General features: G+C 48.4%; 18 protein-coding genes across 18 annotated transcripts; 13 read left to right on the top strand and 5 right to left on the bottom strand.

The window, feature by feature from the left end:
- Window positions 1-2,346: 2,346 nt before the first annotated feature.
- F5147DRAFT_781529 (uncharacterized protein) lies at window positions 2,347-3,070 on the bottom strand (the record flags this gene model as incomplete). Its single annotated transcript, XM_041442655.1, has 6 exons — window positions 2,347-2,453; window positions 2,503-2,630; window positions 2,695-2,708; window positions 2,746-2,778; window positions 2,832-2,963; window positions 3,014-3,070. 6 exons carry the CDS (start codon window positions 3,068-3,070, stop codon window positions 2,347-2,349), a joined length of 471 nt encoding a protein of 156 aa, XP_041284996.1.
- Window positions 3,071-4,914: 1,844 nt separating this feature from the next.
- On the top strand, window positions 4,915-5,571 carry F5147DRAFT_659132 (uncharacterized protein; the record flags this gene model as incomplete). Its single annotated transcript, XM_041434552.1, has 5 exons — window positions 4,915-4,946; window positions 4,997-5,063; window positions 5,112-5,138; window positions 5,187-5,318; window positions 5,455-5,571. The coding sequence occupies 5 exons, from the start codon at window positions 4,915-4,917 to the stop codon at window positions 5,569-5,571; spliced, it is 375 nt and encodes a 124-aa protein (XP_041284997.1).
- Window positions 5,572-8,048: 2,477 nt separating this feature from the next.
- On the top strand, window positions 8,049-9,369 carry F5147DRAFT_781531 (uncharacterized protein; the record flags this gene model as incomplete). Its single annotated transcript, XM_041442656.1, has 5 exons — window positions 8,049-8,186; window positions 8,243-8,489; window positions 8,545-8,810; window positions 8,862-9,117; window positions 9,170-9,369. The coding sequence occupies 5 exons, from the start codon at window positions 8,049-8,051 to the stop codon at window positions 9,367-9,369; spliced, it is 1,107 nt and encodes a 368-aa protein (XP_041284998.1).
- A 5,501-nt stretch (window positions 9,370-14,870) lies between these two features.
- On the top strand, window positions 14,871-15,835 carry F5147DRAFT_588416 (uncharacterized protein; the record flags this gene model as incomplete). Its single annotated transcript, XM_041432086.1, has 2 exons — window positions 14,871-15,014; window positions 15,059-15,835. The coding sequence occupies 2 exons, from the start codon at window positions 14,871-14,873 to the stop codon at window positions 15,833-15,835; spliced, it is 921 nt and encodes a 306-aa protein (XP_041284999.1).
- A 3,442-nt stretch (window positions 15,836-19,277) lies between these two features.
- On the bottom strand, window positions 19,278-20,016 carry F5147DRAFT_659135 (uncharacterized protein; the record flags this gene model as incomplete). Its single annotated transcript, XM_041434553.1, has 2 exons — window positions 19,278-19,937; window positions 19,990-20,016. 2 exons carry the CDS (start codon window positions 20,014-20,016, stop codon window positions 19,278-19,280), a joined length of 687 nt encoding a protein of 228 aa, XP_041285000.1.
- A 405-nt stretch (window positions 20,017-20,421) lies between these two features.
- F5147DRAFT_781535 (uncharacterized protein) lies at window positions 20,422-21,805 on the top strand (the record flags this gene model as incomplete). The annotated part of the gene is made up of 4 exons (XM_041442657.1): window positions 20,422-20,521; window positions 20,573-21,163; window positions 21,219-21,494; window positions 21,543-21,805. 4 exons carry the CDS (start codon window positions 20,422-20,424, stop codon window positions 21,803-21,805), a joined length of 1,230 nt encoding a protein of 409 aa, XP_041285001.1.
- A 124-nt stretch (window positions 21,806-21,929) lies between these two features.
- On the bottom strand, window positions 21,930-23,829 carry F5147DRAFT_781536 (uncharacterized protein; the record flags this gene model as incomplete). The annotated part of the gene is made up of 7 exons (XM_041442658.1): window positions 21,930-22,656; window positions 22,711-22,738; window positions 22,787-22,957; window positions 23,008-23,114; window positions 23,163-23,572; window positions 23,623-23,633; window positions 23,718-23,829. 7 exons carry the CDS (start codon window positions 23,827-23,829, stop codon window positions 21,930-21,932), a joined length of 1,566 nt encoding a protein of 521 aa, XP_041285002.1.
- A 407-nt stretch (window positions 23,830-24,236) lies between these two features.
- Window positions 24,237-27,749, top strand: F5147DRAFT_659138 (uncharacterized protein; the record flags this gene model as incomplete). Its single annotated transcript, XM_041434554.1, has 11 exons — window positions 24,237-24,494; window positions 24,546-24,684; window positions 24,763-25,256; window positions 25,304-25,830; window positions 25,880-26,162; window positions 26,270-26,276; window positions 26,315-26,515; window positions 26,537-26,660; window positions 26,824-27,286; window positions 27,326-27,401; window positions 27,457-27,749. 11 exons carry the CDS (start codon window positions 24,237-24,239, stop codon window positions 27,747-27,749), a joined length of 2,865 nt encoding a protein of 954 aa, XP_041285003.1.
- A 191-nt stretch (window positions 27,750-27,940) lies between these two features.
- Window positions 27,941-28,796, bottom strand: F5147DRAFT_781538 (uncharacterized protein; the record flags this gene model as incomplete). The annotated part of the gene is made up of 3 exons (XM_041442659.1): window positions 27,941-28,201; window positions 28,251-28,544; window positions 28,593-28,796. 3 exons carry the CDS (start codon window positions 28,794-28,796, stop codon window positions 27,941-27,943), a joined length of 759 nt encoding a protein of 252 aa, XP_041285004.1.
- A 391-nt stretch (window positions 28,797-29,187) lies between these two features.
- Window positions 29,188-32,115, top strand: F5147DRAFT_659140 (uncharacterized protein; the record flags this gene model as incomplete). The annotated part of the gene is made up of 10 exons (XM_041434555.1): window positions 29,188-29,334; window positions 29,379-29,810; window positions 29,859-29,984; window positions 30,034-30,307; window positions 30,350-30,615; window positions 30,748-30,917; window positions 31,250-31,336; window positions 31,556-31,649; window positions 31,682-31,768; window positions 31,975-32,115. The coding sequence occupies 10 exons, from the start codon at window positions 29,188-29,190 to the stop codon at window positions 32,113-32,115; spliced, it is 1,824 nt and encodes a 607-aa protein (XP_041285005.1).
- A 384-nt stretch (window positions 32,116-32,499) lies between these two features.
- F5147DRAFT_781540 (uncharacterized protein) lies at window positions 32,500-32,885 on the top strand (the record flags this gene model as incomplete). The annotated part of the gene is made up of 2 exons (XM_041442660.1): window positions 32,500-32,543; window positions 32,594-32,885. 2 exons carry the CDS (start codon window positions 32,500-32,502, stop codon window positions 32,883-32,885), a joined length of 336 nt encoding a protein of 111 aa, XP_041285006.1.
- A 277-nt stretch (window positions 32,886-33,162) lies between these two features.
- Window positions 33,163-33,527, top strand: F5147DRAFT_781541 (uncharacterized protein; the record flags this gene model as incomplete). Its single annotated transcript, XM_041442661.1, has 2 exons — window positions 33,163-33,250; window positions 33,310-33,527. 2 exons carry the CDS (start codon window positions 33,163-33,165, stop codon window positions 33,525-33,527), a joined length of 306 nt encoding a protein of 101 aa, XP_041285007.1.
- Window positions 33,528-33,596: 69 nt separating this feature from the next.
- F5147DRAFT_781542 (uncharacterized protein) lies at window positions 33,597-35,536 on the top strand (the record flags this gene model as incomplete). Its single annotated transcript, XM_041442662.1, has 12 exons — window positions 33,597-33,668; window positions 33,747-33,946; window positions 34,003-34,059; window positions 34,108-34,180; window positions 34,230-34,440; window positions 34,538-34,562; window positions 34,617-34,705; window positions 34,757-34,948; window positions 35,006-35,022; window positions 35,073-35,154; window positions 35,205-35,317; window positions 35,372-35,536. The coding sequence occupies 12 exons, from the start codon at window positions 33,597-33,599 to the stop codon at window positions 35,534-35,536; spliced, it is 1,296 nt and encodes a 431-aa protein (XP_041285008.1).
- A 4,325-nt stretch (window positions 35,537-39,861) lies between these two features.
- F5147DRAFT_841537 (CHAT domain-containing protein) lies at window positions 39,862-43,448 on the top strand. Its single transcript, XM_041444386.1, has 3 exons — window positions 39,862-40,059; window positions 40,107-40,204; window positions 40,261-43,448. Exons 1-3 carry the CDS (start codon window positions 39,981-39,983, stop codon window positions 43,228-43,230), a joined length of 3,147 nt encoding a protein of 1,048 aa, XP_041285009.1. The 5' UTR covers window positions 39,862-39,980; the 3' UTR covers window positions 43,231-43,448.
- A 3,938-nt stretch (window positions 43,449-47,386) lies between these two features.
- Window positions 47,387-50,996, top strand: F5147DRAFT_781544 (CHAT domain-containing protein; the record flags this gene model as incomplete). The annotated part of the gene is made up of 6 exons (XM_041442663.1): window positions 47,387-47,449; window positions 47,506-47,633; window positions 47,689-47,828; window positions 47,876-47,973; window positions 48,031-48,166; window positions 48,226-50,996. 6 exons carry the CDS (start codon window positions 47,387-47,389, stop codon window positions 50,994-50,996), a joined length of 3,336 nt encoding a protein of 1,111 aa, XP_041285010.1.
- A 495-nt stretch (window positions 50,997-51,491) lies between these two features.
- F5147DRAFT_557244 (uncharacterized protein) lies at window positions 51,492-52,165 on the bottom strand (the record flags this gene model as incomplete). Its single annotated transcript, XM_041430524.1, is given in 5 exon segments — window positions 51,492-51,562; window positions 51,593-51,612; window positions 51,667-51,899; window positions 51,914-52,011; window positions 52,039-52,165. Coding segments are annotated over 5 exon segments (549 nt in total), but the record flags the coding sequence as incomplete, so codon positions are not given.
- A 1,374-nt stretch (window positions 52,166-53,539) lies between these two features.
- On the top strand, window positions 53,540-56,236 carry F5147DRAFT_728646 (heterokaryon incompatibility protein-domain-containing protein). Its single transcript, XM_041439332.1, has 4 exons — window positions 53,540-53,616; window positions 53,689-53,716; window positions 53,766-53,804; window positions 53,867-56,236. The coding sequence occupies exon 4, from the start codon at window positions 53,911-53,913 to the stop codon at window positions 56,170-56,172; it is 2,262 nt and encodes a 753-aa protein (XP_041285012.1). The 5' UTR covers window positions 53,540-53,616; window positions 53,689-53,716; window positions 53,766-53,804; window positions 53,867-53,910; the 3' UTR covers window positions 56,173-56,236.
- A 1,429-nt stretch (window positions 56,237-57,665) lies between these two features.
- F5147DRAFT_644539 (CHAT domain-containing protein) lies at window positions 57,666-60,743 on the top strand (the record flags this gene model as incomplete). The annotated part of the gene is made up of 2 exons (XM_041433144.1): window positions 57,666-58,913; window positions 59,008-60,743. The coding sequence occupies 2 exons, from the start codon at window positions 57,666-57,668 to the stop codon at window positions 60,565-60,567; spliced, it is 2,808 nt and encodes a 935-aa protein (XP_041285013.1). The 3' UTR covers window positions 60,568-60,743.
- Window positions 60,744-61,615: the final 872 nt, after the last annotated feature.

Consider the following 61,615-nt stretch of genomic DNA (forward strand, 5'->3'; position numbering starts at 1 on the left):
ATGTGATGCCAGATTTCTTTAGCCATCTGAAGGCCAATGATTTCGCCAATGATGTCGTAATCAGCCTAAATAAAGTCAGCTTGAGGTAAGTATTACTGCGGTGCGTGTAAAACACTGACAGAATCAGAAACAAGTTGTGTATCAAGAGCTGCAAGCATCCTCGAAGTCCGTGTCTGTAACTCGGCTTGATTTTTACAGAAATCCATAAGTTTCCCTGGCTGCAAGCAATGCCCGATGATTTTGTGCCAATCGGAAGCAAAGTTATTGGGTTTGTGATTGTACTGCGATCATCAGACATCAGTAGATTGTTCAGAATATAAATGATAAACATATTACCTGTTCTCTTAAATGGTGCCAATGGAAGCGTGTCCCTGAAACCAATTCCACTGGAAATATGATAGGACCATGAGCGCGCATCATTCAAGGTGTTCAACGATACTCACAATCTACTTATTTACAATCATCATATGACATACCACACCTGGAGAGCACCTCCAGGAAACATTGTGTGAGGAATTGATGCCTGACACCTGGCAACTTCACTACCTCCATGGCATGTCCATACCTACCCGCTACTAGACTTCCTATAATGCATATCTTGAACCACCGTATGTGTTACAAGTAACATCGGTCACATGGCCCCCCTATCATTTTCCCTTCATCCTCGCCCTCACCATCTACCGGCTCGTCCTCCTTTACCGACTTTCCGTTGACCGGATCCTCGGGACCATTCCCGTCCCTCGCATCGCCCGCCTCTATGCACGTGCACGCACGTTCCTCCTCTGATTAGACCACCAATGTGGTCCCGCACCTATGACTTTGTCTGACTCGTGCCACCAATGTGGCTTTCCTCTTTCTGTTTCCCCTGACTGCGGATTCCCGCACGTTGTATTCTTACCGTTGGCCCGTTCCAACGTTTCTCGGTCTCATTCCACATTCGACCATCCATCACTAATTCGGCTCTGTTGCCAACGCACCTATACCATTCTCGTTTCCCCTTTACCCTTACCTACTGTGCGGTAGCCTTGCCCTCAACCCTCTCCACTTAGTATAAGTAGTCGGTCACCTTGTACTAGATTCTCTAACTTGAATCTACTCAATCTTCCCTGGAACATACTCCTCTCTGAACGCCCCTTTGGCTTCAGTCTCTAGTATCTTTTCTTAGTTGCTCATCACGACTAAGTCTACCTCGATCGACCTCATCGTACAGACAAGACAGTCCTTACCTTGAGCAACTTCACAGACATCCGTCTACGAAGTCACGTGACATGCGCGTACTGTGATCGCTGCCGACTCGTCGTCGCCAGTCTCACTTGCTATACCGGATCCTTCCGGTTACGTCACGAACGTTAGCGGACGACGCCCCTCTTAGGGCTCCGCCTAACAGATCTATTTGAGTGCGTAACAGTATGATGTTTGTCTAGGGATTGTTGAGAGGTAGGTTGGCTATGAATGTCTGACAAAGGGAAGCATGTTCCGCCATCATTTTCATGTTAGCAGGCCAGCTTAACTCTTCAGAGAAGTTGGATGTCGATGTAGAGACTCATGCCTCTCATTGTGCAATATGGCAGTTTTCACTGGGGAGTACATGGCACGAACTTGTAGCATCACTCTGTGTGCTACCTGCAGCTATCTCTATATGAGGCGCAGCTTTCCCGCGCAACGCGCGCCATGCGCGCGTACCTTTCCCCCGCACGCTTTCCCGTGCTTGAGCGCCCTATAGCGCCAGCCATCTGGAAGCATCCATCCACTGTCCACCAAGTTCCCTAGTGCGTATATTTCCATTTCTCACATTTGCTTATCATTCCATCTTTATTTTTATCATGGACCCTTACTTACATATATCTTTACATACCTTACTCGGTAGCGCTTCGGCTCCGCATGACAGCGCTTAGGCGCCATACTTAAGCGCCAGCAGTACATACACTCACTTACTCTCCCACCAGAACGACAGAGGACTTACTGGTTACTACCCACTATTTACCTAGCAGAACATAGTAGAAATCTATTTGTTTACACCTCGCATCTCCCTTCTCTTGTCTTACATCATATCACCACTTAAGCAAACTCACTCTTACTCTCTCTCATATCTGTATACACGCGCACGCTTTCCCGCGCTTTGCGCCATACACGCGCGCATTCCCGTGCCTTGCGCGCACCTGCGCTTTCTCGCGCTTCGCATTGGCCAACCAGTAGCGCTTTCAGCGCATACCTCTAGATCCTTGCTGCACTCGCTTCCCCTTTAGGGTCGAACGCACTTGTCGTCTCAAGTATAGCAGACTAGGCAACGCGCGACCTTACAACAATTATAGATACAGTCAGGAGCACTGTTCGTGCCCTGCTGTATCATTGAACCTTCATCGATCCCGAGGGTTGCATCAAGTCTTCTGATGGAATAGATGGCGACGTAGACGGTCCATGTGCACCAGGGCTAGAAATGACATTGAGGTATCCTATCATGGTCGGTCAGTAGAGGAGTGTCCTACAAGTGTATGCACATACCTAATTGCGAGTCATAAGATCCTACAGTGTAGTCAGTCAGGTGACCGTATGTTGCGCCATCAAAAGACATGGCAGTAGTAAATGCAGGTTGCCAATAGAAGCCCATCAGCCATCGCGCTAGCTTTGTGCTGAAGTTGAGTTCAACTGCTCAGATAAGTCAGATAAGGAGGTTTTGTGAGCACAAAGACGCACGATCTAGCCATGTACTGATATCAAATTATGTTTGAGAACCCTGGAAATCACATTGACGTTGTAGAGTGTTCTGTCATCTTGCTGCTGTATGACAGAATATCTCATCATTCTAAGAAGTATTGCAGGATACTACTCACAGTGAAGCCGTAAATAGGTACAAGGACCTGATACTCTGCTCTTCCAGAGTCCTCAACAAGTGGTCCGCTGTGGTCATTCATAGCGATGTATCCTATGGGAGGATCCGTGGTCATAGCTACATCAGCTGGCCACTGTGATCACATCAGATAAAGCAGACCATCAGACATGCTAGATGACCTACATAGCATGGGCCAATGCTAGTTCCAGCTAACATGTAACATGCGAAGTCTAAGCTCATACGGAGTTCATCTAAGCCACCCTACAACATGACGACCACAGATGTTACTGATCTGATTGGAAAAAGAAGAAAAACTTGCCTCTTCCTAATGATATGTTAGTGTAATGCAAAGGGAGGCTTTTGTAAATGATACTCACAGCGTAGTCAAACATCGTAACATGCCCTGCACTTTTGCTGTAAATAAATGTATGCATGACGATCAAATGCAGGAAATTGGCAAGGGAGATGATGGACTTAGCGCCATGACTAGACTTTATAGCTTTCGAGATAGATCTGTTCATCAAATTTTATAAGGTTCATGCCCCAGTAGAAGTCCCCTTTTACAAACATGAGGTTGTGTGACGGGAGTCCAGGCTGAACATTAGTCACTCATACGTACAGCCATGTAGCAAGACGTTCCTGCCGCCGTTCATTCTAACTCGCTTACGGTGCATAGAGGCATGATCCCACTGAAAAGGTGGCTGTCCTGAGGAGACCAATGATTTAACAGACTACTAATCAGCACAGATAAGCAATGGCTTATTGAGTTATGCACCACATCAAGATGGGCGTAAATCACCTCAGCTCATGACAGGGTAGGAGAGACCAAAATGATATATAGACATGAATGGATGATGATGATGAAGGAGAGTAGTATTATATGTTGGCGGAATAGATAGGCATTGAGCACACTGATCTAGAAACATGAATGAACACATGAAGGATCGAAGCGAAGGGAGAGACTTATGATGTTACGCACTCAAATAGATCTGTTAGGCGGAGCCCTAAGAGGGGCGTCGTCCGCTAACGTTCGTGACATAACCAGAAAGGTCCGGTATAGCAAGTGAGGCTGGCGACGACGAGTCGGCAGCGATCACAGTACGTGCATGTCACGTGACTTCATAGATGGATGTCTGTGAAGTCGCTCAAGGTAAGGACAGTCTTGTCCGTACGATGAGGTCGATTGAAGTAGACTTAGTCATGATGAGCAACTAAGAAAAGATACTAGAGACTGAAGCCAAAGGGGCGTTCAGAGAGGAGTATGTTCCAGGGAAGATTGAGTAGATTCAAGTTAGAGAATCTAGTACAAGGTGACCGACTACTTATACTAAGTGGAGAGGGTTGAGGGCAAGGCTACCGCACAGTAGGTAAGGGTAAAGGGGAAACGAGAATGGTATAGGTGCGTTGGCAACAGAGCCGAATTAGTGATGGATGGTCGAATGTGGAATGAGACCGAGAAACGTTGGAACGGGCCAACGGTAAGAATACAACGTGCGGGAATCCGCAGTCAGGGGAAACAGAAAGAGGAAAGCCACATTGGTGGCACGAGTCAGACAAAGTCATAGGTGCGGGACCACATTGGTGGTCTAATCAGAGGAGGAACGTGCGTGCACGTGCATAGAGGCGGGCGATGCGAGGGACAGGAATGGTCCCGAGGATCCGGTCAACGGAAAGTCGGTAAAGGAGGACGAGCCAGTAGATGGTGAGGGCGAGGATGAAGGGAAAATGATAGGGGGGCCACGTGACCAATGTTACAAGTAACATATGATGTCATGAGCCAACTTTTATTCGGCTGACTGCCGTAGCAACTTGAAGCTGCTATGATGATTGAACTCAGATCTGACAGCGAGTCTCCAAGGAGGAGAGAAGAGTCAGAAGGATGTGTAGGATGTAATTGAATAAGAAAACTTACTATGCCAAAGCATTCAGAATGTTAAGGGATGTTCAAATTTTCAAATGTCTATGTTGGTTTCAGATGGCACCCATAGTAGTGAAGTCACACGCACTGCACAGCATGCCTGTCACAGCATCTGTAACATTGTGACCGTCACATTAGCTCGTTGGTATCTTGCCACTACTTTGCCATGAAGTTTAAGCTACGTAATCAATATATCAGGTAAGTAATGCTAAGCGCCATATGATCGGAGTATTCGCTGATCTTTGCAGACAACAGATGACATCAGAAGTATTCAACAGCAGTGGATTGATGGGCACTATGCCCAAGAGAGTGATTGTAAGTACTTGCGATGGTCATTGGTGCTTGCAATTAACAAATTTACAGATGCAAGCCGAATATTTCTGGGCTCAGGTAAGCTAATAGGAGATCTACTAATAGATCGATGTTTAAATATTTTAGGACCACGCCGCTGTCACTGGACCCAAATCCCAAATTGGGACAACATTGAGCGGGATGGCCCAAGGCCTGCTGAATGCAGCAACAGAGACTGTGGGCACTGCGGCGCGTTTGATAAACAGATTCTGGAGAAGGGTGAGTCACTGATTTTTGTATTCAATATCAGCTAAAATTCATCTAGGGGTGATTGTGACGAAGTAGATACATTTTGTTTTCATTTTTTTCATTTTTTCAAGCACATTATACCTACTCCACACACATACTATACCAGTTTGCCTCTAAGGTTGCTGCAAGCCTTGGTATACCAGGGGAGTTACATGCTGTATCACTACTGTACCATACTACCATCACTGATCAGCAATCAGCGACATCACTTGCATATCTATAATACAGCAGCTAAACGCTTAACATTAAACATAGGCTAGACTAGAAGTTCCTCTAATAAACTAACTTGAAATACCATGAACGACTTGTTCACAGTGTGAAAACTTTGACGCCAGAGTAGAGATTCCGATAATCTGATTAGTCAGAATCTCGGGACTTGTATGCAGCAGCCTTTCGTTCATACTACTATGATACGGCGTCGTCATTGATATCGATCAGTTTCCAACCATATAACTATCTAATACTCTGAGTCCGCCTGCTCCTTTGCAATCCTATGTCGTATTGATATATCCCTTATCATTCAACTTGCTCGCATCAGTAACATGCAATACTTTTCATCGCGATGAATTTCTTTCAGCTTGGTGGTACAGCTGTTGGGGACATCGGGTCGGCGCCGTTTATAGAGGCAATAGGCGAGTTCCAGTTTCGCATTTCGCGTTAAAGATGATAACTCATGTCTCACTTGTTTCCGATGTGCATGGTGAGACAGAAGATGAAGTCAACTCAGTCTACTGTCCATGCGCTGCGTGGGCTTGGTTTGCTGCCTGACCTAGTAAGTGAGATAGTCTTCACATTGCACAACTAACATTTTCTGGAGATTGCATACTGATTATTGGGTTGCCAGCCCTTTAAACCCTCTATCAAAGACAAAATCTTGCTGTTGCATTACAGTGTTAAGAATCGTCCATGATGTCTCATCTGTCTATTATGTCCCTCTACTTTTACAGTTACAATTACTGATGTGTTCATGTTTCGCTCACAAAGGTTTGCAGTGGAGCCTATCCTGCTCATGTGGGGTTCTCATCCCATGCCAGCAGGTTACGAAGCACTCAGCCCACCACAACCACATCCAACGCATCCCATCAGTTCCAAACGAGTTTCCATGGGTCTCCTCATGGTTGCATCACCATCAGGAACGTCTACAGGCATGTAATTAGAGTTTGGTGGTTTCTCTTGTCTGTTCTTATATACATATATAATGTTTGCTAACTCTCCATGTACTAGTGAAGATTGATAAATCTAGTGGTCGATGATCTTAACCACATCTTTGTTGATGTGCAGAACCTGTTCCAGCCCTTCCTAATTCTCGGGAGAATGTTAGCTTGGAGATACCGGATGCTTGGAGCGGAAATGACTTTGCTTGCAGTTCTTGGATTTACTCTGCCGAGTATCTTGTGGAATGTATGGGTCACTTAATGTTGCCGTATTCTGCTCACAAGAACTAATTAGGCGCATTGGCAGTGCTAGGAGGACTAGGATGATAACGTCATTGGCTACTGGTGGCTCAATTTGAATAAGGTCAGTTGGCTCATTAGAATTTTGCTGTGGCCCAGACTTGCGCTAATTTTCAATAGAATTACTATTCCAAGTGGGTCACCAGGCCTTCAGGTTTCCGCTGATGGCCGATTACGAAACCGGTCAGAGTCTCACCAAGCGGTAAACAGCATTGTCATTTTAACATAAAATAAATTTTGTAGGATGGTCGATGCTCAGAGCCAGCCATGGAACCCCCTTCTTCTCCTTCATCGACCATAACTGCGCTCTCGCATGATGAAGACAATATTTGAAGGATAGCCATACTCACCACAGAAGCTATGATATCTACGTCTTCGCTCTTACACTTTGATACAAAGTCACAAACAATGATTGACTGGTCCTGGTACGATATTTTCGTGCACGTATTTGATATCTTACCATGTGTTGATGCCATGCAGGCCTGCTGATGATGATTACAACATGGTTCCTCCAAATCAGTTCAATAACTATAGAAAAAGACGCCATCTCAAATATCCCTGCTGTCTTTGTGCCTACATGACACAACAAAACTATGTTGAGTCCACTGTGTATTCTTGGCAAGAAGAGATGAAAGGAACTTTGGTCTGGAGGGCAAGATGTGCCATGGACATTTGCGGATACCAAGGTCAGTTTTTTTTCATCCAGACTATGTGCATTTCTTTGATCTCACTAATTACCCAGTAAAAATCAACAAATATTTTCAGTTACATACGCAAAGCATCAGTGTGTATCACCTCAGAGGTGAGTTGCTGAGTCTAACAATAATGTATTCAATACTAACTAAGCGCTACAGAAAATCAGCCTCGATCAATACGCCAGGTGTGGTCTTATCAAGAACAAGATATTCTGTTTAGTAGGCTTGGCTCTTTCACCGGCAAAATCAGCCTGGAGGAGTTTCTTATACTGTTCCAGAATTGCAAACTGTGCAAGCAAGTTGGGACTAGACGGGCTATGGAGTTTCACAGGTGCTTACCACAGAATACCGCTTTTGAAAAGTATCATTAGGCTTCCTTGATTAACATCTGCTAGCTAGGACATGCATTGGTAATTACCCTACCAGTAATAACTTCTTTTAAAGAAATCTTGTCGTCCTAAAATTTCCCATGAGCTGCACACAACTGCCACATCTAAGTCTGTACTATCACCGGGCTAAACCTCCCCAGCCCACTACTTCTGTACATAATGATGTCGGTCATTGAGAACCATCTTTTGTCGCTCCTTCCACCACCAGCAATTTCTCGCAAGGGAGCTCTTGCTCTCTCTTCCTCTTTGGCAGGTGTTGATGGACTAAGGTGGTGGATTGATTGCCAGTGGAATCCGACCGTCAGCTAAGAGTCTTTCACTATCTATTAATCTGTCTTTAAATGTCTTATATTCAGCTTCAATTTGAGTTAAGACTACTGCTCTTTCTGCTGGAAGAACATGTCTACTCAGGCGATCTATGGCATCTTGTAATGGCGTACCAAATTGAATTCATGCAAGGAGAATCATTGCACAATTCACAACTGCCTCACAGAGTCCTTTTTGACAGAGAAAGAGAGTTTATGGAGGACAAGAAAGACAGAGCTCAGTTGGAATTGTCGCTTTATTCTCAGGCCATTGACCTCCTTCAGCTGAAGGCGGGCTGTAAGTTAATTGCACCATATGTATTTACATGAGGATGCTGATATCTGATTTTTAGCTCGTCCTGCTAGCTCGTGCCCTGTGATTCAGCTCTCTGCAAGAGACCGGCATCCTCTAGACAGGCTCTCTAGGGTCGGTTCTTCGGCACATCTGAAATGCAACGAGTGGCTAAGCAAAGTTTCAACAAGCGGAGACTCTGATGATGATGAAGGCGATATGGGTTTTGACAGGGGTGTTGGGCCTGCCATGGTTTATACTGCTGAAGAATCAACATCCATTGCGTCCAAGCTCATGACATTATATAAGACTCTGGTGGTGTGTAACGTGAGTACTGCTGCCATTCACTGTTGGATTGATTCTTATGATGTCTGGCAGGCGGGTCACTGCCCTTACCAGTTGGTCAATACATGGGTCGAAGAATGTACAGAGGACTTTTACATGGACGATCTTGCAACAGAAAGAGCTTCCTTGCAGATCATGATATTACGCGCCAATGATTTATCTAATGCTGAAGATGAAACTAGCTTTCTTCAAGCAGAATTGGGTCTAATGCAATCAAGATTTCGTCGCGCCCAAACCGAAGTGGAGCTCCTCTCAGACGCCATACAATACCTTACTGAGAGTAACACTGGTAAATGTGTTCATTGCTCACAACAACAACTCATCTTGACGTACATTTATAGCATGGTCCAGGGGGGGGCTGTTACAGGGATCTGTAACACCTACTAGAGCCCCAGCTCTCCCTACGCCTGCCCCCGCTCTGCTAGACTCCCCACGCGGCGGTGCGCCGCCTGCGCCTAGAAAGACAGCGGTCTGGACCGCTATGACCCCGCCTCATGGCGCTATGACCCCACCTGGCGCTATGACCCCGCCCCTGGCCTAGACGGCCTTGTACCTGATCCATGGAGGCTGTACGCCTCATGGACACCCTAGATCAGCGCATGTATACAGCATGTCGCTTCATGAAGATCCGGAGCGCGCTTGGCGCTTCCTGTACCTATGCGCAGCCGCACTTGGCGCTGCATGCTTGATCAGAGGTTAAGCCTCATGTATGCTATCTCTCCTCATGTCTAGTTATCTTAGATTACCGATATACTATAGATTACAGACTGAGCTAGAATACCTATAGCTAAACACTATAAGAGTAGATACATTGTCATAGATTAACTTCACTTTAATCTACTAGGTTCATCCCCAGAACTTGCTCATCTAAGCCTACCAGCTTCCTTGTGTGAGACCGCACTTCTAAGTCGCCCCCATACGACTTAGCACGTATCCGCTAGCCCTGCATCTTGACGAGCGCCGTCTTACCGAGATCGCCGGAGGAATCCTTGACGTTCCGTCAAGGCTAGACCACGCTCAGCTTCAGTAGACTCACTCGAGTTGTCGCTGAGAAGACCTATCCTAGTTCGCACACGCCGACCTACCGTCAGCGTAACAGGGGCTCAGCCTCGTCATCGCCTATTTGTTGACCAGTATAAATGCCAATTGGATAATTCTTCCGACACAGGAGAAAGCTACAGGACTGACTTCTGAACAGCTATTCATTCATGCCAAGTTTCAGGGGGGATGAGTGATTGTATGATTGTCGAGCAATGTTGATTAGCCACCATTGTCACACATATATTTATAAATCAGAAGGTTTTGGGTTGCGCAAAGGCTGAGCTCATCGTTGTCAGCACCTGGCAACAGTAAGCCCAATTGGGACTTCTAGGGCACAGGCCTAGATCTGGGCTCGTAAGTTAACGCATCACTGAAACTTTAGCCATACATCTTCATTTGTTGTCCTTAGCCTTCAATGAACCGAGATGGCATCCCAGCCAATTTCACTTGTACTTGTGGCCATGGGTTTCAGCAGGAAAGTGCCTTCACTAGACATCAAAAATCCTGTATCAAGGGTAAAAAAAGACTGTTCTCAGCTTTAAGCAAAGCTAAGGATCTTCTGGGGTCAGTCAAAAGGGCAAGGACTCACCTTACAGATCGTGGAAGGTCCTTGGGCCCACAGTCTACTCCTTCAGATGCAAGTTCACCATTGGCCATCTTCCCTCGTCTCACAGCCAGCAGCAATTCTCCATCAAACAATCCTCCTGCCTCTACATCTGCATTGCCACAGAATAATGCTATCATACCGCTTAACTGCGTCTTGGACCATCAGGGACGGGAGGATAGTGGCAGTGAGGATGTGCCTTTAGCCCAGCGTAGGACGAGGCGCAGCAGCATTCAGTTGCCAAAGTGCTACCGACAATTTGAGGATGTTCTACCTCAACCCCTTCCCAGCATCCCTATAAATGACTTGAACGTCCAGCAAGCTCCAGACTCACCTCCCCCTCTAACACATCCTCCAGAATTGCAACCTCCTTTTCGCACTCCTCGAAACATCTTTGGACTCATACACCAGTTTTTTTCCTCACACCCACTGTCTCATGATTCAGAAGAGGCAATCACACTGGAGGACATCAGTGCCATCCCCAGGCCAGAAAGAGCTCTGTCAGCCGCAATTACCACTGACGAAGTTTCACCTTACTATCCTTACTCCAATCGCTCATTTTTAGAACTCGGTAATTGGTATTGGAATGGGGGAGTACAGAAGTCTCAGCAGAGTTTCAGTGAACTGGTTGACATAGTCACGGATTCTGACTTTGACCGTGCTGGTGTTCTGGCGATGCCTTGGGACAAGATTAATTCCACCTTGGGTCAAAACAATTATGAGAAGGGTGGAAATGAATGGGAGGATGAGGACGCAGGCTGGCGCAAGACTGATGTGTCTATTCAGATCCCATTCGCTCGTACCAATGAACATGCAGGTGTTAGACCATACACAGCCGCAGAATTGTACCATCGTTCCCTGGTTGGCGTCATACATGAGAAGCTGGCAAATATAGGGGATGATGAGCTTTTCCATTACGAGCCCTATGAGCTCCTATGGCACCCTGGTCACCTTCAAAGCGAGGTCAAAATATATGGCGAGCTTTATACTTCACTGGCTTTTATGGCCGCACACCAGGAACTGCAAGATTCTCCTAGGGAGCCTGGTTGCGATCTTCCTAGGGTGGTGGTTTCCCTAATGTTCTGGTCTGGTAAGTAGCAAATCCCTGGAGTGGCAGTCAAACTAATATTCTAGTCAGACACTACTCACCTGACTAGTTTTGGCAATGCAAAGCTATGGCCTGTTTACCTGTTCTTTGGGAATGAATCAAAGTATCGTCATTGCAAGCCTTCTTGCCATCTTGGCAATCATGTTGCATACTTTCAGAAGGTAACCACCAAATTTCTATCATCAATGTTATGCAGCCACTCACAATATAGCCCCTAGCTTCCTGATTCATTTAAAGATTTTACTTGCCATCATACAGGGGGAAAGGGCGTCAGCCAAGAGTGTACTACACACTGTCAGAGAGAGCTGTTCCAGGCGCAGTGGGAGGTTCTACTAGATGAAGAGTTTTTGGAAGCTTATGAGCATGGTATCATCATTGTGTGTTGTGATGGAGTTGTGCGTAGGTTTTACCCAAGGATATTCACTTACTCGGCAGACTACCCAGAGAAGTGAGCCGTTTTTTTTATGACAAAGTCAGAAGCTAACGATACCAGAGCTCTTATCGCAACTATCCGTCAACTAGGCGGATGTCCTTGTCCAAGGTGTTTGATTCCAAAAAGTCGACTGCACAATCTCGGTATGACTAGAGATAGACAGCAGCGCACTACACTCCAGCGCTCTCATGGTGATCAAAAGCAATTGGTCGATACCGCTAGAAAACTGATGTATGAAAAGAATTACGGAGTAGACAGCACTGGGATAGAGAATCTACTGAAGCCTTGTTCTTGGGTGCCAACCTATGTACGCAACTCCGTTGATTCTTTCAGCCAAGCTAACATGTCACAAGAACACCTTTTCTAAATATCTCAGCATTCTAGGCTTGAATATATTTGAAGTGCTAGTAGTGGATCTTATTCATGAAGTGGAACTTGGAGTTTGTTGCTCACTCCTAATACATTTACTGAGGATTATATGTTCTATTGACAAAGATCTAGTACATGAACTAGATAGGAGGTCTGGTAGCCTTTTCCTTCACAATAAAAGGAATGCTCATACACTGTGTCTTCTCATAGATACCGACTGGTTCCATCATTTGGGCAATCTACTATAAGAAGATTCACTGCAAATACCTCAGAGCTCTCCAATATGGTGGCACATAATTTTGAAGATCTTCTCCAGGTACTGTGCAACGTACAGGCTAGATTAACTCAGCTGACTTTTTTGAAGTGTGCTATGCCGGTATTCGATGGTCTTTTTCCAGCTCCTCAAAACCAAATAGTGCAGGACCTTCTTTTCACGCTGGCTCATTGGCATGGCCTTTCAAAACTCTGCATGCATTCGGACTTGACATTGGATATCCTAGACACCATGACTACTGATATCGGCAACCAGCTCTGCAACTTCAAGGTTAACGTGTGCTTGTTACAGTAACATGGCATGAGTCCCCCGCCAGCAGAACAGCCCTCTGCCACCGCACGGCTATAGACGATACCGGAGTCTCACCAGCTCTATGACGATAGATGACGACAGATGATGATAGATGATAAGCGGCAACTGCCGGCTTAGATAAGCGGTCTGGACCGCACGTGACATGACATGACGACATAGGTCTAGAAGACCTATTTATGTTATCAAGATAGAAGGCAAGCCTCATGCTGCCTCATGTACTGATAGAAGGATGCCTCATGGATCCTATCTACGATAGAAGCCCGCCTCATGGACGCTATCTCTGACTCATGTAGATAAGCAGATTAGAACCCAGCTTTAGGCTGAGCTTAGATACGAAGAGTAGCCTTATATAAGGTCGAAGATTAAAGTAGATGTTCCTTACTTTAATCTTACTAGGTTTACCCTTGAACTCCTTGTCCCGCTAAAGCTACCTGCTCGACATCGACTCGTACCTTCAGTGACGCCTCTCACTGTCTGTAAACCCTGCTATCATCTCAGCGTAACCCCTCGTTAACCACCACGAGCTACGTTCGAGTACGCAACCTTTGCTTGTCTGTAAAGGCCGACGACTCTCAGCACTCGGTACCACTGTCGTGGTTGTTGCTGTTAGATTATCCTAGTTGCACACGACCGTTTGTTGTAACACAGACTCATGACGATATTTTCAATACCATCAATGACCTTCGGAATCAGGTTGCCGAACTCCGTGCTTGGAATGCTGCCGCCGCCGATTCCCTTGAGGCGTTGAATGTCCATGTGGCCGCTCAGGATGCCAAGATGCAGACAATGGAGAAACTCCACGCCGATGTCGCTGTCCTGCAGGAGCAAGTTCGTGCCTTGCATGCGGAATCTCGGTCACATGAGAACCAACTCTGTGCAGCCGATGTTAAATTGGCATCGCAGGGAAGTACCACTGCTGTCTTGCAGGACGCATATGAGGCCCTTCGACAATGTTTGATCCCCACTCTATCCATCCCCCCCCCATTACAATAATGCCCTGTTCTTTCCTGCTTCTAGCCACCAGCCTCCTTATAATCAAAGCCTAAGTGTGGGCCAGGCACAGGTGATGGAAAGGCTGTATTTTAACTTCACTCCAGGAACATCCACGGCCGCCAGGCCATCGGTCGCAACTGTCTCAGCGAGAGATACACTTTCAGGAACCATGGATGCAACTCCAGGTTTGTCAACAGTCGCCGGCCCATCGTCTAATTTTGGGATGCATGCACCCTCAGGCCCTTCCGGTAGTCGTGTCACAAGGAGTTCTGAAAGCACAGGCAACCTTGGTACATCGGCCTCTGCATTTCGCCACAATTAGATGACTGTTCCTACATATAGTCTTTCTATTTGTCGATCCGTTAAGGTGTCAGGCGCCGTCATGTGTGATGACTGTGGTGTTAAATTCAATGTCATTGTTACCTAAATATCCCCAGCGTCTGCCAGCGAGCATATGTCATTACGTGTCCGACCTGCCTTGCACTGGCAAGGCTCGGGCATGTGTCTCTCATTTCCGGTTGCCCTGCATGTCTTTTTTACGTCCCATCATTAATGGTTTGATAAGCCCTCATCATAAAAGTCAGCAAACATTCAGTTTCCGTCCCTCACTCATGAATCCCATTCCTGCAGATTGGGCATTGGCCACCACCCATGTTGCCAGTGACTATGTCTCCCGGCAGTTTTGTTCCATTGTTGGAGTAATACCAAAAGTCCTCCCTCCCCCAGAGCTTGATGTAGGATTGCTTATGGCTTGCTGTAATCTTGCGCGGTGCCTGGCTGATGCGTATCTCAATCCAGGTTTGACCTTGCCACCAGTCCGCCGCTAGTACTGATTTGTGTCGGCACCAGTGACTATCAACTTTGATATGGTCCGGTATTCGGACGCGTTGCATATGCAAGGATCCGGCATGAATGCCTGGCGTGAAAACTCTCTCCTGGAACGATACCCGCTGGTTGCTCAACTCATTCTTGAGCGGCCTACTGTTGTGCTTGACAAATTCGGTGTGATTGTTTTATGGTATCTCCCCAGAGCAATTGATGTGACCATCCAGGTTGGTGTCCGCCGCTTGCCGATGATGTTTATTGACTGTTGTAGAATGATATGTTGGCGGTGACCATGATGATGTTGGATCATCTGGGTAAGAGTGTCAGCCGAACTGCCGCCACGAAAGGGAAATGGCGAACCCATGAGAGCAATTTTCAAACCAGCGAACATGGCCTCACTCCGGGTTGTATTAATCTATCTCCAGGATGGTTTCTGCAAGGTCATCCGGTACATTGGCATTTTACACCTGAAAGTACTTGCTCATGTCAACAGGCTCCAAAGTTCCATCCTGAAGTATCGGTGACTCTTAAAGAGGATGGGTCAACTTTATGTCAGGCGATCCGGCGGCCGGCAGTCTTGGCTGCTGCTGCATTGAGATTCATGCATGGCGGCCTGTACTGGTCGTCATTGACAACACAGCTCGGCCTTGGTATATGGGCAGACAATAATCAATTGATGGACATGGGAAATTGCCTCAGACAATGGGCGTCTTCATTTACAGTTCTCGCCGTTATGTGCAATCGTTGTTCACCCCTGCACAGAGACTCTCAATCCCTTGCTCAATGGTTTGATATCATGACCAGTATCGGCGATTATGGACCAGTGCGAATGAAATTTCCCAATATCAGCGTTGAAATTGCCTATAATTCGGGTGTTATGGTAGGTACTTTGGGGAACATTGTTAGGCATGGGGTAGACCGGGTGAACGGCGACAGAGTTAGCTGGGTGTGGTACATGAGGGATGATGTTCATAAATTTGTTGATGTACCCCGAGAAGACTATTCCAAGTACGAGTCAATAATCGCCGATGCATTCTGTTGCAGATAGAGGCATAGCAGATGTGGTCCATAGGGATGATATTCATCAGTTTAAAGTACTTCTTGTTGCTAGTGAACACCTGTCATGTGTCCAATGGATTGGTGGTTTGCTTGTAGCGCCATGATGCTGCACGCCGGGATTTGTTATGTCTTGGGCCCACCTGCTTGCTAACATACCAGGCATAGGCCCACCACTGTAAATGGCACCGTCCCCAGGCCCACAGTTGCTTTTACATACCAACGGTGAGCCCATCTTACACATGAACGGCATTTGGGCCCGACCGGTTAATATGCATACACACTATGTGGGCCCATCCTAGCGATGTGAGATACGGCCCGCCTGAGCGCCAACACTTGGAGCCTAAGCCCATTTGTATGTGTAGTAGCTGCGTGCCCGGCCCACCCCTCTATTCTGCATTGCATGAATGGGCCCATTCATTTGTTCAACACTTCACAATTGAATGCAACATCGCTGTGTAAGGCCGCCGATACCCGGTGTTAATGTAATGCAATTGCCGCTTGCAGTAATAATATTGCATCGCCGCCCATAACTCCGAGATGGCATTCACCCAAGGCATATCGCGAATGCAAGGCACCGGCCGATCGGCGACATCTGTGCATGCATTCTCCGGCTGCAACAGCCAATCATGTTTGCTGGCGGCCATTTACTGTTGATTCTCCGGCGTGTCTCATTTTCTTTCACTGCCCATAATATCACCGGCAGTAGTATTCCAGTGACACCTGAAACCTGTGGGCCCACTCGAGACTGTTGAGAAATTGCTTTTCTGCTATACCTCGGGCCCACCTGTGAGCACAATGTATTTCAATCCAGAGACCCATGGGCCCACCCCAACCCAGCAATGAATATGAGCCATGGGCCCCACCCTAGCCATTGGGTACACAACAACAAAGGGCCCACTCCATGACACTGACTTACAATTATAATGTGGGCCCATGGTGGGTTGGCCCATGTCACTTGGCAGAAATGTCAAGGTGGGCTGGACAGTAAGTAAGGAGAGATGTCACTGTATTATGTGTGATGTGAGCAGCTCTCATAACATCAGCTGGACTTAGAAACCCAAAGGCATCTTCGCTATCTAATGCAGGAAAACAAAGGCGATCCAAGGCAGTCCTGCGAAGGTCAGCATGCCCAATTGGTGCATACCATCATACAAAGAGAAATTCCATTCTAAGGGCAGTATGATAGGGGCCGCCAGTATACACAATGTTGACATGGTGCACTCCTAGCACCCTGGCATAGCGATAGCGGCCATCATCACTAGTGCTGTTAAGAACCATGATGTCACGGTGTAAGGTCTTGGGATTTATGACATCTTGATCTCGTCGTGTGTCGCAAGTTGTGTAGTTGAAACGAGCGATGTTATGGTGATAGATATGATTGCGTTTGAAGAGGACTTGATCTGTTCCTCCTTGATATGAGTCACCAGGTTGAGATACCAGGATGCACAAAAGAAGATGCTCTTTTAGGCGTGAATAGTAATTCTATAATGAAAGCATGTTCAGCTATCAATGAATCATTGGTAGAAAAAATGAACCTGCATGGCTGGATCACCTTCATGCAACCGCAGGTAAGAGCCAATGTCATTATTGACCTTCTCACTCACGCCAATGTGGTGGTGTACACAAGGTTCATAAGCCATACTATCCGGTGCTTCACTAGGTCTTGATTTTTGAAGACGACTCTTGATACACCTAATATGGGTTTGGCGACACTCAATTTGAGTGAGCTGCCATATAAAGGATTTCCTATCTGTTCTAAGATATCGCCTCTTGCCAGTGCGGTGCTCCAATTCCCCCTGTCCAAATATTTCAGATGATCAGTACAGCTGCAATTGTCAATGCTTACTGGTTCTGTACTGTAAAAATTGGTTGTTCCAAATCGTCGAATACAAGACACATAGTCTCCAAGAGCATGGATCTTGTAAGTCCACAGGTTGAAGGAAACTGTCCTGCGAAGTTTGTTGCTATTTGCTGGTTCCTCTACCGTCATAGTCTGGCCATTACCATCGTTAGGGAGGCCATTGGTTGCAGATTTGTTCTTCTTGCCAGCCTGGGTTTGACGAATTGCTTCTTTGGCTTGACGGCGCGAACGTGCGTTCACTTCCCTATCAAGCTCTTTGGCATCAAATGCTGAGCACTGTTACGACAAACGGTCGTGTGCAACTAGGATAATCTAACAGCAACAACCACGACAGTGGTACCGAGTGCTGAGAGTCGTCGGCCTTTACAGACAAGCAAAGGTTGCGTACTCGAACGTAGCTCGTGGTGGTTAACGAGGGGTTACGCTGAGATGATAGCAGGGTTTACAGACAGTGAGAGGCGTCACTGAAGGTACGAGTCGATGTCGAGCAGGTAGCTTTAGCGGGACAAGGAGTTCAAGGGTAAACCTAGTAAGATTAAAGTAAGGAACATCTACTTTAATCTTCGACCTTATATAAGGCTACTCTTCGTATCTAAGCTCAGCCTAAAGCTGGGTTCTAATCTGCTTATCTACATGAGTCAGAGATAGCGTCCATGAGGCGGGCTTCTATCGTAGATAGGGTCCATGCGGTACCCTTCTATCAGTACATGAGGCAGCACGAGGCTTGCCTTCTATCTTGATAACATAAATAGGTCTTCTAGACCTATGTTGTCATGTGTTGTCACGTGCGGTCCAGACTGCTTATCTAAGCCGGCAGTTGCCGCTTATCGTCTATCATCATCTATCATCATCTATCGTCATAGAGCTGGTGAGACTCTGGTATCGTCTATAGCCGTGCGGTTGGCAGAGGGCTGTCTGCCGGCGGGGGACTCGTGCCATGTTACTGTAACAGTCTGCAAGACTGATGCCGAGTCCTGTTTGACCTGGAGTGTCATTACCTGCAAGTCCTTCACCACTGCATCAGCTGGTACATCAATGTCCATAAGTTTGGTGCATGATGGCGGCGGCAGTGCTTGGAGCCTTGGTGCTGGAGATGACCCTGATGATAGCAAAAAGACAGAGACAGCAGTTATAGGTGGTACAGAGAGCCTCGTTGGCATGGCATGTCGTAGGCTGGCCACATTGTCATACGACAAGATATCCTTCGTCTTGTGCACCATGTTGAGAAAAATTCATACACCAAGGACACAAATACATACCGCCTTCATATCCTCCAACACTTTCCCAACAGCGCCGGAAGTTACTGGCGAGTCACCTTCATTGTCCTCCATAGACGGAGTGCGCCGGTGGTTACTTTTGTGCTGCTTGCCTTTATTGACCATGCCGGCAGCCATGCTCTGAATGAAAATGATGAGGAAAACATCGGGCAAAAATCAAAAGTCCCTACCGGCAGAGCGGGAGGATGGTCAAACCATGGCTTGCATTGATCGCCAGTGTCAGTGGACACCGGCGGGCGGGTGGCTGGTAAGGTGCCCTTCCTCACCTCCTCATTCTGACTGGAGTCCCTGGATCATTTCTTATGTGACTGTGCGCTACCATCGCCATCCACATTATCCACCAGAGGTTGGACCTGTTTGCCCTTACCCTTTCGATCCTTCACAGCCAGCTTGGAGTTGCGTCCGCCAGTAGGCTGCGTCTGCTTCCTCTTCGGCATTGGCCGCTGCTGAACAACAATGGCATTTCCTTTCGTAATCTCCACCGCTGCGATCTCATCGCCATTGCCCGGTGGGACAGTTTGTTGTCCCTTGTCTGTGCGAATATGCGGCGGTATGGCATCAGTGGCAACAACATGGTCAATGATTTCGATTGCATCACTGTCAGAACTCTCCACCACCTTTGAAGACTTCTTCTGGATGCGCATTGGCCTTGATGTCGGTTTTGGCCCCACTCGAGGTTCCGCCGGTGCATTTGCAATGATGTCCTTGTTGGGTTGTACCGGAGGGTGGGATGACGGCGATGGCATTGAAGAGGTAATGAATAGGACAGCCTTTTGATACAAAGGATGTTTGTGAATCCGCAGATCATCCATGACAATGTTTTGCCATACAGGCACACTTAGAAAGGATTGACGAGTTACAGGGTCCAAATGCTCCTGCAACTCCATCGCCGCCGATAGCAACATCGGCGGGATCATGCTCGCCGACTGGCCATGTTGCTCAAAGACCAGTGACTGGTCATAATTAAGTCTAACCAGTCCACTGTGTTCATCTTGGCATACTCACTAAAATTTGTGCGATTTCCATGGCCATCTTGAAATGGCCGGTGGGGCCATTCTTCCACTCTACAGCCTGAGAAATGATTCATTCCACTCCGGCGGCGGCATCATTAAGAGCTTTGTTGGAAATCTCTGTGGATGGCATAATATGTGGGTGGAAAAAAGGCAAAAGTCCACTCCATCAATTGTGACAATATATGTGAAATGGAACCAATTAAAATTTGAAGTCCACATAAATCAGCTCGGGTCCCGGTGCCATGAGGCCTTAGAAGCACTAATGTGGGCCATGTGCCTAGTTTCTCATGGAGAAGCTGCATTGTTTTGTGGCCCAAATTCAAACCCCACAGTGGTCCAAACCACACTTTGGTGATATTTAATGCTAGCTTCTAGAGGTCACCATCTCACTTCCATCTCACATTGATTTCCACCTTCGACTAAAATGAACCACTTAAACTCCCGCCGCGTCCATTTTGATATACCGATGGACGATGAGTCTGAATCTCAAGTGCCCTCATCTAACGCTGGCGACAAATCGAACAGTAGGTTTCATTTCCTGCCAAGATCAAAGTTTATCTCATGATTTCCTGAAGTGATGTATTTTGGGATTGGGCCTCCGCCAGTGCTTCCAGGTACTGACACACCGGCTGGGCCGGCTGCACCGCCATACCAGCTGAACTTCAGATTTGAACCTGAGCAACCGACCTCACCAGTCATGCAACCGCTGTTCAACTTTGGGTTTCATGCTGACACAGAGTTGTCACCGTCTCATCCAGCGGCAGCTCCTAGAGCTGACATGGCAGTTGTGCCGTCGACACCACCCTACCGGCTCAACTTTGGGTTTGACCCTCATGAGTCAACACTGCCAGCCCTTCAACCGGCATTCAACTTTGGGTTTGACGCCGGCATGGAGATCTCGCCCACACCTCCTCGAGCAGGTTCATCCTTTTTAGATTTCGGCTGGAACACATCTGTCACAAGAGATGTTCCAGTCACACCGGTAACCAAACCATTCAATTTTGGAATGGATTTGGATCTTACTCCACAATGGTCAGCGACACCACCCGCCATCCTCACTCCCCCGCCACCAACGCCAAGACCAGCATTCAACTTTGGTTGGAATCTATCGCCGACACCATCGCCGGGTCCACCACTTCATGTCGGATATGATATCACGAATACACGTAAGTCCATCATCGACGACATCTTCCTTACATTTATATTGACTTGCATTCACAGCATTCCAGTTCAATTGTCAAGTTCCTCCGGCAAAGGTAGGAGTTTGGCAACCAGTTCTGGTGAAGGAGGCCGTCCCTACTCACACGCCGCCCGCTTCTCATTTGAATATGGCGTACACCCCAAAGGCACTGCCAAATGTGGAGTTTGCTGTCCCGAAGAAAAGTATGCTGAGCAGTAGTTCCGACACATTTGAACCTCGGCCCTCCTTTCTGAGCGTGGTCGGCGATGCTGAGCAGGTGGTGAGGAACATTGTGGAATGGCTCCAAGGCGATGAATGTAAGCACCGCTTCATGCTCCCTGTCGAACTTAACTGATTGTTCACAGTCGATAAACTGGCGCAGTTGATGCTGGGCAGCATTGTAAACCCCACCGATGATGTCCGGGACCCCAAGCCCACCAAAGTCCTGGACAGCAACTGGGTCATATTGTCAGTGTTCTGTGAGAGCAGGGATAAGTTGACTCAGATCTTTGAAGATTTGATCCACTTGCATCACATGGCGGCGGTGCAGGCCAGAGTTGTTCCAATGGTGGCCTCTCTCTCAACACAGGTGCAGAAAGTGGAGGGAAAGTCTCGAGGTACTGAGTAGTTACCATATAAGAATCACCTGTAGATAGGTTTGTCACTTAATGTGGTGTATATGTATCGACCGGTGTTGCACTGGGTATAAAGTGATGTCATTGTCAGTATTCTACTGATTTGAGATAAGATCATCACTTCTTGCCGTGTTTACCCAAAGATGCTTCTGGCGCAAATGTCTTGCTCCTAGTTCTCTTCGCCGGAGTATCCCTAACAGCCTCAGGGGCACGGCGTTTTGATCCCCTGGGCTGATCATCAGCGGCATGTGTGACCTCCTTGCTTCTCATGACAGCACCCAATGATGTAGATGGCTGTTTTATGGCCTTCTTCTGAGACCTGGCAGGCTCCTTAGTATTGCCGTACATGGCCACAGATGGTTTTGGTACATTGCCGACGGCGGCCGATAGCTGCTGAGCACTTCGCCATGGCAGAGCAGTGTTCAACTTGATCTTGTGACGCTTGGTCGCCGGGAGTGTGGCCTGCCGTGATGGTGTCACATCTTTCCTCCTGGCAGTGAAAAGCAGTCCAACATCATCACTAGATGAGTCACCATCATCGCCATATAACTCATCCTCCGAACTGCCATCCTCAGCGGCCCGGCGAGATGGTCCAGCAGTCCCTTTGTGCTTGCCTTTTTGTTGTTTCCACTGAGTGCGGTTTCCATTCATGGCAGCCTCCTGGTGTGCTGGTGACACAACTGCCTCACAGATTTCTGAATCAGAATCTTGCCACGCCATGAATGAAAAGGCTGGTTGAATATTTTGTTCTTGCCGGGCAAACCAGAATTGTAGCAAGGCACTTGCATCTGATATGTCCATCTTAGAGGGTTCCTTGAACTGCACACCGGCAGGCCACTTTGTGCTGTCAAAGAACGCCGATGGGTCCTGGCTTACATCTCCCTATGGCACCGCCGACTTGAAGGTGTCTTCCCCACCACATGTCCCTATACTTGGTCAGAACAACTTCTAATGTGACATGGAAAAGCAAGTACTGTATAGTTTCATAAGGAAAGATCGAATTAAGTGCTGTTGCTTGGCACGATTCCATCCTGTTGTGTCCGGCAGCATTGGCCATCCATCGGCGTCCTCCTCGAGTTCAATAAGCTTCTGGGGCTGCTGCTTCTTTGACTTTATCATCTGGGGCTCTTCCCCATCCTCCGCATCTAGACCTCCATTACTATGTTTTGTGTGACAATGATGATCTGTATCTTACCGAATTGCTCCCCAGCATATTCTGCCCATTCTGGCATAAAAATGCTGTCCCAATCCCTGGTCTTGATGAAGCTCTCGCCATTTGCAAACTGTTCATTGAAGTCATGACTTCCACACGGTTAATGTCAATGCCAGCAAGACCAGGAGACCACACACCCTCCTAACATGAGCTTCCATTTGCTGTTGTTCCATGCAGACAGCACACAGACCCTCATTCCAGCTTGCTTGAACATTTCAGTGGCGAAATGCTCAATCATCTCGGCGCCCTTGCTCTCGGCAACCTCGGCTTGAACGTCCGGCGGTGCCACTTGATTGTTCCATTTCTCCACTGTGACTGCCACCTGTTCCCTCTCCTCCCCCGACAAACCATTGATCACTGACTTTGCCGCCCTTTGCCACTTGCTTATCATCTCCTCACTTCCAGCTATCTCCCCGGTCTCCTCTCGAATGAGGTGTTTATGAGTCTGAATCAGGACTTTCCTCGCCGTCCAACGTCTGCCATACTTGATGAAGGGCTTTGCATTTTTTTTCCGTCGAGATTGATTTTGCAACCATTGCTTGTAAACCTACCAGGAACATTCTATCAACACTCTGATATGTGTAAGATGTCACAAACCTTTTTCTGAGCTTTCAATATGGCTCAGTCCTTGGTAGGAGCTTGGAGTGAGGCTTCCTTGTAGATGGCGATGAGCACCCTTGATCTTTCTTTACCTTTCACCGACCTCCAGTCCTCTAGATGGTCCCTGAGGACCATGACCTCTGCCTTGTCTAAGTGAACCTTCTTCTGCTGTGAGAGGACAATAGGAGATTGAGTTCTTGGCATGTTGGGTTATGGATGATGGTGATTCTGAATGGTTCAAGATTCACAAATACTGTAGTTGGTTGATATGGGGCAGTAAGGTTTGGTTCCTCGGCCGAGATCCCACAATGTTTCTCTGTTCTGCTCGGTTCACCATATATTACAGTTCATATTGGGCACTTTTCATATATATCATTGTTGTGTTCAGTTGAGATGAAGTGGTGTTCCTTGTATCACAGCTAATATTATGTACTTTTGATGGATATGGTTGCTGTGTTCTCTTCAGATCATCTTATATTAAATTCTGGGTCTTAGTATTATGTACTCATACTGGATATGATCCGAGCATAATCAAATTAACCCAAGTATCATGTTCCATTGGCCAATTGATACCTCCTGCCCTTCTTGCAGATTCTCATTGCAGTGAACAAATGAAAGGTTCCACACTCCAAGAGTGGACACCCAAACAAAAGTATGCAGTGGTAGAATGGCAGAAATCATATCGGACCAGGATGGTAGTGGGCAAATGGGTGGAGAGACCCATGATCAGTCAATCAGTTCTAGCAACCCCTATCAAGTCTGCCTCTAAGCAGCCATCTCATGACATGCTTCACCATGGTGGAGATGACTTTCTTGGGGAACTTGATGATCACAGGGTGGTGATTCCACTGCACCTGCCAAAATCCCTGGTGAGCCTTTCCTCACCCTTACCTTTTATACACTGCTTATCTGAACTCAAGAGTCAAAACGACTATATAAGACAATGGGTCCCGAAGACAAAAGCATATCTTGAGATACTCCTGGAAAGGGAGGTACCATCAGATCGGTCATGTATCATCTGTGGGCCAGATGGTGTCTATAAATGTCATGGGTGCTTTGGTGAGCCTCTCTATTGCACAAGTTGTTGCAGAACCCAGCACCAGAGACATCTCTTCCATCGGGTCAGCCAATGGACAGGCTCCTTCTTTGAGGAAAGTTGTTTGGTCAAGAGTGGGATTGTGATCTGGCTTGGCCATGATGGAAAGCCATGTCCATGGGATGATAATGTAGAGGATTCTGTGGTGTTTACTACTGGGGAAGATGGAGCCAACACCACAGACATGGAGAGTACATCAGAAGATGGCGCCGCCCCATTTTCAAAGAACGCCGATGACCTCCCGACCGGCGTGCCATTTATAAAAGGCAACAGCTCTATGACAACGATAGTTGACAAGTCCGGCATACATACACACATGGTAAAGTATTGCACATGTCCCAATGCCACCACTGCCAATATACAAATGTTCAAAATGGGCTTATTCCCGGCGTCATTCTTGGAACCGAAGACAGCATTCACTTTCGATGTCCTAAATGACTTCTTGCTTGACAACCTGGAGTGCAGAACCTCGGCGATGAACTACTACAGCAAATTGAGAAGGATGACAATGACCATCTTTCCGCATTTGGTGCCGGTTAGTGCTTTCATCCCTCGCCGAGCATGTTATTAATTGAAATACAGGACCGGTACTGGGAGCTCATGAGGGTGGCGAGACAATGGAGAAAACTCAAGCTTCTCAAATGGAATGGTTTCGACCATGAGGAAAAGGAAGTCAAACCCGGCGATCTAGCTCTCTTTTGTCTGGCGTGTCCACAACCAGGAATTAATGTCACTTTGCCTGTCAGAGAACTCACAGAGGATCCAAATGTGAACAAAGGATCAGATTTACAGACTCCAAGTTGGCTATACACCAGATCACTCGTCATGGATGGAAACTTCAAAGCCGAGCATCTCCATGCAGTAAATCCTGGTGATGAGGTGTCTCTCATGGACGGCCGTGGGTTTATGGTAGGAGATGCCTTGTACAAGGAGCATTTGGCCATTGCACAAGACACCGTTCAACAATCGGAATGCAACAACCATCGCGCGGTGAATCAGGCAAATGCATCGCGTCACAGATTGGAAGCAACCGGCATCAGCGGGTGCACCTGTGCACGGCATGGCTGTTTTGTTCCTCACACCATGGTTGATTTTCAGGAGGGAGAAAGGTGCGTTGGAATACATCAACAAAAGCATGCCATAGCTGAGGTTATTCAGACAAATGAACATGGATTATGCGTTGTGCGAGGCGTTAAAAATAAATGCCGATGGAATCCGCTGTGCATTGACCTTTTATGATGTCAACTGTCAGTACCACAAGCATCTAAAGGACCGCATCGCCGAAAGTCCAATCTTGGAGATCTGTGAAGAACTGAATATTATCCCTGGCATTGGACTATGGCATGTGCATGGCCATCAAGACAGTTTCTATGTGAGATATGCATCAAATTTCATCAAGGGTGCTGCGTGGATTGATGGCGAAATCATGGAGACATTATGGGTGCCATTAAATATGATCTCGCCGGCCGCCCATGGCATGGGAACTCTGCACCGCAAGGAATGCTTGGACTATTAAATGAATGATTGCAACTTCATGAAAATGATCAGAATGAGTGTGTGCTCCTTCCGATACATTTCAACAACTCATAATAGGCCATACAGGCAAGTCCCTGTGCAAGAAGTACAATAAGGCAGTCAGGGGGACCGCCAACAGCAAACTGGTGTTTGAAAAGCTTGATGAGACCGCCGATCCTGTGAAAGTTTGGGTATGGGAGGCCCAAGAGAGAGTGGCCCACCAGCGGCGTCGCCATGATCCAACGGCAATGGATATTTATGAAGTACAACTACAGAAAGGTATGTGTGATGCATTTATAGCAAGTCGGTTCTCATCCAATTACAGCGCCGACAAGAAAGCAGCTGGAAATATGATTGTTAGCGGAACCAGGGCAGCACCCAGGGCCTATCTGGCAATGGGGTGCTGCTACATGGCTGTCAGAGGGTTTGACAATTGAGGAGGCCCAGGTCACATTGCAAATGGCTATTAGAAGACTCGGTGGTCGGCCGACAGACACACAGCGGTTGCGTATTGCACGCCGCCGAGATACGTTACAAAGGGATATAGATCATTGGAGATAGGCCGGACTTCCATTCCTCGGCGACAGCATTGGCAGCGCGCTCAGCGATGATGAAGATTTAAGCATGGAACCGGACCTTATCATGCTTGAAGAAGATTCAGATGCAGGAATAGAACAACAACCAAAGTCCTATCAGCCAGAGAAGGTAGTTATTCCCCTGCCGTCCAATTTGGGCCAGGATACATGCACAGCGTTCGGCATCGATGATTTGGTGAAGCAAGAGCTCATTCTCCGGGAAGGCCAGGCCAATGATGCTCTGCAAAATATCAGAGTGCATTTGGCTGATAAAGCGGTCATTTTTCAGAAGACTGTCCAGGTTGCTAAATCTCAAGCGACTTCCACTCGAGCTTGGGCTCAAGTGCACTCGGTAGATAGGGCGGTCAGCATTCAGGCCAGTATCTATTTAAAGTGCCGCAAACAACTTTGCAGCCTTGGCGCCGATGATGCTTTGCTCCGGCGATACCAGGCCCTGGCAAAGGACCACCTTAAAGTAAGTACCGCTGTCGCCGATCCCAACTCATGCGGACAGCGAAACGACATGCTGCCTTGGTTTTGGTCCCTGGATGTGGCAGGAGATTCCGAGGGTAGTGACTGGTTAAATGAATGTGAGTGATTTATATCGGTGCCATGTCACTGTGTCTGATCTCGCCGATATTACAGTTTACTGGGTACATTGGCTTCGGGCAAAGGCTTTGAAGGATCGGTGGGCGGAGGAGATCTTGCTTGTTCAGCATGAAATGGATTGGACTTGCACATTTTTCCTTCACAAAGCTGAGGAGTGGAAACGTCTTGGCGTCATTGCGAAGGCGGCCCAAAAACAGGCTCACATGGCTTACGCGGGGAGGCAGGGGAACATTTATGAATGTCTCTTGGAAGAAGCTAGACAGGCATTCGACCGGACGACAGGTAAAATACTAACACCAGTAATGAGAAGTACTGTCAATGACTTATAATGGACGCCAATGTCCTTTGGTCAATACCTTAGCATGATATTCAATTATGTGGTGCCGCAACAAGAATTACACCGGCGGCCGTTTGATTATCACTCCAGGTACATTTGAGCTTCAGTAAAGTCTACCAGCAGGTGTATTCATACAGGTACATAAATTGGTAATACTAATGAGTCGGAGCCCGGTGCCGCCGCTCATTGTGCCACCTCCCTTTTCAAATACTTGGTTAATTTTTCGGTTGTGGCGATGGCGTTTACTACATCCTGCCCAAGTGCGGTGTCCATTCGAAGCATTGTAGCGGCCACCATTTTTGCCTCCACTACTTTGTCTTCAAGCAACTTCACAATCAGTTGGCCTTCGTGAAGTACCTTGGCATGGATGCTGGACAGTTGTGCAACTGGCGTGACCATTGCATCGGCCACCATGGCTGGCATGATTAGGATTTTCCCTTTGGGCTATAGCCAGCGTCGGTTAATGTCTGGAGATGAGTTGAGACAACCTCACCAATTGTTTAAAATGTTCAGCGATAATTTCCTGCACCTCCACACAGTTTGGATATTTGTGGAGGGCAGCCTCGTCAGCTATGACGTCAGGCACATTGATCCACCATGGCATCCAATAAGTCCTGGCCAGGCGACCTTTTTGCCAGGGTCCGGCCGGCGCCGCCAGCAGAGTCATGAAGCTGTCATACACTTCCTCGAAATTGGTGAGGAGGCCGACGAAGAAGCAGAGATTCCTCGAAAGCAGCAGGCTGATTGAGAGCCTGGCACAAAAGGATATCCAAGGCAAAGTGAAGGACTTTGTGATTTATTAGTCCAGCGGGCAGCTGATGAGCTAAATACTTACCTCTCCTTCCCAGTTCAGGTATTGGCCGATGATCCGGTGTGTCTTCTGTGGCAACTTGAGCCTGCTAGACTCCAGCTGTGTCCGAATTGCTGACAGGCGGGAGGTGGCATACTCAAAAATGGTAGCGATATCGGTCAGGTCTAGGTGCATTTCGTCGGACATGGAGTCTGCCGACATAGTGGCAGAGATGGTGGGATTAGACATAATAAAATTATGTTCCAAACTCATCATGGCAGGGCCTTTAAATAGATCTAACTGATCGGGACTTGAATTACATAATGATGTGGTCATTTGTGATTTCATTTTATTGTGTGATTCGGCGGGTGTTGCTGATGTTCAAACTTGTTAATTGTGGGCCATTAGACTGCCCTTCAATCGGCCACATTGGTTAACAGACGGCCACAACAATGTGTGCCATGGTACCACAATTGTGAATGTGGAGATAGTGGAACGGCTTGGACCAAATGGTCATGTTCGGTAAATGCTGCTGTACAATGTGTGTATCACATAATCCACAGCCACCGTGGCCACAGCAGAGTTCTATATATATGCAGTTAAAGTTTCTCGCCGTTCCTCATCTTGAACTCACACCAATATGTCCTCTGCTAACACTATCACCACCGCCAACAAGGCCTTCAGTGATGCCGCCGCTAAGATTGATCGCCTTCTGGGGCAAGCTTGCCAGTTGGCTGCCAGAGATCCTCAACATCTTGTCATAGCCATGGAGATGGGCAAGGTTTTGGTAAGTCTTTGTGCTATATTTTAACATTACCTAATTTGTTCCAGACATATGCAATGATGTCTCACGGCGGGAGCATAACTGTCCTCTTGCCGTTGATTTTGTTGGCTGCTGCAGAACTGCAGCAGCACATGAACCCATCTAGGACTGGTCTAACTGGCACGCCCACATGGGCTAATATTCGAGGTGACGATATACGTATTCAAACTCACCCCCTCTTTCCCTCCACTCGCAATTACCAGCGGACCCCATCGCCATTGCCTCCAAGCCAGGGCCCATCTCAGCCCAGGAAGCGGCCTGTGGTAGAGGAACCCAAACAATGCAGGCAAGGCACTGAGCACAGGAAACGTCTCCGTGCATCAAGTGCCCAGAGCCGCAGCCACCCGGCGCTGTCTAAACGGCAGCGGCAGAAGTCCAAGGCCGTCGTTAGCACTGATGATGAACTTGATGAAGACGAACTGGTCACTCCGGTTATTCCAGTAAGTTCTTTCCTCATCCATGAAACTGCAATTTAACGCCCTGTCCAGACCGCCACTAAGAAACGCCCTGCATATGTAGAAATCGACACCGACCAAGACATGGAGGAGGAAGTTGATGAAGAAGATCCTGTAGAGCCGCCGAGGAAGATTGCGGTCGCTGATGTTGCATTGCCGGTAAGTGTTGATATCTTTGGATTTATCACATCTAACTGATGTCGCCAAGATTACCGCAGATCATGAGTTGATGGATGATGAGTTCGCTGATTTGACAGCAGAAGTGTGGACCCCCCGTTGCGGCCAATGTGTCGCACGGGACCTCATTTGCCACCAGGCGTACCATAAGGACCATGGCGGAAAGTTGCGCGTCTGCGGGCTTTGCAGCCGCTTGAAAATTAGGTGCGGAGGCAAGGGATCGGACACGCCAAAAATGAAAGGCAAGTCCATAGTGGCGCAGCGAGCTCACTCGCAGTCTCGGCGCCGTCGTTTGCTGGCAGCTGGTATGTTGTCTACTTTTTATTCTAGCTACCTACTAAATCCAGCAACAGCTGCACATGCTCTAATGGATGTTCCTGCCGCCAGTGAGGTTCAGGAGGAGCAGCCCGGGCTTCCGCACTCCGAGGTTCGACCTGAGCCAGGACTCACTAGCATCCCCAATCAGGAGATACAGAATCTTCAGGATGAAGTTGCCAGCCTTCGGGCGACCATTGAAGCCTTGCAACAGCAAGTCATCAATGGTGACTGGCAACTTCAGGAGACATTGGCTGCACAGGACGACCATGCCAAGCTGCTGGCAGATAAGTTAGAAGTCCTCCGCTGACTTGTTCTTTCTTCAACCGCTCAACTGCCTGCCGAGACCCCCCACACGCATCCAGGTGTGCCATCCTCTCCGGCAGTCACCGCTCATTCAACTGCTGGCATTCCTGCCACCGATGTACAGCCGGGTGCTGAACCCTCTTTGGCGCCCACTGATGACACCTCCATCCCGCTTGGTCCCCAAGCTGCCAGTCCCCCCACAGAGGCCGATGTTGAACTGGCTGCTGGTCCGGCCACTCCCCAAGCTGAGGCGGCTTGTTTGCCTGTGGTCATGAAGGCTGATGAGACTGTTATGTAATTTGATTTGTACCATATATGCTAGCTAGTAGTGTAGAAGTCATGTACTATTTATTTTGTTGTTCATTGCCATGGAATGTACAATTGGCATAATGGGCTACCGGTCAACACCAAATTGCATGTGTGATCATCAGGCGGTTGATAACTCGCTGGAGTCCCGCCGCTCTTAGCCATTTCCAACCAAAGATCATTCCACCAATGTGCTTACCGACGCCACGCACGGCAGCACTCCACCATGCATCTGGTGTCCGGCCACATCCAATGCTCTGTGGAGTTTATATCGTGGCACGGACCCGAGCCCGTTGGTATATAGTGCGGTATTGATCCAGGCTCATCCCTCTATTCACGGTAACGATTGGGCCCATCACCTACATGGGGCTCTCATATGGGCCCCTCCGTGCATTGCCATACATAGCGTGAGCCCCACCATACAAAGAGCCCACTGTAACTGGGCCTATCTGCACTCTCCAAGGTCATGGCAGGCTCACTCTCCTATGACGTACCTCTAGGGTGGGCCCGTATCCCTTAGTTCAGACATCCATGTGGGCCCGCCTCCATTCTTTGGATACTGCTTGTAGGCCCGTTGACAGTGTTATACATGGTGTGAGCCCTGCCACACAAACTGTATGATGTAGCTGGGCCCATCTCGCCCTCCAGCAGATACACCGGGCTCGCCCTGCTATTCTGTATTTCCTGAGTAGGCCCGCATCCCTTAGTTCAAACCTTCAGGTGGGCCTACCGCTGTTGTTTGTATACTTCAGGCAGGCCCATTCACTGCCCAGATCATAATCTGGGCCCACCCTACTGCGTGCACACCGACAGCGGGCCCATTCCTTTACAGGAATGATGTGGGCCCGTCAATACAATGTTAGGGCACTGCCGGGTGTGCTAACAATTGTATTCACTCGGCGGGTCATGACATTCGCCGGGGCATACCGCCGATGAATAATGTTATTTGACTGATTACGCCGGATGTGCGTGCTATTTCCATATTCCGGCGGATGCTTGCTGACAATATTGCAATTTATTTCCGCTCATGATTGGAATCATGCAGCCGGCCGAGCATGCAAAATGTATTCGCCAGCATGTTATTTGTGTTATTCCCATATCCCGGCGGATGCCTGCCAATGATTTGGTTGGCCGGCGAAATTTGCAATTTTTATCCGCCGGTATATTCGATGTTCGCCGACTGTGATATCATCAGTGAATGTAATTTGGCTACATTTGAATCCCATGGGCCCACTCGAAAATCTCGAGAGATGGCCTTTCTACTGTACTACAGGCCCATCCATAAATAAAGGTTTCTTCAATCTAGATCCTCCATGGGCCCACTCCATAGTTTCAAATAACATAAGTAGGGGGCCCACAGCTATCCATTGGGCACACAGCATACATGAGCCCACCCGGAGACACCCCCTTACAACATATGGTAGGCCCATAGTGGGTTGGCCCTGGTGTCATGGAAGAAATGTCAAGGTGGGCTAGCTATGTTTATAGGGTTAGGTCACTGAAGGGGCTCCACATCATCCCTTGTTTCTCTAAGGGAATGTGACACAATGATGGAAAGGGCTTGTCGGGCATGGCCGGCGATAAAAGCGATTGGTGTCAATATTTTGTCAATAGGTGCATATGATCAACCTTCTTAACCTTTGCTTTACTGATTTATAACGTAGATTTGTCGATCGGGACATGCTGATGCGATTTCATTATGGTCTAGGGGTCGGGCATGTCTATTCTCATGAAGAGGCGCTTGGTCTTCCTTCCAAACCCACCAGTCTAGATGAGGCCCCCTGCAATGAACAGGTTGGTGGAAATGAATATGAGCTGGAGGATGGATCGGAGGATGATCACACAGGTGTCGAAGAAGGAGAGTTATTTGATCAGGAGAAAAATGAGAGTTCTGAGTCGGTTGTGGAGGACTTAGATGATATGTTTGTTCAACACGAGTATGACTATAAACCCTGACAGCGGTTAGGGAATTCATTAATGGTATTTTAAGCTTGAAAGCTATGGCATGTCAGACACACTGGCAGATGCTTGCTCATAGTAGTATTCACCCCACACAAGGCCAATTACATATACTACTAGTACTACTAGTAGTAGTACTATCTAGCGCTGGTGGTGTTGGCCTGCCAGCCACCACAACGACAAATAAACAAACCCATCCACCACACATCAGAGTCAAACACTATGATTGATGAAGCTAAGCTTTGCGCATTTTGGTAAGATTATGTGCACTGCCATGATCTTGTATCTCTACTTACCCTTTACTGTTGATTTTCCAATTCTCCAATCCCTAATCAACATAAATCATAGCAGTATCAATGCCGGTATGTCCAATGATAGCTTCTCATCCTGTGCTTCAGACTGTGATTGACGCCTATAACAGAAGAAAGTTCCGCTGGACCACAGTACTCCTGCCTGGTGTTACAGGGATCTGTAACACCTACTAGAGCCCCAGCTCTCCCTATGCCTGCCCCCGCTCTGCTAGACTCCCCGCGCGGCGGTGCGCCGCCTGCGCCTAGACAGACAGCGGTCTGGACCGCTACGACTCCGCCTCATGGCGCTATGACCCCGCCTGATGCTATGACCCCGCCCCTGGCCTAGACGGCCTTGTACCTGTTCCATGGAGGCTGTACGCCTCATGGACACCCTAGATCAGCGCATGTATACAGCATGTCGCTTCATGAAGATCCGGAGCGCCCTTGGCGCCTCATGTATGAAGACCCGGAGCGCTTGGCGCTTCCTGTACCTATGCGCAGCTGCACTTGGCGCTGCATGTATGATCAGAGGCTAAGCCTCATGTACTTTGCACGTATCCGCTAGCCCTGCATCTCGACGAGCGCCGTCTTACCGAGATCGCCGGAGGAATCCTTGACGTTCCGTCAAGGCCAGACCACGCTCAGCTTCAGTAGACTCACTCGAGTCGTCGCTGAGAAGACCTATCCTAGTTCGCACACGCCGACCTACAGTCGACGTAACACCTGGCCGACGCAGTTGGGGCGGTATGCCCAAAAAGTGAGATGGTGAGTATCCGTTACTTTTGACATTGCATATCCAAGCTGACTTTTATCATATGCAGGGTGCCACTTCTAGGCCCAGACTTTACAGTACAGGGACTGCAATTTGACCTTCTTAAGTCGGTTTTTGCCTTATAACAGTAGCGCTTTGACTCTAACGTTGGCAGGGATGAGGTTTATGGGGAATGGGAGGAGTTTGTTCATCCGTCCGGAGTCACCTATTACTACAATAGGACAAGGGTAAGCACCAACTGCATGTACACATTACACTTATGTTTTGGAAATTTAGAACACATACACTGGATTGAACATAAGAGATTGCTCTCAGGATCGCATTGATAAGTTTGAAGCTTGGATCAAAGTAACACGAGGCCGAGTACAGGGAGATCTCATCTTGGTCGCTGAGCCAGTGAGGACTCAGAACGTGGATGGGGATGTCTACCTTTATTATCTGGTGGCGCTGGAGGCACGCATCATCAGCTGGCTGGAACCCTTAGATGGTACCCATCTTTTCAGAGAATGTGACTCTGCCCGTCGATGGAATCATAAATGTATGTGACCTTTTCATGTCTTTACCTGACCTTTAATATCGTGCAGGACTCGAACTTGAGGCCCAATTTTGGTAAGCAATCGTAAATGGTGGCATAGTATGATTCATTCACAAACTGCATAACAGGAAGCATGTAGAGTTTTTTCCCCGAGACTTCAAGTTGGATCACATCCTTCTACGACAATTGCACGCTGAACTTGATTGGTTTCACGCAGGTGAGTTCTATAGCATGCAGCACTGAATAGCCTGACCTGAATGAACAATAGACACATTAACATTAGAAAGTTCCACCTCAGTGACTATATTTTCCAACAGGGAGACAATGGAGAAAATCATCAGCCGATTAGCCAGTCTCGGTATGTTCCCATGTGTTGCTCTATCGCACCTTGACGACCGGATATCAGATGATCTTGCAGGATCTGAAGGAATCATAACAGAACCAAGTGTTGCATTGCTTGGTTCATAAGCTTTTCAAAAATCTACAACTATATCCTTATTTCATTTATGACAGGCAGACTATATCACTTGCTTCGTCGGTGGTCTCTGTATCTTACCAGACATTGTCGCTGAGTTATAACACAGGCCATCATCAATACCTCAACTATTTTGGCCAACCTGAAGCTTGCCTATTATGAACCCACTCAATGGGCCCAGGGACTAAAATGTGGGGACCTTTTCCTTTCATGCTCACAGTTGCTATGTTATGCCTTCCAGTTTTGGTTCGCGAACATCTCAAGCAGATCTATGTCGACGGCCTGGTCAATTACCTTGATCTCAAAAACTTCATTGATGACTTTAACACCCAGAACAACGTGCAAATCACCTTAGTAAGTAGCCTTTCAGAGTATAGAGGATTCTAGTCATTTAATACTCTGTGGCAGGCAGGGGTAATCATGGCAATTGACGCCAGGTTCCTTGCTGTGCAAGGTGTTGGTACTGGACTGATTGCAGAGTCTATTTTGAAGGGATCTATCATTTTCTGTGTAGGCTGCCTGTTTGCAGGCATGTTCGCACAACACTTCAGCGAGAAATTGAAATCTTTGTGATTTGCAGTTTGTTTATTTCATTTTTCAGTTGCTAAAGTCTAACATACAGTTCACTAGGCCTATTACCTAGATCAGGGGATGACAGTGGTTATTGGGGTGCTCAGCACACTCCATTTTTTTTGTATGATGAGGCAAGTCAATTTTTGGTCTGTCGCTTGTGTTTACTTACAGGGAGAAAAGCATCACATGGTCCAGCTTTGGGTTCCTTGCGAGTGCCTTCATAGATGCCCAGCACTCCAAGCCTGCTCTCATTACATGTGCCTGCTGCCTAGCTGTTGTGACGACCATTTTAAGCCCCTTGGCTTGGTATGGTTTACGTGCAGGGGTGACACCGTATGTTCATCTTGAAGATGACTGATCTAAATAAGGCGGCTGGGTGATGGGCGGTCTATTCATTATTATTTTTTCTTCCGTCTGTTCTTCATTGACTAGTATGTTTTAATTATTACAAGTGTCGCCTGCAGACGATTCTGAGCCAAAGATGAAAGGGGCTCGAGTAGAGCGCACACAGAGCGCGCACATGACGTCGACACCAATTGGAAATATTCCCGCTACCTTCAGGGAGTGGGTCTTATAGCTCGCTATTTTTCACCTTTTGGCGGTAGATTTCTCGATTTCGTCGCCCCTCTCTTTCTCACCTTAGATGGCAACTGTCGCCTTGGATGGTAATTCAGTCCATGCTTACACCCCTCTTGCGCTCTCATCATGACTTTGTTCATTGGCCGCTTGCCTGTTTCTGTTATTTTCGATACTGATTTGAGTTGTTCTCTTGTATCTACTTCAGTTGCTCATGATCTCGGCCATTCAGCACCCGATTCTCGCTTCTCTGAGATTCTCACGGCTTCGTATGATAGCTGTGCGCTCACAACTGATGTTGAGTTCAAGGTTTTGCGCAGTCTTGATTGTGATGGATTGGATTGCTGTGTGCGCTGTTGGTTGGGAACACAAGCATCCTGTGCATAATCCTTATTCTCGCGGCGCGTCTGGATCTCAAGGTGATAGTACTTCATGGTTCAATCTTTTGGTATCTTTCTGACATTTCATATTTCTAGCAACTTCATGTATATTTGGTGGCAATGCAAGCTGTTTGCCAGAATCTGCTGTCAGTGGCCATGTGGATTTATTTCAGTCTTTGTCCCTCGCAGGGGCAGTTTTGTCGTCTTGTAGATGTTCAAAGTCCATTGTGCATGATATGTTTTTTTGCATCGTGTCGTTCGGGGGTCCGATTGGGTCCCTTTTTGTCCGAAGTTGCGTTGCTCGAGCGGGCATGTGCTTGGCATGGTTTTGACCTTAGGGGGTCATATCCCTTGCTCGAGTTGCAAAAATCATTGTTGCAACATCTAGTACTCCATGGGGAATGTGTCGTTTTTGGACACACACTCCAAGCATCGTGATTACACTGCATGTCGTGAGGTCACCATAGGGTTTGCCACTTTAGCTGGCGCTATAGCTTATAAAATATGTAGAAGCGCTATCAACACAATAACATAGTTGGCCCACATATGCTACAGGGGACAGCACATTTTCCTGATCAGACATAGTCATACAACCTCTTTATTGATCATTTAGAGGTGGTTTATCGATCATTTAGAGGTGGACAACCAAAGATACGAGATGGTTAACTTAGGCTGAAATATCACCAGAAGGGCTGGTGATAACAGGCCCATACCAAAGGTCCTCAATGTTGTAGCCAGATGATACAGAGCAGCCATTGAGTAAATATCGGTTGTTATGTGATATAGTTATCCAATATCATCATCACAAATTGAGAGGTGGATAACCAAAGGTGTAGGATGATCAACTTAGGCTGAAATATCACCGGAAGGGCTGGTGATAACAGGCCCATACCAAAGGTCCTCAATGTTGCAGCCAGATGATACAGAGCAGCCATTGAGTAAATATTGGTTGTTATGTGACATAGTTGTCCAGTATCATCATCACAAATTGAGAGGTGGATAACCAAAGGTGTAGGATGATAAACTTATATTTAAATATTGCCCAAAGGGTAGACGGAAGCAGGCCCATACCAAAGGTCCTCAATGTTACAGCCAAGTGATAGAGAGTAGACATCAAATAACTATGTGGTATCTCATTGTCAAGCATTAACAAGGTTAGTCCAAAGGTACTTTGTTTGTGCAGACTTATCAAATGTAACTAGATTTACCTAAGTCTCGGCGTTTTCCTGATGATGTTTTCCAAAGGCAGCTTGGGAAGGTGAGCTGAGAGGGGGGGGAGGGAAGAACATGTCTGATCGAGTCAGATGGGGAAGGTTTGATTTGGGTAGATGACAAAAGTTTGATGTCGGTATTAGGGAATCCATGAAAGTCATACGAGAAACAGAGGACAAACGTAGAGCAGGGTCCATGCAATGATGAGCTCAAGCATGAGTCCAGGAACAACATGATATTGTGGACCGATGGTCAACAAAGACGGGATGTGTAAGTATATGATTGTCCTATAGCGCGAGCCGCATGCAAAGTGGTAAAATACCGAATGTAGTGTCGTACGTACGTACAAATCACATTCAGCAGGCTTCATATGAAGGTGGATGAGTGAATTTCAATGGCTTGAGTTTTGCGTTTGATTCTGCGCTTTCACTGTGATTAGGTCTGTTGTATTTTTAGTTATAATCATGCGTACCGGCTAGTCTCGTAATTGATTTGTTTGTGGTAGTATATGTCAGTCTGGCCATCATCGAGCTTATGGGTCACCTGTACATTTGAGTACATTTTAATATGAGGCAAATTGCACGCAGAGAGGATGTTCTATGAGGCATAGGAGATTCAGCTCGTGATGATATCAATGTAATCACCAATTTGAAACCATTTCCTTACCATGCAGGTGAACATTCCAACGCCCACTTTTCCAAACTCGAGTGACTGTACGATTGTAGCCCAAGATCGTCTAGCACGAAGACCTTGGTCGGAATGCCTCACTTGTAGATTGTCCCTTGGTGCTGAAACGAATGTAGGATGCATCTAAAAGTACCCGTGGACATCACAAGGTCATGGTCTCATCCTAGCCTAGTGAGATATTCGTGGGGTGATAGGACTCGAATGGCTGATCTCAGCGTCGTCTCGAGTCGACACTGATGCATAGGTAAATAGCAGCGGGCATATACCAGGTGGGGACATTCATATTTTCGCGCTGATGACTGTAGATCTGAGTCGGGCATAAGAATCACGAAAAGGTTACGAAGGTAATATGCAGTAACTCACCTTCAAGTCATCAGACATGGTGGTGTGATGGAGGAAAATGAGGAGGATCGAGGATGTGTTTGGTGGTAGGTGCGGTGAGGAGTATGTAAAGACAGGGAGAAGAGGTGGGTGGTCCAGGTCTTGTTGCACGTGTATTTCCGTGGCATTTATATGTTTGACACGATAGATGTGTGCTTATCAAAGCGCTGAGAACGATGGCCGATGATTGAATGTTAGCGGGAGAGCCTGTACATGCTAAAAAGAGGGCAATGTCAAGGTCAGTCATCAGTGAAAGTAGCACGCCAATTTTAAAGGGAACATGCGCATCCTGCGAGGCTTGCTACTCCTGGAATTTTATTGTCTAGTCGTACTCTTCACTTATACACATAGTGATGCAAAATGTAAATTCCAGTGTATTTCATGCTAGGACAATATATATAAACTGCTGAAAGGACGTGCAAAAAAAGTGAAAACACCAGCGAGGGTTTGCGAGAGCATGTCAGAAGGGATAGCAGAGTGCAATGGACGATATTATGAGTGACAAAGAACATGATTGAGACCTAAAACAACAATTAGAATGAGCAAAGACTTAAGCTTAAAGTCACTACATAGTACACACCTACTATGTGACACACGCTGCAAAGGTGGTTAGCAAAGTGGTTTTGTTACGCAAAACCAACGAAAATAAACCCAAGCACCCTTGGACACGATTCAGAACGCGAACAAAAAAGACACACCAAAAGTGCGCCTTGCTTTGAAATTCCACGTACGAGGTGCAGCGTCCAGGACAAGTCCAGAAGCCATGCATGATGATGTAGTAAGTATTTCAAAATGTTTAGTCATTGATGAGTCGGTGGCAGTGGCATCACGTAAGCAACACTGAAATAGAAATTTGAATTGGCATCAAAGGTGGCCGCCTGCACCATGAGTCGATGTATTCCATCTTCACCCAATATATATTCGGTGATTCGCTGTACCCCCTATGTTCCCATCACCTTCAAGGCTTCCCTACATGGCCTCCTCGCCCGGTGCCAATATTTGATATGGTTCCACAGTGCTTGGTTTGATATCTGTGGGCAATCCGGCAGCGGTCACAGCTTCCTGAACATTTCTCAATCGTCCTTCACTAAATAAGCACACAGTAGGTTGCATCCTCTCTTTTCAAGAACTGATCTTTGGTCTATAGATTATCACATGGCTCACGTGTGTTGTCAGTGGAGATCAGAGCGTCTTATGAGCTTGGTCGAATGCTAGGCGGGGGAGAGGTCGTTGGAAGACTTCAAATGTCATGGGATGAGCTACTCGATCATGGAGATGAGCCATTCGGTGAGTGATTCGCTTCTCACTCATGCACATACGCCAACGTCCTGTAGATTTATTGTTCCCACCCGTGCGCGGTGTCCACCCTTCCCTTAAGCTGAAGGCCGCCATTGTGCATGCTTGCGACGATCATGACGACGCACTGTTTGATGTGAGTAACGTTGGTTTCGGTCCTGTTAGCTTTTGCTGACAGAACGCAAACTGCAGTCCCTCGCAGACTGCGAAATTGATCGAGACACAGATGCAGGCCACGCACAATTTGCCGCATACGTGACGAGCGAGACAGTCTCTCGCCTGAAACGTGCTGTGAAGCATTTTCAGTTGGTTCTAGACCGGTGTCCGGTCAGCCATCCAGACCATGCCACGGCTCTCACCAACCTCGCGTGGGCCCGCCTCAAAGGCTACATCCGAAATGATCTTGAAGACATCGATGCCACCACGTCCCTCTTCCGCGACGCCCTTGCATTGCGTCCACAGCCCCATCCCGATCATCCCTTATCTCTATATAATCTCACCGAAGCGCTGAATTGGCGCCACGACAAGAAAAGCACTGCTGCCGACATCCGGGAAGCCGCGCAACTCTATCATGAACTACTGCCTCTCTGTGCAGAGGGCACCTACCTTCGTAGCATCGCAACAGGGAAGAATGGTGTTGATTATGTGATCGGCGGATGCAACGATCTTCCTCTAGACGCATCTGATGAAGGCATCCACCTTCAAAGAGTCATCCTCGAGCTCTGTCATTTGGGCCATCAACTCCGTCCCAGAGCCCTCGACGAGCTTGCACAAGCAGTTCTAGCACGCTTTGATCAGCACGGCAGCATTGATGATCTTGACATGAGCATACAACTTGGTCGTGAAGCCGTGTCTCTGATCCCCGAGGGACATGCTAGCCGTGATATCTACCTGGACAACTTGGCCACCTCACTCACGTCGCGCTTCTATCATCAAGGCAAACTTAATGACCTCGACGAGGCCATCTCTTTCCACGAAGAAGCGTTGCGCCTGCGCCCTGTTGGGCACCAATATCGTAATGTCTCATTGGACAACCTAGGGGGCGTTCTCGTCGACCGTTTCAGAAAACGCGACGACATTGATGACATCACCCGAGCTATCAGCCTCTATCGGGAAGCGCTGACGTTGTGCTCACCTGGGCATCCACATCGTGACACCACGCTTAACAACCTTGCCCTCGCGCTCCAAATCAGATATGAGAAATCCAAAACGCATGTCAATGAGGATCTTAACGAGGCCATTGAGTTGTATCGCGAATCACTTCGGTTAACGCCGCTTGACCATACAGAGCGCCATGCAACTCTTTTGAATTTGAGCATGGTGCTCTGCTCTCGTTTCACGCAAACTCAGAAGAATGAAGATGTCGAGGAGGCCATTGTTCTTTGCCAACAATCATTGGAGGCTTTGCATTCACTGCACCCAGACAGACACTACTCATATTCCAGGCTACGCAAAGCCTATATGTCTCGTTACCGCGTGCAGCACAAGCCTGCCGATCTAGCACTTGCAGTGGACAACTTCAGACTCGCATCACCACATCCCACTCATGGCTTTCCAAACCGCATCATTGAGGCATATGATTGGGCCGTTGCAGCAGAGCAGCATGGTGATGGATCCGTACTGGAGGCCTACTCGACATTTTTCGAGCTTCTGGATGCTCATTTGGCAACACGATCGTCGGCAACTTCACGGCGCGAAGCTGCCGCTGCCTTCGATTATGCCAGATCACTGCCTGTAGATGCAGCCTCGTGTGCTATACGTCATGATAATCTACCACGGGCAGTTGAACTTGTGGAGCAGGGCCGTGGCCAGCAGTGGTCGCTGGCATCTCGACTCAGGACTCCAGTTGAAGACCTCGAGTCAGCAAAACCGACACTGGCGCGCAATTATTTGGAGCTGAGCAAACACGTTTCTAATGCAGCCCAGAGTTCTGCGACCATCACCGACAGAGCTGCCGCTGACCGGGAAGCAACAGAATATAGGATACTTACAAGGCAATGGGAAGCAGCGGTAGCTGAGATACGTGATGTTGCGGCATTCTCGCGGTTCTTGCTCCCACCTTCGTATGAAGACCTCCAAGTGGCAGCGCGCCACGGACCAGTCATCATCCTCATCGCAAGTAAATACTCATGCAGCGCCATCATCGTCCCGACGTCAGGAGACCTCCATCATATTCCTTTGCCGTCCATCGCTCTCGCAGACCTGAAGATTCTCAAGGAACGCTTCGCCAGAGCAATACGAGAAGCACCTCAGATGAACCCAAGGGAGTCGAGGACGGATCTAATAGTTCTCTCGCGCATAATATGGGACCAGATCATGCTACCCATCGTCAACGTACTCGACCACGTCCTCAAACTACAGCGCCGCTCTCGAATCTGGTTGTGTCCCACTGCAGCTTTCACGTCCATTCCTCTCCATGCAGCTCACCCGTTTCAAACAAAGGCGGATCGTTCTGGGAAGGAGCCATGCCTGGAGGATCTCTACATTTGTTCTTACACGCCAACACTTTCGGCTCTGATTAGATCTAGACAGTTCATGAAGAAGCGCGTGTCTCCATCTTTTGTGGCTATCGGACAAGGTCAACCGGATGCAGGGAAAGGCAAGGCGCTCTTGGCTGTCGACAGCGAGCTCGAGCTCGTCCATAAACTCGTCCCCGTGATGGCCAATCGCACCACTATTTCTGGAGACGCAGCCACACGAGCAGGTGCACTCTCAGCTTTGGAGCAGAACACCTGGGTGCACCTTGCTTGTCATGGGAAGCAGGACCCTAAGCAGCCTTACGATTCCCATTTCGTCATGAAGGACGAACATCTAACGCTGCTCGATATCATGGAGAAAGATATTCCGCAGGCTGAGTTCGCATTTTTATCGGCTTGTCACACCGCCGTCGGCGACAAGGAGACACCCGACGAAGTGATTCACCTCGCAGCTGGTCTTCAGTTTTCGGGGTTCAAGAGCGTCATTGGCACGTTGTGGGAGGTCGAAGACTCTGTCGCAAAACACGTTGTCGAAGCTTTCTACAAGTACATGTTCGGAGATTTGAAGGATGGTGGTGTCATGGACTGTACGAAGGCGGCCTGGGCACTCAACTGTGCTACGCACTCGGTGAAGACGAAAGTGCCGCTCGAGCAGAGGATGGTTTTTGTTCATATTGGTGTGTAGTTTTATCTCGCATGGCTTTCATCCTAGTTTTCGGTACAGACTTTTATCGTTCATCCCCTTGGCGTACCTAGCCCGTTCCTTGATAGTTGCTGATCCCCCCTTGTGCTACCGTCGACTCTTAGAAGCGTTTTTTGTAACATCATTTATTACTCGAACTTTTAATGTTCTCAGGAATCAATTTGTTATATTATTGGTCTCCGTTGGGGGCATGCAGTCTACCAGGCAGACTACGGGCACTTACTGAGAAAGTTTGCAGCCACTGGTACCCTCAGTCATATCATGTTCAATATTTTGTGTAAGACGAAAATTACTTGATCACTTTGACCGAGTGTCATCGTCAAGGATGCGTTACCTGGTGTTGACCCCACGCTGGACACGGGTACTAAAGCCTAAGGAAGCCGCCGTTTTCGACAACATTAGGGGCACACGGAGTCGTGAATCACGCCAATTTAGTGATACCATGGGAATCATCCACTGATTCCAATAACGCAGGGTGTAGTGAAAAACTTATGAGACCCAGACCGTGCAGCACGCAAGATGCAATAAGCTGACGATCACGAGCCTCAGGTTCTCCATCTTTTTCATGACGCACGTGCATAGTATTTCAAATGCACAATATTATTGCAACTGCCAATGGAATATCATAAGCTATATACACAGGACATGTATACGGAGTACAAGGCAGCAAGCACATTTCAAACAGGCACATCTTCACCGTGTTCTTGAGAAACTTGGTTCCTCAAGTGGATGCATTGCGCAAAGCTCAAAAAACCGCGCTACCTTTCTCCGTACAGAAAATGGCACGTCCCAGACCTTGAGAGACTTCTTTGCGTGCTGAGGGTTTGAATCTTGTTCCTGCATGGCACGGATGAGTTGTCAGGAACAGCCTATATTAACCAACTTACCCAGCCAATCTTCGTGCCATATTCATGAAATCTTCGATATCCTATTAGCATCGTCAGCACTGTGTCGAGTTATCTAGTGTCAGATATCATATCATCACCATCGAGTTCGTACCAAGATATCTTCTCAATCTCCCAAAGGAAGGTCCACCTCTTCATATCCCTCACGGTAGGGACGGGTGCATGCTTGCTGTTAGAGATAGTTGAAACCAGATCATGTTGACTAAAAGGTTGTCAACTTGTAGCCAACGTTGACGACGGGCTGCTGAATCGAGATCGAGAAATTCGATGGCTGCAACAGAGAAAAGTCAGTGATACAGTTGGGTTAGATAGCTGAGATACGCACCGGCAGAGAATAGCTTGAGCAGTGCCTACTGCTCGTCCGTCAACACCAAGGACCACAGACAGATACATCCGGGCGACCCGAATTCTCGAATCATCACGTCGATGCGTTCCTGACAGAATTAGTTATACCGGTACGGCATGAACGGCACAACAATCAAGAACACAGTCGACTGTCTGGACATTCAGAGTTCATGAAATACTGTGTGACGTGTCTTCAGAAGGAATATAATGTATGATTTGAGAGACAATACTTACATCCCCATGATCTATGACCACCAACGCATTCCACTCGATCGCGAGCTAAGCCACCGTCAGAGATGCATCACGGTTTGCGGATGGTACTTACCAAAGCTAGTTTGGCGGTCCCAGGTTACACATCAGCAAGGTATGGAATGTCATTCGCCCGAACGTCAAGCATCGGGCGCTTGAGCATGTCGCAGATCGCATGAGCGACCGTCTTTTTTCCGTTCCTAGGGTCCCTCTCAGGAGGATATTCTATTCTATATAAGTGATATAGGTAAACGAGAGTGATGCAAAAGTGTCGCTTCAAAACGTACCATGCCTTCCAGAACGTTCCCTGGCTGCGGACTGTCAGGAGAGCATCTAGTAGTATCCTATATGGATTGCACGAGATCCTGCAACAAATGGGTTAGCTTGCGAGACAACGATTCCAGAGTTACTACCGCCCGTACCATAGTCTGTTCATATTGATCGTAAGAAGGTTCATCGCAATCCAAACTCTGAAATGTAATGCGTTCCTGGACACAAAGGTTGGTTTGAAGATCAGTAAAACGTGCAACGTGCTTACATGTTTTTTGATGTTATCCTACAAACTAGGTCAAGCGGTTGACCACAAGTGTCTTCATGTTTTCCAAAGGTAGCTTTGGGAGGTGAGCGGTGATGGAAGAACATGTCTAATTGAGTTAAATGGGGAAGGGTTTGATTTGGGTAGACGACAAAGGTCTGATGTCGGTATCAGGGAATCCATGAAAGTTATATGATACAGAAGACAAGCGTAGAGCAGGGTCCATGCAATAATGAGCTCGAGCATGAGTCAAGGAACAACACTATATTGTGAACCGATGGTCATCAAAGACAGGATGTGGAAATATATGATTGTCCTATGGCGCGAGCTGCATGCGAAGTGGTAAAATACTGAATGTAGTGTCGTTCGTACGTACAAGTCACATTCGGCGGGCTTCATACGAAGGTGGATGAGTGAATTTCAATAGCTTGAGTTTCGCGTTTGATTCTGCGCTTTTACTCTGACCAGGTCTGTTGTGTTTTTAGCTATAATGATGCGTACCGGCTAGTCTCGCAATCAACTTGTTTGTGGTAGTATACGCCAGCCTAGCCACGAGCCTATGGGTCATCTGTACATTTGAGTACATTTTAATATGAGGCAAATTGAACGCACAGAGGATGTTCTATTGATGCATATGTGTGATTTTACAAAGTGCTGAGAACGATGGCCGACGATTGAATATTGAATGTTAGCGGGAGAGCCTGTACATGCTAAAGAAGTGGGCAACGTCAAGGTCAGTCATCAGTGAAAGTAGTGCGCCAAGTTTAAAGGGAACATGCGCATCCTGCGAGGCTTGCTACTCCTGGAATTTTCATCGTCGGGTCGTACCATTCACTTATACACATAGTAATGTGAAATGTAAAATCCAGTGTATTTCATGGTACAGACAATATGAACTGCTGAAAGGACGCGCAAAAAAGTGGAAACACCAGCGAGGGTTTGCGAGAGCATGTCAGAAGGGATAGCAGAGTGCAACGGACGATATTATGAGTGACGAAGAACATGATTGATACCTGGAACAACAGTTAGAATGAGCAAAGACTTGAGCTTGAAGTCGCTACACATCTACTATACACATGCAGCGAAGGTGGTCAGCCGCAATGTGGTTTTATTACGCAAAAGCAACAGAAACAAGCCCAAACACCCTTGGACAAGATTCAGAACGCGCACAAAAAAAGACACACCAAAAGTGCCCCTTGCTTTAGAATTCCACGAGGTGCAGTGTCCAGGCGCATGGATGATGAAATGATGTAGTAAGTGTTTCAAAACGTTGAATCGTTGATGTCGGTGGTACTATCACGTCACGTAAGCATACTGAAATGGAAATTTGAATTGGCATCCTTCAACCAAGTCACGGTGGCCGCCTACACGAACCACGAGTCGATATCCATCTTCACCTCATATATATTCGGTGATTCCTTGTACCCCTATATTCCCATCACCTTCAAGACTTCCCTACATGATATGCTGGCCTGCCAATGATATAGTCCCACCTAGTGCTTGGTTTGATATCTGTGGGCAATCCGGCAGCGGTCACAGCTTCCAGAACATTCGTTAATCGTCCTTCACCGAATAAGCATACGATAGGTTGCATCCTCGCCTTTCAAGGGGACATTCTTTTCTCATTCCTTTATCCAGCTGAGATCATCCTCCCTTCGCTATCGGCGCAATTGGATGAGTCGTATAGAATCATTCGGTTCTTAGCGTGACGTCTTCAGTGGTTTTAACATTATTCGCATTACCATACGAAATACACTCGATTCTACATCTTGCCTTGGTGTGCTAACTGAGTAGTACGATACAAGTCCAATCGCTCTGAGACTCGCATCCCCCCTTCGACCTCGGCCGGCCACTTTCACTGAAGACCGGTCGGTGATCTCCATTCCCAGCGCTTAGTGCAATCATACCAGCGTCTATATCGTGCCGAACAGCCCTCGACAATGTGGAAATACACGTGCAGCATGACCTGAACCCTCAACCTCCCTCTCAGCTGAACTCTATCATATCACATTCCCCATATCTTTACCCTCATCCTTCCTTCTCACTGATTCCGTGGCCCATTCAGCCCATCCTCGATCCTCATCGATTTGCTCCATCCACCATCATGCCTGGTACATCAGAAAGTCGATATATCAGACTGGAAGGCGAGTCCCTCCGAATCACCTTCGTATTTGTTGTTGTCCTCACACAATATCTACAGTCATCAGCGGAAAGAATCTTCAGGTCCCCTCCTGGCGCATTCCTGCTGGCATCCACATATCCATCAATGTCGACTCCCGGAGACGCTGGAAATCAGCCATCAGTGTCTTATCATCTGATAAATCTGCAGCATTGGGGAATACTGTCATTCTGTAAACCCCATGGACACTGTCTGACGCGATGCGAGAACTGATCGTCTGTTTATAGATCATCACACTCCTTACCTGCGTTGTCAGTGGAGATCAGGGCGTCCTATGAGCTTGGTCGAATGCTAGGCGGCGGTGAGGTCGTTGCAGGACTTCAAATGTCATGGGATGAGCTACTGGATCATGGAAATGAGCCATTTGGTGAGTGATTCAGTTCTCGTTCATGCACATACATTAACGTCTCGTAGATTTATCCTTCCCACCCATGCGAGGCGTCCACCCTTCCCTTAAGCTGAAGGCTGCCATTGTGCATGCTTGCGATGATCAGGACGACGCACTGATTGATGTGAGTGACACTGGCATTCTGTCCTGTTAGCTTTTGTTGACAGAACACAAACTGCAGTCCCTCGCAGACTGTGAGATTGCTCGACACACAGATGCGGGCCACGCACAATTTGCCGCATACGTGACGAGCAAGACAGTCTCTCACCTGAACGATGCTGTAAAGCATTTTGAGTTAGTTCTAGGACCAGTGTCCGGTCAGCCATCCAGACCATGCAATGGCTCTCACCAACCTTGTGTGGGCCCTGCCTTCAAGGCTACATCCGAAATGATTTTGAAGACATCGATGCCACTACTTCCCTCTTCCATGATGCCCTTGCATTGCGTCCGCAGCCCCATCCCGATCATCCCTTATCTCTATACGATCTCATTCAAGCGCTGATTTGGCGCCACTCCAAGAAAGGTACTGTTGCCGACATCCGGGAAGCCGCCCAACTGTATCATGAACTACTGCCTCTCTGTCCAGAGGGCACCTACCTTCATAGCATCGCGGCAGGGAAGAATGGTGTTGATTATGTGATTAGCAGATGCAACAAACTTCCAATAGACGCATCTGATGAAGGCATCCACTTTCGAAGAGTCGTCCTCGGGCTCTGTCCTCTGGGCCATCAACTCCGTCGGAGAGCCCTCGACAAGCTTGCGCTAGCAGTTAAAGCATGCTTTGGTCAGCACGGCAGCATCGATGATCTTGACACGAGCATACAACTTCGTCGTGAAGCTGTGTCTCTGTGCCCCGAGGGACATGCTGGCCGTGATACCTACTTGAACAATTTGGCCGTCTCACTCGCGTCGCGCTTCAATCATCAAGGCAAACCTAATGACCTCGATGAGGCCATCTCTTTCCACGAAGAAGCATTGCGCCTGCGCCCTGTTGGGCACGAATCTCGTGATTTCTCATTGAACAACCTAGGGGGCGTTCTCGTCCAACGTTTCAACAAATGCGGCGACATTGATGACATCACCCGAGCTATCAGCTTCCGTCGCGAGGCACTGACGTTGTGCCCACCTGGGCATCCACATCTTGACACCACGCTTAACAACCTTGCCCTCGCGCTCAACACCAGATACGACAACACGCATGTTAATGAGGATCTTAACGAGGCGATTGATTTGTATCGCGAATCCCTTCGGTTAGTGCGGCTTGACCATCCAGAGCGCCACAAAACTCTTCTCAATTTGAGCTCAGTGCTCTGCTCTCGTTTCACGCAAACTCAGAATAATGAAGATGTCGAGGAGGCCATTGTTCTTTGCCAACAATCATTGGAGGCTTTGCATTCACTGCACCCAGACAGACACCACTCATATTTAAGGCTACGCGAAGCCTATATGTCTCGTTACTGCGTGCAGTACAAGCCTGCCGATCTAGCACTTGCAGTGGACAACTTCAGACTCGCATCACGACACCCCACTCGTGGCTTTCCACACCGCATCATTTTGGCATATAAGTGGGCCGTTGCAGCAGAGCAGCATGGTGATGGATCCGCACTGGAGGCCTACTCGACATTTTTAGAGCTTCTGGATGCTCATTTGTCAACACGATCGTCGGCAACTTCACGGCGCGAAGCTGCCGCTGCCTTCCATTATGCCAGATCACTGCCTGTAGATGCAGCCTCATGTGCTATACGTCGTGATAATCTACCACGGGCAGTTGAACTTGTGGAGCAGGGCCGTGGCCAGCAGTGGTCGCTGGCATCTCGACTCAGGACTCCAGTTGAAGACCTCGAGTCAGCAAAACCGACACTGGCGCGCAATTATTTGGAGCTGAGCAAGCGCGTTTCCAATGCAGCTCAGAGTTCTGCGACCATCACCGACAGAGCTGCTGCTGATCAGGAAGCAACAGAGTATAGGAGACTTACAAGACAATGGGAAGCCACGGTAGCTGAGATACGTGATGTTCCGGCGTTCTCGCGGTTCCTGCTCCCACTTTTGTATGAAGACCTCCAAGCGGCAGCGCGCCAGGGCCCGGTCATCATCCTCATTGCCAGCCAATACTCATGCAGCGCCATCATCGTCCCCACATCAGGAGACCCCCATCACGCTCCTTTGCCGTCTGTCACCCTTGCAGATCTGACCAATCTCAAGGATAGCTTCGCCAGGGCAATACGAGAAGCATCTCGGATGAACCCAGGGGAGTCGAGGACGGATCTCATAGTGCTCTCGCGGATAATATGGGACCAGATCATGCTACCCATCGTCAACGTACTCGAGCACGTCCTCAAACTAAAGCGTCGCTCTCGAATCTGGTTGTGTCCCACTGCAGCTTTCACGTCTATTCCTCTCCATGCAGCTCATCCGTTTCAAACAAAGGCGGATCGTTCTGGGAAGGAGCCATGCCTGGAGGATCTCTACATTTGCTCTTACACGCCGACACTTTCTGCTCTGATTAGATCTAGACAGTTCATGAAGAAGCGCGCGCCTCCGTCCTTCGTGGCGATCGGACAGGGTCAACCGGGTGCAGGGAAGGGCAAGGCGCTCTTGGCAGTCGAAAGCGAGCTCGAGCTCGTCCATAAGCTCGTCCCCGCGACGGCCAACCGCACCACTATTTCTGGCGACGCAGCCACACGAGCAGGTGCACTCGAAGCCTTGCAGCAGAACACCTGGGTGCACCTTGCTTGTCATGGGAAGCAGGACCCTAAGCAGCCTTACGATTCCCATTTTGTCATGAGAGACGAACATTTGACGCTTCTCGATATCATGGAGAGACATCTTCCGCAGGCCGAGTTCGCGTTCTTATCGGCTTGTCACACTGCTGTGGGCGATGAGGAGACGCCCGACGAAGTGATCCACCTAGCAGCTGGTATTCAGTTTTCGGGGTTCAAGAGCGTCGTTGGCACGTTGTGGGAGGTCGACGACTCTGTCGCAAAACACGTCGTCGAGGCTTTCTACAAGTATATGTTCGGAGATTTGAAGGATGGTGGTGTCATGGACTGTACGAAGGCGGCCTGGGCGCTCAACTGTGCTACGCACTCGGTGAAAACGAAAGTGCCGCTCGAGCAGAGGATGGTTTTTGTTCATATTGGTGTGTAATTCTATGTCGTATTGCTGTCTAGTACATATTCACGTGTTGTTGATCTGCCATTCTCTTTCATCCTGTTGCCCTGATATATATTCTTGCGCTCTTAGACTAGCTATCTTGTTTTCCGTATACTGTTGTTTTTTGTCGACTAGAATGTTCACCAAAGTTCTTGTGTGCTCGACTCGTCTGCAACCTCGTCTTTTACATGAGTACTTAGATAGAGTCGAGGCAGTGAGTCACGCTACATATAGCTCTGTACATCGTCAAATTAACATAGGAGATACTTCAGGCGGAACTTATCAAGGCGTCATCTATGCTCCTGTCAAACATTGGCCCGCCTGCATCCAGCACCAAAATCAATGAACCGACAGCTCGAGGTACCGAGTCCTCCACACGCTAGGATACAGATCTAAAAATCATTGCGTAGACTTATCGTGGTTAGCTATCGTAAACTGCACGAACAATGGTAATCATACGAGTCCTATCCCCCCAGAGTGATCAGAGTCAATGAACCCGGGCTCACAGTGCGCAACGCAATCATTCCTCCCTGTCCATTTGTACACATCAAGTGTCCCCTCTTATAGCCCGTCCTCTTTGTTGGAGGGACGTTGGTATCTCCAGAGGAAGCTGACCGGTGAAAATGAGCTCCGACAACCCAGAGGACGAGGCAAGAGAACTCACGACTTGCCACTCCCATAATACCCTCCTCTTTCCAACCACAATCCACCCCCCATCCACACGCCGAAAATCGCATTCCTTGCATCTTTGATCACAACTAGAGCTCCTTTCGTTGCACCTGGCGTCGAGGGTAATTTGGGTTCACATATGGAATACAGCGTATTCAACGAGATACCGTGGAAGACGAGTGAGTGCTGGAAGGTGGGTACGAATCTGGAAGAGTGTATGAGTGAGTACTGGGTGCATGCACTAAACAAGGATTACGGACGAGATTTGCGATGGGTTCGCTCAGAACTACTGATGTGCCCTCTCTCCTTCCAACAAGATTGAGAACATGGATATTCTTCCCTTTCCCTAGCACGCCCTTTACTTAACTCATTTCCTCGTCCTGGAGTGCGTCTGAGAAGCCCTTATGCCAGATCCGATCGCCTGCGAAACCAGGGGCACCGGATGGTGGAATGTAAGGGTGGGTGGCAAAAGGGGTGCCACGCGTGATGCCAGATGTCTGATGCGCCACATGCATGTGCGTTGGCTGAGGTAGGTTACTAGGTGCTGGATGTACCAAACTTGATGTAGAAGATCCTGTGGATTGTCTAGATCGAGCAGATGGCAGGAACGCCGAGACCCAGGTGGAGGAAAGGCGGGATAACCTGGAGGCGTGGCTGGGGAAGAGGGAAACGACGAGGTTGACGCGGAAGGGATGTTTGCCGATGGAGGCGAGGCCGCTGCGCTGAGACGGGGAGGAGGAGGTTTGCGTATATTCACAGGGGACGCAGAGCTTTACGCTCGTAGTGGGCACAGGCAACTTGTGTGGGGGAGGAGAAGGAGGCTTGACATTCGAATAAGGGAGATAATGGAGGTTGACTGTGCTCCCGAAGAAAATACAAAGGATCATCTTCATCCCCAAGCAACTCATCAAGGACAACGCGTCTATTCTGCTCGGAAGCTGTTTTTGCACTGGAGGGAAACTGATCAAAGTAATGCAAGCTTGCATTCCCAGCGATGGCAGGTCTCTAAGACTTCAGGGCGACAGGCTCCAGCACCGGAAAGTCAAATGAAAGCGGGTCCTGAGAAGCAGGCACCCACCGAATTCGGAGTCTATGCTAGCCGTGCGATTTATGTGGTGCTGCGGGCGACTTGTTGAGGGCTGATCGCGAAAGATAGGTGTTGGAGTTGCCGGGGGCGTTGCGGGGGAGAACAAAGTTGCGAAACGGTCGATCTCAGCTCCGTCGAGTGGGTTGATGCGTGAAAAAATTGGTTGGGGTTGTGCAATTGGCATCTGGTGGGACCGCCGTGTATGATCATGAGAGGGTAGGGGGATCAGCAGTTGGGTGGTCATCGTCATTTCGTTATATGATGGTGTTCTGAGAATCGGATTGTCTCAGCATTCACATTCAACGAGAACGGACATACGTGCAAGTTTATAACATGAGGTGCGAGTTAGCTATGGCCTTTGAGCTGCAAGAAAACCTGATGGACACGATGTAGTTAGTGAAAGTTGGTGTTATAGGAAGCGAGATAGCCGGTTCGTGAACGCTCTTCTAAGGCTGATGACCATTTATTGTATGAAAGCTGCAGTAGACTGACCTGCTCAGTAAATATGACAAGAGTGAGCGCTGAGCTCTGTGCATGCACATTTCATGAGTGGCGTTGCGCTGGATGAATGAGGCCGTTTGCGCACTCATAGAAGTACAGGTGGAATGCGTGTATGCTGAGCGCTGAGATTGTAAACTCCTTAGGTCTCTTTACTCCTGGTGAAGTACAGGTGATACTCACAAAGACTTTCGAAGATAATGAAAAGCAAGCACTAGCTAGGCCGTCCTGGCAAGTCGCGATTGAGTAATAATGAATACGTCACAGCCACCCGGCCATCATGTTTACAGTTTACTAGCCCGCACCAACTGCCGCACGCATTAATACGGCTTTGCAAACTACAAATATCCCAATAGTAATGTGAGTAATGACCGTCTTCAAATACTGGTCTATGTACTACTTGTAGAAGACCTAACTGAAACGCTGCCCCAGAATTACACCTCAAATTGAAGAACCCAAGGTATGTACGAGCTTGGATCGGAGCCCACAGGTCTATTGACAGGTCCAAGATTCTACAGCATCCATCGTGCAAGCTCCGTTTACTCAAGGTGAGTGGTACCTGCCTCGAGGAGTCAGGGTGACTTTCTTGGTGAGGACATTTATATCATAGGCACAGGCAGCCTGAGTGTCCCCTTGCTGGGTCTCTGTCTTCCCATGTTCTGTTCGCACAGGCGCCGACGAAAGATCCGCACGAAAGACTCCATCTCGCTTCCTATTACAAGCAACCATACCCCAGAACTCCCACCAGAAAACGACGCACCCCTCTGCTCAACATGCTCTTCCCTCGACCTCCATGCAATCCTTCACGACGGCGTCCCAGAAAAACACCCAATCCCCATCGGTCACCTCACAGACATCCTTAACAAGTCCAACGAATGCGGACTGTGCAACCTCATAGCTATCGTCATCCGTCGCGCGTGGAACCTGGATAAGCTGCCTCATATCGACATTTCTGATATTACCTGTGCGCTGTATGCGATAGAGTGCGGGTATCCGAACATTCCGGATTATATATCTGCTGTACGCAGGGATATCTGTCATCGGCTGCATATTCAGACCTTTGATAGACCTCGGGATGTTACAGCTGCCATGGTCGCCGCGCAGTCAAACCTCTTGCTGGATATTCAGCTCCTTGGAGAAGATGCTTCCAAGGTTGGGAGGACGAAAGAACTTCATGGCAGGAGGGTTGGTCAGAATGTTGATATCGCCCTGTTGAAGAGATGGATCCACATCTGTGAACGCGAGCATGGGGAGCTATGTGAAACGGTATGGTGGAGGGGTACTGGAGATGTTCTTCCGAAGAGCATGAGAGTCGTGGATGTAACTCGAATGGCCGTGGTTCGCGCTCCGCCATCCTGCCGTTTCGTCGCTCTTAGCTACCTCTGGGGAGGTACGGGAGAAGAGTACTGGACGACACGGGCAAATATCAAGCTGCGCAGAGCACAAGGCGGCCTTGATGTATCAGTGCTACCATCCACGATCTTAGACACCATTCAACTCGTCCGCCAGCTCGGCGAGCGGTACCTTTGGGTTGACGCGTTGTGTATCGTGCAGGATGACCATAAGGACAAAACAGAGCAGATCGGTGTAATGGAGCTTATCTATGGCAGCTCCGCATTCACAATCTTCGCTGCAGGCGGCACCTCCGCGCATGATCCTCTCCCAGGCATCCGCCCAGGGACCAGGAATCCCAAACAACGAATAGCTAAAATACAAGGCCTTCACCTCGCCGTCCCCCTCGTCCTCCCCCGTGAGGCCATAGCAAGCTCTGCATGGGACACACGTGGCTGGACATATCAAGAACTCATGCTCTCGCGCCGCCGCATCTTCTTGACCCCCCATCATGTTCACTTTGAATGCACAGGGGATGTATGGAGCGAAGATGTGATTGCAGAGCGTATCAACCTCCCCTGGCAATCGCACCCCCTGAAGTTCGGCGGTGCAGGTGGATTCACGTCCGTGCGTGCTCCACCGCAGGGGGTGAGTCATATATATACGGGGCACTACATGAGCATCATCGGAAAGTATACGCAACGCAGGCTTACTATGGAATCAGACATCGTGAACGCTGTTACGGCGCTCATCAATGCTATGGCCAAGGGGTTCAAGCTCGCTGGTGGTAACCCTGGTCAAGCATTCCGTTTTGGGATGCCCATCGTTGACCTAGAACTTGCGTTAGTGTGGCAGCCAACGTCCAATACATCATGTGTGCGGCGCGCGACTGGGGATGGAAATATGACGCTGTGGCCATCCTGGTCATGGGCTGCATGGCGGGGTGCTGTCCGGTATAGCGAAGTGAGCTTGTTCGTCGATGCACAGCACGGGGGCTTTTCTCCGTGGATAACCCAGTCACTGGTGGAACAGTGGCACATGGTGGATGATGATGGTCGACTTGTTCCCCAGGATGTTGAACGTACTGGTCGGATGGCAGGATCTGTTGAAGAAGCAAACTCCAGTCCATACGTCATTCCGAAAGGCAATATCGACGCACAAACTCTGATTACAGAGAATGGGCCCCTGCAGCCTGGGACGTTAGTATTCAGAACTCGTTCAGCTCGTTTCAACGTTACGAAAGCAGACGATGTCGTCGGTGCTGATCCCAAGGCTAACTACGCCACATATTCCATACTATCTGACGTTCCTCAACCATCAACGTTAGTAGGGCGCGTCATCCTTCCGCGTTCCACCAATTCACCGACTTCATGTGAATTTATTGTTCTGTCTCGCGCAGACGAAACCAAAGGGTTGTACGATGAGGACACACTGGGGAAACGATATCTCGGATGCATGTTGTATGTGATGGCGGTGCAGAAGATGCAGGATGAAAAACGCATGGAGCGAGTTGGGGTTGGGGTTATATTTGAACATGCTTGGCCGAACTCGACAGGGGAGCAGAAGGTTGTTCTGTTAGGATAGCAGTAAAGACCGGTGAAGTTACTCAAATAGATCGAACTGAACGGGCCCCAGCTGTGGCATCGAGCGTTGATTTAGAAACTACTGAGTATTATAATCATAATCTTAAAATTCCAGTTTTCTGTACAGCTTAGAAGAAGCGCGAGCAAATACCGAAAATCAAATTCCTTGCAAACGTCCCTAATTACATAATACTCTCGATCACCGTCAGCTAACCTTGTTCGAGGATGACATCGATGACGCGACGCGTCGACGTGGTAAAGTGGCCGCCCGCACCACGAGTCGACGTCCATCTATCTGGTGATTCACTGTACATTACATCCCTCCTTCATCGAAGCCCCATTTGGTTCTTCTTACTAGCGTGCCATCTTCAGTGGTTTTAACATTGTTCGCATTACCATGCGAAATATACTCGATTCTGCATCTTGCCATGGTGTGCTAACTGAATAGTACGATGTAAGTCCAATCACTCTGAGACTCGCATCCCCCTTCAACCTCGGCTGGCCACTTTCACTCAAGACTGGTCATGACATTGACATTGTCTATTTTAGATTCTTCCACTAATGTTGGTCGGTGATCTCCATTCCCAGTGCTAATGCAATCATGCCAGCGTCTATATCGTGCCGAACGGCCCTCGACAATATGGAAATACACGTGTAGCATAACCTGAACCCTCGACCTCTCAGCTGAACTCTATCCTCATTCCCCATATCTTTGCCCCCGTCCTCCCTTCTCACTAATTCTGTGGCCCACTCAGCCCATCCTCGACACTCATCAATTTGCTCCATCCACCATTATGCTTGGTAGCTCAGAAAGCCGATATAGACTGGAAGGCGAGTCCCTCCGAACTACTGTATCTGTTATCATCCTCACACAATATCTACAGTCATCAGCGGAAAGAATCTTCGAGTCCCCTCCTGGCGCATCCCTGCTGGCATCTACATATCCATCAATGTCGACTCCAGGAGGCGCTGGAAATCAGCCGTCAGTGTCTTATCATCTGATGAATCTGTAGCTTGGGGGAATACTGTCACTCTGTAAAGTCCATAGATACTTTCTGACGCGATGCGAGAACTGAGTGTCGGTTGATAGATCATCACACTCTTCACCTGCATTGTCGGTGGAGATCAGGGCCTCCTTTGAGCTTGGTAGAATGCTAGGCGGTGGAGAGGTCATCGGCGAGCTTCAAATGTCGTGGGATGAGCTACTTAATCATGGAGATGAGCCATTTGGTGAGTAGTTCGCTTCTCGTTTATGCACATACACTAACGTCTCGTAGATTTATCCTTCCCACCCGTGCGCGGTGTCCACCCTTCCCTCAAACTGAAGGCTACCATTGTTCATGCTTGCGATGATCAGGACGACGCACTGTTTGATGTGAGTGGCGCTGGTATCTGTCCTATTAGCTTTTGCTGACAGAACGCAAATTGCAGTCCCTCGTAGACTGCGAGATTGCTCGAGACACAGATGCGGGCCACGCACAATTTGCCGCATACATGAAGAGCAAGACAGTCTCTCACCTGAACGACGCTGTAGAGCATTTTCAGTTGGTTCTGGACCATTGTCCGGTTAGCCATCCGGACCATGCCACAGCTCTCACCAACCTCGCGTGGGCCCGCCTCCAAGGCTACATCCGGAATGATCTTGAAGACATCGATGCCACCACTTCCCTCTTCCGCGACGCCCTTGCATTGCGTCCGCAGCCCTATCCCGATCATCACTTATCTTTATACAATCTCACCGAAGCGCTGATTTGGCGCCACAAGAAGAAAAGGACTGCTGCCGACATCTGGGAAGCCGCCCGACTTTATCATGAACTACTGCCTCTCTGTCCAGAGGGCACCTACCTTCGTAGCATCGTGGCAGGAAAGAATGGTGTCGACTATGTGATCGGCGGATGCAACAAACTTCCAATAGACGCATCTGATGAAGGTATTCATCTTCGAAGAGTTGTCCTCGAGCTCTGTCCTCTGGGCCATCAACTCCGTCCCAGAGCCCTCAACGAGTTTGCACAAGCACTTCAAACATGCTTTGACCAGCACGGCAGCATCGATGATCTTGACACGAGCATACAGCTTGGTCGTGAAGCCGTGTCTCTGTGCCCCGAGGGACAAGCTGACCGTGATACCTACTTGAACAACTTGGCCGTCTCACTCGCATCGCGCTTCAATCATCAAGGCAAACCTAATGACCTCGATGAGGCCATCTCTTTCCACGAAGGAGTGTTGCACCTGCGCCCTGTTGGGCACAAATATCGTGATTTCTCATTGGACAACCTAGGGAGCGTTCTCGTCCAACGTTTTAACAAACATGGTGACATTGATGACATCACCCGAGCCATCAGCCTCCATCGTGAGGCACTGACGTTGCGCCCACCTGGGCATCAACATCGTGACATCACGCTTAACAACCTGGCCCTCGCACTCGACACCAGATATGACAAATCGCATGTTAGGGAGGATCTAAATGAGGCCATTGATTTATATCGCGAATCCCTTCGGTTAATGCGGCTTGACCATCCAGAGCGCCATAAAATTCTTTTCAATTTGAGCTCCGTGCTCTGCTCTCGGTTCGAGCAAACTCAGAAGAATGAAGATGTCGAGGAGGCCATTGTTCTTTGCCAACAATCATTGGAGGCTTTGCATTCACTGCACCCAGACAGACACCACTCATATTTCATGCTACAGGAAGCCTATATGTCTCGTTACTGCGTGCAGTACAAGCCTGCCGATCTGGCGCTTGCAGTGGACAACTTCAGACTCGCATCACGACACCCCACTCATGGCTTTCCGAACCGCATCATACAGGCATATGAGTGGGCCTGTTGCAGCAGAGCAGCATGGTGATGGATCCGCACTGGAAGCCTACTCGACATTTTTAGAGCTTCTGGATGCTCATTTGTCAACACGATCGTCGGCAACTTCACGGCGCGAAGCTGCCGCTGCCTTCCAATATGCCAGATCACTGCCTGTAGATGCAGCCGCATGTGCTATACGTCATGATAATCTACCACGGGCAGTTGAACTTGTGGAGCAGGGCCGTGGCCAGCAGTGGTCGCTGGCATCTCGACTCAGGACTCCAGTTGAAGACCTCGAGTCGGCAAAACCGACACTAGCGCGCAATTATGTAGAGCTGAGCAAACTCATTTCCAATGCAGCACAGAATTCTGCAACCATCACCGACAGAGCTGCTGCTGATCGGGAAGCAACAGAGTATAGGAGACTTACAAGGCAATGGGAAGCCGCGGTAGCTGAGATACGCAATCTTCCAGCGTTCTCGCGGTTCCTGCTTCCACCTTCATATGAAGACCTCCAAGCGGCAGCGCGCCAGGGACCGGTCATCATCCTCGTTGCAAGTGAATACTCATGCAGCGCCATCATCGTCCCGACGTCAGGGGAACCCTATCATGTTCCTTTGCCGTCTGTCACCCTTGCAGATCTGACCAATATCAAGGACCGCTTCGCCAGGGCAATACGAGATTCATCTCGAATGAACCCAGGGGAGTCGAGGACGGATCTAATAGTTCTCTCACGGATAATATGGGACCAGATCATGCTACCCATCGTCAACGTCCTCGAGCATGTTCTCAAACTAAAGCGCCGCTCTCGAATCTGGTTGTGTCCCACTGCAGCTTTCACGTCTATTCCTCTCCATGCAGCTCATCCGTTTCAAACAAAGGCGGATCGTTCTGGGAAGGAGCCATGCCTGGAGGATCTCTACATCTGCTCATACACGCCGACACTTTCTGCTCTGATCAGATCTAGACAGTTGATGAAGAAGCGCGTGTCTCCGTCCTTTGTGGCGATCGGACAGGGTCAACCGGGTGCAGGGAAGGGCAAGGCGCTCTTGACTGTCGACAGCGAGCTGGAGCTTGTCCATAAGCTCGTCCCTGCGACGGCCAACCGCACCACTGTTTCTGGCGACAAAGCCACACGAGCAGGTGCACTCTCAGCTTTGCAGCAGAACATCTGGGTGCACCTTGCTTGTCATGGGAAGCAGGACCCTAAGCAGCCTTACGATTCCCATTTTGTCATGAGAGACGAACATTTGACGCTGCTCGATATCATGGAGAGACATATTCCGCAGGCCGAATTCGCGTTCTTGTCGGCGTGTCATACCGCCGTTGGTGACGAGGAGACACCCGACGAAGTGATTCACCTCGCAGCTGGTATTCAGTTTTCGGGGTTCAAGAGCGTCGTTGGCACGTTGTGGGAGGTCGACGACTCTGTCGCAAAGCACGTCGTCGAATCTTTCTACACATACATGTTCAGAGATTTGAAGGATGGTGGTGTCATGGACTGTACGAAGGCGGCCTGGGCGCTCAACTGTGCTACGCACTCGGTGAAAACGAAAGTGCCGCTCGAGCAGAGGATGGTTTTTGTTCATATTGGTGTGTAATCCTATGTCGTATTGCTGTCTAGTACATATTCACGTGTTGTTGATCTGCCATTTTCTTTCATCCTGTTGTACAAATGACCCTGATATATATTCTTGCGCTCTAGCTATCTTGTTTTCGTATATATACTCTGTTGTTTTTTGTCGACTAGGATGTTCACCAAAGTTCTTATGTGCTCGACTCGTCTGCAACCTTGTCTTTTACATGAGTACTCAGATAGAGTCGAGGCAATGAGTCACGGTGTAGCTCTGTACATTGTGAGATTAGCATAGGAGATACGCCGAGCGGAACCTATCAAAGTGTCGTCTATGCTCCTGTCAACCATTGGTCCGCCTACATCCAGCACTAAAATCAATGAATGACATTGCAAGGCTTGGCAGCTGAGAGCCACAAGTGAAAGGGACACATTTCCTATGTTGGATCACTCGAGGTACCGAGCCCTCCGCAAGCTAGGATACAAATCTAAAAATTGTTGCGCAGACTTATCGTGGTTAGCTATCATAAACACAAACTGTACGAAAAATGGTAATCATATGAGTCCTATCCCCCAGAGTGGTCAGAGCCAGGATACTCTGCTATAGCCTTCTCTGTCGAAGAGCGTGCTGCAATATCTGCGTGAGTGCTAGCGTGGCTACAATGAATGAGCAACGGGAGAGTTGAACGATCCTGCCCAACAGCCTTCCAATATTCTGACGGATTATTGAAATCCCGAAGCATCATCTCCTGCGGTTGACAGTCCTTGTGTCCACATATGACAACCAGTTGAGGGCGACCCTATGTCAATGAATACCCTGCCGATGGATCTCATCGATCGCAACATTATCCTGTCCAAACATGAGCATGAAAAACGACAACAAAAGATACAAAACGAACGCCCAAAACAGTTTTAGTATTTTCATCCATTTTATCACTGAGCTCTTTGATGTCGTGCTTCAGCCCAGCATTTTCCCGCCTCAGCTCTTCGATGTTGGACTTCAGCCCAGCAAGCTCTTTGACGTCGTGCTTCAGCTCAGCATTTTCGCGCCTCAGCTCAGCTATGTCACGCCCAAT

The sequence above is a fragment of the Suillus discolor genome (assembly GCF_016758755.1).
Source record: "Suillus discolor strain FC423 chromosome Unknown F5147scaffold_141, whole genome shotgun sequence".
NCBI lineage: Eukaryota > Fungi > Basidiomycota > Agaricomycetes > Boletales > Suillaceae > Suillus > Suillus discolor.

Excerpts from the sequence above, each read along its gene's own strand:
- F5147DRAFT_728646 (XM_041439332.1), top strand. The coding sequence starts at position 53,911 with ATGTTCTGTTCGCACAGGCGCCGACGAAAGATCCGCACGAAAGACTCC.
- F5147DRAFT_841537 (XM_041444386.1), top strand. The coding sequence starts at position 39,981 with ATGCTAGGCGGGGGAGAGGTCGTTGGAAGACTTCAAATGTCATGGGAT. Across the intron at positions 40,060-40,106 it reads TCATGGAGATGAGCCATTCG|ATTTATTGTTCCCACCCGTG; the intron begins GTGAGTGATTCG and ends AACGTCCTGTAG. Across the intron at positions 40,205-40,260 it reads ATGACGACGCACTGTTTGAT|TCCCTCGCAGACTGCGAAAT; the intron begins GTGAGTAACGTT and ends CGCAAACTGCAG.